The 71,534-nt window shown below is 43.5% G+C and overlaps 4 protein-coding genes across 6 annotated transcripts in view; 3 read left to right on the top strand and 1 right to left on the bottom strand.

Annotated features, from left to right (window-relative positions):
* The window catches only part of LOC116400175 (syntaxin-binding protein 1-like), a 32,355-nt gene extending 12,437 nt beyond the window's left edge, over positions 1-19,918 (top strand). Inside the window, exons 4-20 of the mRNA XM_031877882.1 lie at positions 735-811; positions 1,384-1,462; positions 2,254-2,357; positions 3,504-3,652; positions 5,789-5,873; positions 6,417-6,547; positions 6,887-6,994; positions 7,156-7,216; positions 9,933-9,998; positions 10,210-10,290; positions 11,116-11,254; positions 11,485-11,594; positions 12,568-12,669; positions 13,976-14,061; positions 16,564-16,718; positions 17,363-17,485; positions 19,469-19,918. Coding sequence (XP_031733742.1) covers positions 735-811; positions 1,384-1,462; positions 2,254-2,357; positions 3,504-3,652; positions 5,789-5,873; positions 6,417-6,547; positions 6,887-6,994; positions 7,156-7,216; positions 9,933-9,998; positions 10,210-10,290; positions 11,116-11,254; positions 11,485-11,594; positions 12,568-12,669; positions 13,976-14,061; positions 16,564-16,718; positions 17,363-17,481 — 1,652 coding nt within the window. The 3' untranslated portion in view covers positions 17,482-17,485; positions 19,469-19,918. The remainder of the gene's footprint in view (positions 1-734; positions 812-1,383; positions 1,463-2,253; positions 2,358-3,503; positions 3,653-5,788; positions 5,874-6,416; positions 6,548-6,886; positions 6,995-7,155; positions 7,217-9,932; positions 9,999-10,209; positions 10,291-11,115; positions 11,255-11,484; positions 11,595-12,567; positions 12,670-13,975; positions 14,062-16,563; positions 16,719-17,362; positions 17,486-19,468) is intronic.
* Positions 19,919-40,494: 20,576 nt separating this feature from the next.
* LOC116400180 (Golgi-associated plant pathogenesis-related protein 1) lies at positions 40,495-42,447 on the top strand. Of its 2 annotated transcripts, none has more exons than XM_031877887.1 (6): positions 40,495-40,554; positions 40,727-40,752; positions 40,912-41,121; positions 41,372-41,449; positions 41,657-41,806; positions 42,274-42,447. In XM_031877887.1, exons 2-6 carry the CDS (start codon positions 40,746-40,748, stop codon positions 42,276-42,278), a joined length of 450 nt encoding a protein of 149 aa, XP_031733747.1. In that variant the 5' UTR covers positions 40,495-40,554; positions 40,727-40,745; the 3' UTR covers positions 42,279-42,447. The 2 variants fall into 2 exon arrangements, with proteins under 2 accessions (XP_031733747.1, XP_031733748.1); XM_031877888.1 differs by having other exon boundaries at positions 40,550-40,601.
* A 7,738-nt stretch (positions 42,448-50,185) lies between these two features.
* Positions 50,186-57,726, bottom strand: bcl2l16 (BCL2 like 16). Of its 2 annotated transcripts, none has more exons than XM_031877879.1 (3): positions 57,632-57,726; positions 56,951-57,536; positions 50,186-55,981 (listed from the first exon to the last, which is right to left on the bottom strand). In XM_031877879.1, exons 2-3 carry the CDS (start codon positions 57,431-57,433, stop codon positions 55,853-55,855), a joined length of 612 nt encoding a protein of 203 aa, XP_031733739.1. In that variant the 5' UTR covers positions 57,434-57,536; positions 57,632-57,726; the 3' UTR covers positions 50,186-55,852. The 2 variants fall into 2 exon arrangements, with proteins under 2 accessions (XP_031733739.1, XP_031733740.1); XM_031877880.1 differs by having other exon boundaries at positions 55,912-55,981; positions 56,863-57,536.
* LOC116400173 (tubulin beta-1 chain) lies at positions 52,751-55,302 on the top strand. Its single transcript, XM_031877878.1, has 4 exons — positions 52,751-52,876; positions 53,666-53,774; positions 53,878-53,988; positions 54,113-55,302. The coding sequence occupies exons 1-4, from the start codon at positions 52,820-52,822 to the stop codon at positions 55,171-55,173; spliced, it is 1,338 nt and encodes a 445-aa protein (XP_031733738.1). The 5' UTR covers positions 52,751-52,819; the 3' UTR covers positions 55,174-55,302.
* Positions 57,727-71,534: the final 13,808 nt, after the last annotated feature.

The raw sequence follows: 71,534 nt of genomic DNA, 5'->3' as shown, positions 1-71,534 counted from the left end.
GTCAATCAAATAGATGTAGATGTCCAGTTAATATCCGGCCATCGTGGTTGAGCTGTCTGGAGGTGAGCAGACTGAAGAGGCGTGACGGTACACCGACCAACCTGAAGTTAACGAGGTATCCCGACTGCTCAGGTTCAGTAATAATGATTAGACAAGATTAGTCTACAACACAAACGTTGGTAACACTTCCTATGACTCCCATGTCTATGACACAATATAAACATACTTTATAATAGCATATATTAGCATATAGCACTCTATAGTTCTACAGGTAAAGTAGAATTGTTTCAGGTATCATCTATAGTTTGAGTCGATTTAGTTTAGAGTTTTTGGGGAAAAATGTGTTTATTAAGTTGTTCATCAAAAAGTTGTGTCAGAGTGAAATACTCAGAGGAACTATATACATCAGATCACATGATATTATATATATATATATATATATATATATATACACACACTAACATACTGCCCTGAATATTACTGGCACCAATTTTTCAAATGACGCTCAACAAAGACATATTTCTAAGCTTGATGTTACATTTGACAGACAGCTCAGCAGCCTTTAAATGTTTCAGTGTTTTAAAATAAGTGTTGGAAGTCGAGGACGGTCCCCGTCCTCTGTGCAGGGTTCTGCAGCGCAGAGAGGCTCCGACTGCCTACAAGTGGGAAAGCTTAGTTCAAGTGTAATCAAGCTAAAAGCTGAGTTCTGATTGTTGTTTTCCTGTTCTCTCCAGTTGTAGAAGACATAACCAAGCGCCGTGAGCCTCTGCCCAGCATGGAGGCCATCTACCTGATCACACCCTCAGATGAGGTCAGTGGTACAGCTGCTCTACAGGCAGTTAGGATTCTATGGAGCAGCACACACGGTCTCTCATTGACTCTCTTCATCCCAGTAACAGTCATTTGAATACCTATAAATGCAGCTCCAGTGGCTGTTATTATTAGTTTGGTTATAAAGATTGCAATATCTGTATTGCTCTTTTTCAGGAGCACACTGATCAGATCACATCACCTTCAGTAACACAATCACACCTGAAGCTGTACACTCACAGTGTGATGTGCTGCCCACGAAGCAGCTGCACTGCAGCAGTTGGGCTTAAGGGCCTTGCTCAAGGGCAGCTCAGTGGTGGTAATAAGGGAGGAGCAAGTGTTGCTTTTCACTTTCCCACCAAGCTTCTCCTGATGGTCCCGGGGAACCGACGCCCCTCTAGTCACCAGCTTGCTCCTCTGTCCTTCAGGCCACCACCGCCCCGCTGTTCTTTTAACAGTCATCTTGTGGGTTTTGTTCAATATTTTGTTGAACAATTTTTTGAACAGAATGAAGAATTGTTCTTCCCTTTTACATCACTTCTTGAGCTGAAACATTGTTCTTTGCTGTCTCAGTCTGTTGAGGCTCTGATTGATGACTTCAGAGACCCGCAGTGTCCGAGGTACCGCGGAGCTCACGTCTTCTTCACCGACAGTGAGTAAATCCATTCTGCCATCAATAATAACTGAAATAACTATGGTACACCTTTATCCCCGTACAATAAGTAAACTGCTTAATCATAATCTGATATTTTGCCATAAATGTAAACATTGATCAGTTGCTCTTCCTGTTAGAACTTCCACGAAATTGAATCTTAGAACAGCCACAGATGTCTGCTTCTCTTTGTTGACTGATGGACACAGCAGCAATGTGTGGCTGCAGGGTCACTGGATTAGACATCAGCCTACAAAACCTATGGATCCTATGAATTAGACCTAATCTGAAAGGGACCCAACAACAGTAAGACCTGATCTGAACTAACAATGTGGTGGACAAGAATAGAGCTAAACGCTGACCTGACAGCAGCGTTCATCTCTACCAATCAACCAGCAGCCTTGAAGAGAACTTGTGTGCTCTGCTGTAGGATCCTAAACATCTCTGGTGTTGCTGGATCTGACTGTTCCCGTAAAGCAACTCAATATGTTCTTTTAAACCTCACGTCACACTTTGTAGGCTTCTGTTTAAAAGTCTGTCTTCCAGGTCAAGCTGTAATGACTGATGACATCATCAGGGCTGTGTTTTTGTCATTAACACCAGACATTATACAACAAGTTGTGTAGTACTCCCTGTGAGTATTACACTGACCTTTATGTATAAAGAACCTTATCTTATCTATCAACAAGAGGTCCATTCTATATTTTCTGATTTGATTGACGTAACGTTGACATTATTCTGTGCAGCTGCTTCCTCACTAAGCCACCGTGTTATTCTGTGATTCTCACCAGCGATCCCGGAAACATTGTTTGGACTTTTGACCAAATCTCGCGCCTCCAAAGCCATGAAGGCCTTGACTGAGATCCACATCGCCTTTCTGCCCTATGAATCTCAGGTAAGACATCATGAAGACTGGGATCAGATCACGTTAGCTGCTCATCACTGTCGACCACAGATAGGATGTGGTTTGGATGGATTTCAGTCAGTGTGTAGAGCCTGCAGAGAATCCTTTGTTTTCATTGTAAGATGTATTCCAACTGCATCATTTGAACCCTGTGTGTGTGTGTACTGTACATGGACATGTTGGAGGAAGATGGATACAGTAAGACAGAAATGTCTCGTGTTTTTCAATCAAACAATCAATCAATCAATCAATCAATCAATCAAGGCCAGGAAAGGTCATGAATTACAGCACTGGTTACAAGGTCACAAAGATGTTATCTGATAAAACATCTACTCGTCTTCATTTCATGTTGCGATGCATGTAGCAAATGTAATATCTCATATTAACCAAATATGACTTTGTAGAGCTGATTATGTAAGGTCATGTAAGAGAATGCATTATGTCTCTGGCACAGGATTCTGATGGCTTGGTGTGTGTATTCTTTGTTTTACTGCACATCAGTATACGGAGAAACTGTGCTGAAGAGGATCAGACCAACAGTGTTTGAGTTGAATCAGCTTGAGCCTTAAATCCTCTGCTGTTGTCCTGCAGTTTTAATCCCGAGAGGGAGGGACGCATCATCCCAGCCCTGCCCAGCTCTCATCCCTTTATTGCATTTGATGACAGAACCAATGTTTATTCTCTGCAACCAATGAGAGCACAGATAAGATGTGGGACAGAATAAAGCACAGGGATGTTATCTAGTGATGTCAGCAACAGATGGGTGTATGCGTCTGTGTGTGTGGGAAAAAGTTTAATTAGTGTCATTGACACTACTCTTAGACAGAAGCTTCTGCTGGACTATCTGTTTGTATTTATTATTTTACCATTTTCAATCCCAAATATTGTATTTACTCAAGAAGTATCACTCAAGCAAATCTATTATAACATCATTTAGATCATCATAGATCACCAAAACTCTTCATCAAAGCTGTGTATAATAAAGTATAATAATGCATACCTGTGTCAAATACAAGCTATTCTTGCTTTGGGTCACTTTGGGTTAAGGTCTCCCCGTTGATCAACAGCGTAGCACTAATCAATTTAAAGCTGAGATTGTCTCTCATGTTGTGTCTCTGTCATGTCTTCTGTATCCAGGTCTTCTCCCTGGACAAAGATGATGCCTTTCAGGACTTCTACAGCCCCTTCAAGGCTGACGTGAAGAACAACATGCTGGAGCGTTGTGCTGAGCAGCTCGCCACCCTCTGTGCCACACTCACAGAGTATCCTGGAGTCCGATACAGAGTGTGAGAGCAGCAAGCAACCCTTTTCAACACTCCTCTTTTGTTCACTCTAATGCCCGAACATTGAGCATTGGTGTGATGAAGGCTGCGTTTAAGTTTTGACCAGACTGCTAGCAGTGTTGACGCGTGTCTGGGGAATATTACACTCCAAAGCAAACATCTTCATTTGCTGCACTAGCTGCATCATACATGACATGCAGCTTCCTCTGTTGTTTTTGGTTCCTCTGCCCCATTGTGTCTGAAATGAGACGATAAAGCCAACTGGATGTTCACACTGTGGCTGTTGTTTCAGTAGCTCAGTACTATACATTCTCAAGAGTGGCTTAATAACTTATCCTCCACTGCTCTTCATTTCTATTTGAACATGTTGTCTGGTTAATATAAACTCACAGCATCTTCCATGCTTACCTACTTTTAAGATAATCTAATGTTCATTTCTCTTTTACTATAGCACTAATGCCATCAGTATAGATCCAGAGTCATGTCATACTCACTCACTAGTTTCTACTCTCTGACAAATATACTGTACTATGTTCATTCACTAATTATTTCCATTCGCTTCCCTAACTACAATAAAACTAAACACTCTGGGCAGCAATTTGAAGCATAATCACTATAATCTCCTGATGGATCCTTAATTACAATAAGCTACTGGAAATAACTGTTGAATGAAAAGAGTTTGTCTGTTAGAGAAGACAAGCGGAGAGCAGCAGAGAGGTGAGCATGAGTCACTCTGCTGCTGTGGAAATACTGAACTTACCATGTGAGCCACAAGAGTGCAGGTAATTCCACCCCACTTCAATAGTGTTGCCTTTGTGAGTGACAGCCGAATTTGTTTGTGCTTGGGTATCATACTACACATAGCACCTATACACATATTCAACTCACTCAGGTCGATGTCAGAGTACGTTTCCACTCTGACAGTCACTGGGTGAACTATATTTGATCAAATGACAGTAGCATCGTGAAATTGCCCTGTATGCTTGAAACAGCGGGTGTGGTAAGGACCCGGGAGCAGTACGACAGACACACTGGAGAGTTGGAAACGAAGCTTTATTTTCCACTGGACACACAACAGGTAACAGCCTTTGATAAGCACAGATGGATAATCCCACACGGTGGAACGCCAAGCCGTTAAGGGAGAAGGCAGACAGAATCCCGAGGAAACAGAGGCAGGATCTCGTGGTCGGGGACAGAAGACTGAGTGGTTTACCGGGGCAGAGGCAAGGCGGATAAGTCCAAAACAGGCAGGGTCAGTAACGGGGAATCAGTTTTAGGGTATTCGCTGGAAGGTCTGACATCAATGTCCTGACGTCAGTGGGGAGTTCATTCCACCACTGTGGGGCCAGGACAGAAAACAGCCGTGACCGGGTCGATCGGCCGTAGAGACCTCTGAGCGACGGGGCAACCAATCGCCCCGAGGCAGCAGAGTGAAGTGGTCGGGCGGGGGTGTAAGGCTTGACCATGGCCTGGAGATAGGAAGGAGCTGTTCCTTTCACTGCCCTGTAGGCTAGCACCAGAGTCTTAAACTGGATGCGAGTTCTTACAGGTAGCCAGTGTAGAGAACGGAGAAGGGAAGTTGTGTGGGAGAACTTGGGGCGATTGAACACCAGGCGAGCTGCAGCTTTCTGGACAAGCTCCAGAGGTCTGATGGCGACACCGGGGGCTCCGGCAAGTAGTGAGTTGCAGTAGTCCAGGCGGGAGATGACAAGAGCCTGGATTAGCACCTGCGCCGTCTCGTCAGTGAGGAAGGGGCGAATCCTCCTGATGTTGTAGAGCAGGAATCTGCAGGAGCGTGTAACCGATGCAATGTTTGCTGAGAACGACAGTTGGTCATCCAGGGTCACACCCAGGTTTCTCGCAGTCAGAGTTGGTGTCACCACGTTATCGTCAATGGTGATGGACAGGTCTCGGTGCGGGCAACCCTTCCCCGGGAGGAACAGTGGCGAGATGTTTACCACTGGACATTTCTACTCAACATCTACATAAGCACATGTTTAAAGGAGTTTCTAAAGTTTAAGTACAGTTTGCTCACCTTGTTGTTCTAGTCATACAGATTATTATGGAAATTATGATCAATCGACGTATCATCAGCATGTTCACGTTTGATGCTAAATTGATGAATGTCTATTGTTTCAGGGAATACAAAGACTGTGCAGTTCTGGCCCAAATGCTACAGGAGAAGCTAGACGGCTACAAGGCGGATGACCCCACCATGGGAGAGGTAGGAAGACAAGTTACTAATGGGAGGAACCATTCTTATGTGAATATTTATCGACATTCATAGTATTATCTGATGAACATCACCCAAGCACAATCTGGCAAAACAAGCAGATTACATTGATCCATACCCAGAAATATTCAACACTGGCTGTCGGGTAATAAAACTGTAAAATCATACTACAACTGACTTTTGTGGCGTTTGAGGTTTTGAGAGGATTATATGCTCCTTTATTGGTTTAGAGACTCTTTCAAAAGGACCAATAACTAGTCATTGGGTTAAAACTAAGGCAGTTTTCATTGTTCATAATAACTGGAATTTTGGAGATTGTATGTATTCATTCAGCAGCTGCAATGATGCATTTTCAAAAGATGGGAAGGCGAACGGATACCCTGTCTGTGGTTAGCAAAACGAGCAGACTTCAGTTGATCAAATCCTGTGTAATTCATGCAATATTGAATGAGCTGCATGTACAACGTACAGACATCTGTCAGTCCGCCGCAGTATGGGTAGTGTTTTTATTTGTTTCTGTTCTGTTGCATCCAGGGTCCAGACAAGTCTCGTACTCAGCTGCTCATCCTGGATCGTGGCTTTGATCCCGTGTCACCTGTCCTGCACGAGCTCACGCTGCAGGCCATGGCCTACGACCTGCTGGGCATCCAGAAGGACGTCTACAGGTAAAGACGTTACAGAGAAGGCCTGAGAGCTGCTGGGAGTCACTGAGCTCAGGTTGCTACTGTCATCATTGTGACTTTAACTTAGTTTGAGTTATATATTTCAGTGGTGTCAGTGGTCTCCGCCTCCAACATCTCATTCAATGAAAAATGCTCTGTTAATAATTCAAACCATGTATTTGTAAAAAAAAAAAAAAGGCCAATATGGTAAAACAATGCCCTACAAAGGCTAAGCAAAAAAGAGATGACTGCCCTGCACAACATCAAGATGATAACATGTTTCAGTGTTGATCTGCACATCTTTGTATTTAAACCCTCTATGGCCCTTTCTCTTCCTGTCAGCTTTGAGACCAGCGGGATGGGAGAGACGAGAACGAAGGAAGTCGTGCTGGATGAGGATGATGACCTGTGGCTGACTCTGAGACACAAACACATCGCAGAGGTGTCAACGTGGGTGGCTTTATACTCACACATACACACTCATGGCATGGATAAACAACCACACAAAGCTGACAATGAGCATCCCCCATATGTCTCCATGCATGTTCTATGCAACCGCGAGACAACAATTCTCGTTCCTGATTCTCCTTCTGTCTCTTCCGTCTGCACAGGGCTGTTACTCGTTCTCTGAAAGACTTCTCTGCCAGCAAAAAGATGAACACTGGAGAAAAGGTAGAGGACACACTGTATCACTCTGGTTTACAGAGCATTCACTCGAGTCAATGCTAAGACGCCAATGGACGTGAATGGGCGTACGTTATCCGCACCGCCCGATGCAACGTGGAAAAGCTAAATTAGCATCATTGACATTTTTCAACTTGGGCGGTAAATTCTCATGACGCTGTGTCAGCGTTAAGATGCTCCTCCCGTCATCACTGACATCCTGCCGTTGTTGAATCAGGAAACACATATTGTAACCGTCTGTGTTCACCCAGAGCTCTACGATACCTCATATTAGTAGAGACCAGACAAACTATGTGGATAAACCATATGGTACAAACAATGAAAACAACACTTAGATGATGTTATGTTGAGTGTTGATGGAGCTGCTACAATGTTAGCTTAGCTTAGCACCAATCGATCCGAGCTCCATTGAGAAAACAAGTATTTTAAAAGTTATTTGCTTGTCGTCTTGTGGAGAGAACAAACAAAAAATGAATTCCAACATTTTACAAATGAAGGTAGTGCTGTTTATGTCATTGTGAAGAGTTAAGTTCAGAGTGTCTCCCTGTGAGCAAATGTGTTTGGGCACCATTATGTAGAACCCTCGTCCAAACGCAGGGCGTCGCCATTATACTTCATTGTCAAATGTCTCAGGAATGTCTGGAAGGAATGTGTTCAAATTTGACTAATAACATTTACCACGAATAAAGGAATAACTGATTAGAATTGGGGTCAAAAGTCAAGCTCACTTTGACCTCACAACCCATGTTTTTGGCCCTAATTTCAATGTTAATTATCACAAATCTCACACAAATGTCTAATAGGTTAAAATGATAAAGTGATGACATCGTCATTGTTTGGCTGAGGCTTAAACCCATGAGGCAGTAACTGTAATCTGTGAATGTGTTGAGATCAAGGGCTCAAGAACTCAAGACATACATGACACACGTATTTCCTCTTCAGACATGCATCTACTGTGTCCTAACTAAATGAAGAACATGTGGCATGATGAATTTAATTCAAATGTAGTTGAAGTTTAAAACCTCATCTCGCGGGCGGGCCGTCAGAGTGATAACTGCATATTTGTGTTATGCACACAACTGCCCTGTAACATGAGTATTAATGTGATATCTCATTAGAAAGCTACGGTTCTTGTAATTCGATTTCTGCAAACCATTTCAAGATACAATAACAACAGCAGGTACAGTTAACGTCTCTGTCAAACAAGCACTCCAAAAATAGCCGATAAAATATCGCCGTGACTCACCGATTATGATCCATAACGTCCCCCTTGTGCATGCTAGTCCAGCAGAAACGGTCTTGCTAGGTGGCTAAGGGTCCACTCGATCGAATCCAGTAAAAGATTTAGTCCAAAACACATTAGTACGTCCATAAAGACCCACGGGGGGCTGTTGCATCATTTCAAATTAGCCAGCAGATATGATAACTCGCGATCATATTTCGGGCATAACTTCACGTTCAGTGTCAACAGAGCGGAGATTTTGATCGCAAAATGGAGCCTGCATTCCGCCGGTTAGATTGACACCTCATTTGACCCAATAGGAGCTTCTATAGCCCGGCCACAGTCTGGAACAGCCAATGAGAGTCCGCTTTGAAAGACAATGCCCGCCTCTCTTCTTTGGGTATAGCTCGAGCCAATCGCAACAGATCCAGTTCAAACTCAGGCTCCACATAGCCAATGAAATTACGAAGCCAAGGATATGCAGATTTATCAGATTGAATGCTGGGAAAGTTTTCAAAACTGAACTGTAAACCATGAGTCAGGTACCTGAGACAGATTATCAAGAGCAAAGTCTGGTTCATTAAAATCTTCAAGAATCTGTGAAAGTTGACAATGGTTAAATATGATGTAGTTAACCATACATTGACATAAATAAGCTGTAGTTTGAAGTTTTGGACACGTGGTTTATCGTAGTATATGCATTTTGACGTATATGCATTTTGACGTGGTGACAGCGAGCCTCCAAATGCGTTTTTACACTCTTAGTAAACCACCAAATGCGTTTTTACACTCTTAGTAAACCACGTGTGAAATATTACTTTTATGTCTATTGTTATCAAATTCTAGCTTCTAGGATGTACTCAACTCCATGCTACCATACCAGTGTGTTTTCCAGCTCATAAGTCCCAGCCATAGATAACTGCTGCCATCTGTTGGCCAAAACAAATCCAGGTGGAAATAAAAACCTTCTTTTTCAGTGTGCTGTAAACTCCATAGCTCAATGCTAGTAGCACTTACAGTGATTCTGACTGATTGTGAAGAAACTTCAGAGTGTTGCCGTTCAATAGAGACTAAAACCATACATGTACTCCCAATGGTTCAATAAGAGCTGTCAGTTTACTTTGGGTACGCGGTGGATAGGCGTTTTAGGCAAATTTTACAGGAGCTTCGTATCAAAGCAGAAGTACTCGTTGTGCAGGCAGAACTGTCCCCGTCATTGTAGTGCATCAGTTTGGATATAACTATTTGTAGCCGTGTCTTTGCTACTCGCAGGTCCTCCTCATTTCATTAGTTGCCTCACACACTGAATCAACACCAACGCAACATGTCTCCCACGCTGCCCGGCTCCTCCGAGCGCGTGCAGTCCAGCTCACACCAAACGAAAATCACTGGCAGGCTTGTGTCCCCGTCTCTCTGTCCTCGTCTGTGTGAGTTCATCCCTCCCACCGTCACTAAAGTATATCACTCATCTGCGTCTTTCAGACCACCATGAAGGAACTGGCTCAGATGCTGAAGAAGATGCCTCAGTATCAGAAAGAGCTCAGCAAGGTAAGCTCTGACGTGTCACTGTGCATCTAAAGAGTCACAGCATGTCATGTTACTGTATTCAGTAGAGTTGGTTGAGTGTGTTCATCCAAAGCACCGAGAGCATTTCAAACGAAACTGGCCAACCAATGCAGAGTTGGTGTATCACTCATTGAGTACAAAGGCCAAGTTAAAGAGAGTTACCGACAGCATCTCTCCTCTCTGACTTATTCAGTATTCAACCCACCTCCACCTGGCTGAAGACTGCATGAACCGCTACCAGGGCACCGTGGACAAGCTGTGTCGTGTAGAGCAGGTAAGTCACACAGAAGCCTTTGTTATGTGGTTAGAACTTAGACTGAGTTATAATGTGGAAAGTGAAAGAATCAAATCAATGTGACATTCCAGCATAAGCAGCTAAAGGAAGCATTTATGTATGGCTGATGTGAGCTTCAGTTCATCTGGTACAGATGTTTCAGACTTGGAAGAGTTGTAAAGAGATGTGGAGGGAGAGACACTGCGTGAGGTGAAAGGGAGCGGTGCATGTCAGTGTTCTAAACAACAGGAAGTTCATTATGGAAGCTAACTTTACAGAGCTAATAGTTTGATGCCATATTAATGCTCTGAATAACAAGAAGAGAACCATTAAGAAACTTTAACTCATCATAACTCAGTCAACTCGGAACACACAGACAGGTGCTGCTAATAGCTAATAGTTATCATGTTTTTAGAGAAATGTAAACAGATACAGTCTGAAAAACAAGACAAAAATCTTTTGTTCAGAAATACAGCTGCTAGCACATCTTAACTAATCAACACTCGGTATCTTGTTTGTTTACACAAACCAACATGTAAATGCGTTAATCTGCAGTTTAAGGGTGCGTTACAGGCTGGAACAAACTATTTTATCCTCGGCCTGTATAGAATACTGAAGTAGTTAAAGTGGAGAGATGAATTCAGGGCTTTGTTGATGGGATGTGACAGCTTCCTGCTCACCCCACTGGAGGTACTTGCAGCCACATACAGGCTCTTCTCTAACTTCTAAGCTCGATGTTTACACAGAATCTGTGTCTTGTTCAAATGGTACTGATGTGGAATTCATCTTGAGCTTTGCTCTCCTCTGCCCTCCGTTGTTCTTAAGGATCTTGCAATGGGCATAGATGCAGAGGGAGAGAAGATCAAGGATCCCATGAGACTCATTGTACCCATTCTGCTGGATGCCAACGTCAGTGTGTCTGACAAGATTCGCATTATCCTGCTCTACATCTTCCTTAAGAACGGTCAGACATCCGCTGTCCTGCATTATTGTGACAAAAGCAGAAAAGCACACTCAGAATCTTAAATATGTATGCATTAATATTGTTTCTTGTTTCTTTAGTTCTGATCTATTCTCTGTTTTGTGGTTGCATGCATCTTACCATGTTTGTCAGTGTGCATGCTCTCATGCATGTGTGTAGACACTGGAGACCTATATGCTGCATGTGTTTGTGTGTCTGTGTGTGTGCATCAGGTGTGACTGAGGAGAATCTGTGTAAGCTCCTCCAGCATGCTAGCATCCCACCAGAGGACAGTGACATCATTTCCAATATGGCCCACATGGGCCTTCCCATTGTTTCTGAGGTGAGCTATCCTGCCCCGAGACCTTAATGTCTCGTCATGAAGCACACGAAGACGATGTCTTTCTAAACCTAACGGAGTAGTTTGTTGCCTATAGGTTGTTTCCTGTGAAAAGTGACTTTATAAATGTAATGAAAGGAAATTGAAATGTGTTGCTGGACATTTGTAGGAAAACACATGAGAAATGAGGAGTAACTCTTAGTAAGATATCATACCAACTGTTGTATGAGGAACATGGCACCCAGTGCACCAGTGCGGCTCATTGGTTGTGTTTTTAGTAGTTTTTGGACAACAATGGACCTCATGGCACAAAGGAAGAAGATGTATCAGGCTATGATAAACACACAATACTTGTATGATGTAAAGATGAGATTTGGCGAGCAGTTTCTGTCATTATATGCGATAGTTCGCCAATAATGTTACATGAAAATGTAACATTATGTGGGCCTAAGATGCTCAGTGGACCGCCCACACTTTGTGTCACTGTGGATCACTCGCTGTGGTGGGCCCATATGGGTTTCCTATTGTAAGCTGCATAGAGAGAAAGTGAAGAGGACATGTTTGCTGGGAACAGTAAAGCCTTAGTGGATCCCTGTCAGCATGTTTGATGAGATGGTTACAAATGTGTAGGCATCACCGAAACTGATGACAGGTGACGATCTATCAGCAGCCCAGACTGAAACATGCATCGTGTAAAGAACTAGTTCTTAAAAAGACTTTCATTTACTACTTATTCACACTGTTTATAAATAACTACAACAATCAGAACCTGTTAGTGTGAACAGATACAAGGTGCATGCACAGAAATATACATGTGGCTAAAAACAAGGACAGCAAAGCTCAACGAGGTAAATGTAAACATGTGACTACTATGCCCTGAATGTAGGAGGGTGATGAGTCGATACAGTTTATACAGCAGTGCTTATGATGTGTGAATGGTGAAGGCCAATGAGTAATCAGCATTGTTGCATCACAGGTCACTGTCAAAAAAGCCAAGAAGCCAGATCGCAAGGAGCGCGTCAGTGAGCAGACCTACCAGCTGTCCAGGTGGACTCCTCTCATGAAGGACCTCATCGAGGTACGTGTCCTGCTGTCAGTTTACCAGCCATCATGCACCGTGACTACAAACCTATAGCAGGGATTAGGTCTGATGCACACTTTCTTACCTTGTATGCCTGTTAAAGTACAAAGAGTTCTACTCTCACCTTCTTTATTTAGTTTATTTAAACTTCCACCTTCTGACCGTAATGAAGCTCAGAGAGAGTTCACTCAGGAAGACTTTCTTTATACGTCATCAGTCAACACGTCTCTCTCTCACTCCTCCCGCATCTTCTTAACTTCATAACTTTGTTCTGCTTTGCTTTGTTTGTAGCATGTTTCCTTCTGATTCTTCTTCATCAGCTGATTATTGGCGTTCACTGTTTTAGTTGAACCAACCAGACGTCGCCATAATCTCCATCAGTCCATCATGTCGCTGCTGTCAAACTTGAGATCTGTTCTCCTCTCTGTTGCTGTCAGCTGTCATCTTAGGAGAACTCGTTGCATCCTCCTCCACCTCACTCACCTGCACTCATCATTCATTCAGTGCCAGGTTGAGCTCAGCGTTCTCTCTCTCTCTCATCATCACCACCGGTGTCTAGACTCCACACAGGGGTTTACAGTTATACTTACGAATTCATCATCCCCTTAAATATATATTACGATGGAGTCCAATCACTAAACACGATCCACGTTTCTCATCCTTTTGTGCACACGTCAATTAAAACATTTGTTCACTCAAAATGAAGTCTCTGCTGATTGAATTACGGTTTAGCTTCCAGCTTTTAAAGCAATGTATAAATTCTTCCAGTTCTACATTTTAGCAATTTAGCCGGTTGAAAAGATGCTGAACAGGTCTTAGACGTGCAGACAGAATATCACCCAGTTTTTAACCATAAATCAACGTTGAGATCCTGGTTGGTGCTCAATGGGCATCTGGAGCGCGTATGTACTGTATATCATTTTTAGACCCAAGTAATAATCACAGCCGCAATTACATATAGTATTTTGACAAACTCTGTTACTGTAATATAAATGCGGTCCTAAGCTACGTCCTTGTCTTGTATAATAGATTACTAAAGATGTAAAAGCATCAGGAGAGAGCTCATTGCCAGCTGTAGGCTCTGGATCCTCCTCTGGATTCTTCATGTCCGTGTCTGTGAAAGAGCAGATCCTGTAGTGATGGTTAACATGTTGCCCAGAACAATGAGTTGAACAGGAGCCTCGTGAATATTTCATTAGACAGCGCCCCCTCTCATCTTAATCCCGTAGTATTTTGAGTGAGAACTAACATGGGTCAGTCTGTTTTTAGTGCAAACTATTATAACTTATATGTTTTCCCACAGGATGCCATTGAGGACAAGCTTGACGCTAAGCAATACCCGTACATCTCCCAGAGACAAGCATCTGCCAAAGCCAGCGCTCCATCAAGGTGTGTTGTGTTTTAATACTACGAGTACACTTCAGGTAACAAGTCTGTCTGCCCCTCATCCCTGTCAGCCTGTCTCACTGAAAAATTCTCCACACTCTCCCCCTCCCTTAGCCCCTCCCCCTCAGACCTGGTCAACCTCTACAATAACACACTATCCTCCTGCCTTGATCAGCTTGCCCCTCTCAAAACCAGAACTGTCTCTTTCACCCACACTGCTCCCTGGTTCACCCCTGAACTCCGCCTCATGAAATCCCGGAAACGCAGACTCTCCAAGAAAACCGGCCTCACAGTTCACACCCTGGCGTACAAGGAACACATACAGCAATACAAACTGGCTCTAAACTCTGCTCGCTCCACCTACTACTCTGGTATCATCCGCTCTGGTTCGACCAACCCAAAGGTCCTCTTCTCCACAATAAACAAACTCCTCAAACCTATGGACAATCTCTCCCACTCCTCCACAGCAGAGAAATGCAACTCCTTCCTGACGTTCTACAAAGCTAAAATTGACACCATCTACAACCAACTGGCCACTTCCAGCCCCGCTTTGTCCAACCCTGTATCTGCAAATCCTCCACTAACTGACCGGTCACTCTCCCGATTCTCTCTCATCTCCCCCTCGGATCTCAATAAATTACTCTCTGGCATGAAGACTCCGACCTGTGACCTCGACCCTATCCCTTCCACTTTAGTTATGGCCTGTCTCCCGGCCCTCCGCCCGCACCTCCTCTCTGTCATCAGCTCCTCCCTGTCTACTGGCTCCGTCCCTCCCGCCCTCAAACTCGCCTCAGTCACACCCATCCTCAAAAAACCTGGCCTCGACCCCGACATTCACAACAACTACAGACCCATCTCCAATCTCCCTTTTCTGTCTAAAATACTGGAACGCACTGTTGCCCATCAACTGAAAACTCACTTGGACTCAAACCAACTGTATGAACCATTTCAATCCGGATTCAGATCTCATCACAGCACAGAAACTGCCCTCATCAAAGTCACCAACGACCTCCTCCTCTCCTCTGATGAGCACTCCCTCAACATCCTGATACTGCTCGACCTCAGCGCAGCCTTCGACACCATCAACCACTCCATCCTCCTTTCCCGTCTCGAGTCCTCCCTCCACATCACTGGCACAGCCCTCTCCTGGTTTAAATCATACCTCTCTGACCGTGAACAGTTCATCAGCATCAACAAATTCAAGTCTGACACAGCCCCAGTCTCTCAAGTTGTCCCCCAAGGTTCAGTACTCGGTCCCCTCCTCTTCATCCTCTACCCCCTTGGCGACATCATACGCCACCATGGTCTCCAGTTCCACTGCTACGCTGACGACACCCAGCTCTACATCTCCACCAAGTCCATCACCCCAACCATTCACTCCACCATCACCAACTGCCTCACAGATATAAAAACCTGGATGCAAGCCAACTTCCTCAAACTCAACACCGACAAATCTGAAGTCCTCATCATCGGCCACAAATCATTAAACAATTCCCACCACAACTTCTCCCTCTGCATCGATGGCATCACTGTTCCTGCCTCCACACATGTCCGTAACCTCGGGATCATTTTCGATCAAACTCTCTCATATGAACGCCACGTCAATCACATCACAAAAATCGCCTTCTTCCATCTCAAAAACATCGCCCGTCTCCGCCCCTCCCTCTCCTCAGCAGCCGCTGAAACACTCATCCATGCCTTCATCACCTCTCGACTGGATTACTGCAACAGCATCCTGTACGGCTCACCCACCAAAATCATCAAACTCATCAATCATCCAGAACTCAGCTGCCCGTCTGCTCTCCCACTCCAGCACCAGAGACCACATCACCCCAGTCCTTCAAAACCTCCACTGGCTCCCCATACAGCAAAGAATCTAGTTCAAGATTTTCCTCATCACCTACAAAGCCCTCCACAACCTCGCCCCTTCATACCTTTCAGACCTCCTGCACCGTCACAATCCCAACCGCAACCTCAGATCCGCCGACGCCAACCTCCTTACCCTCCCTACTCTGTCCAAGCATCGGACCTGGGGGGACAGGGCCTTCTCTGTTGCTGCCCCCTCCCTCTGGAACTCCCTGCCCCAACACCTCAGACATTCTCCGTCACTCGCCACCTTCAAAACTGCACTTAAAACTCACCTATTCAAATCTGCTTTTAACCTCTAAAGTCAGTCCTGTATGTTTTCTTTCTCTTCGTGTTTATTTTTTTTTTCTTACTGTTATGTTGTAGATTTTGTTTTTATTATAAATGCTTTTATTGTTTCTGTTTTTAACATGTAAAGTGTCTTTCAGTGCCTTTTAAAGCGCTATATAAATAAAATGTATTATTATTATTATTATTATTATATTACTTCAATGACTAAAGTATAGGTGAAGTAGATTTTAGCCAGTGTCATTGTAAATACGAGTTTTGCAATATTGACTCTGAGGGAACAAAATGACCTGCATTGTAACAATACTTTGCAGTAAATGCTTATCTCTGTCCTTGTTTTACATCTTCCAGTGCTCGCTATGGTAACTGGCACAAGAACAGGGGCCCCACAGAGATGAAGACGGGGCCCAGGATCATCGTCTTTATTATTGGAGGGATGACGTACAGCGAGATGCGCTGCGTCTATGAGGTCACCCAGGCCAATGGCAAGTGGGAGGCCCTGATTGGTGAGTTCAATGGACAGAAAGTCCCCCACCTTTACTGAAGAGCAGTACATTCAAACAGTCTTTTATAGTAAATGAACTTCAGTGAAATAGCACATAGAATACACAGTAGATGCAAAATGTTATTCCTATCAAGATGTCTTAAAACTAAATGTCAACATTACTGATGAAACTTTCTCTTATACTTGGATGGAATACAGTTTAAATGCATCATAAGGATGAGTTCTGAAGAGGGTTTCAGCTGGTGCAGTATTACCTCAATATGTCCCTGTGATGTAGTATTCATCACACTCTTCTTAGTGGGTTGAGGACAGCATATTGGATCCAGCCTCCAGGATGAAACGTGTTTGGATCTTGCTGATGTATCTCTTTGAAACTGTATAATGATCAGCAGAGCTTGATCTCTTTGAGAGCTGACATGTTGTTGTGACTCTGTGAGAATGGATGCAGTGTCACAGGAAGTAGAGAGAACAGCTGAATCTGCAGTTAAGATTTCATTTGGCCTTTAGTCAGCAAACCTCTCACACACTCATATTCAGCAGTATTTAGTTAAACGTCTGTCAATTGTTTTTTCTGTCATGACCAGTCTAATGTGTTTCGTACGTAATAATCAAGGATTCAGGATTCAGACCTTTTCTCCCCTTCAGGTTCCACCCACATTCTCACTCCCCCGATATACCTAAAGGAGCTTCAACACCCAGACTTCCTGGACCCCAACACCCCTCCAGAGGGCACAGAGGGCCCAGAGGAGCCACCTGCAGAATGAAAAGGTATTTGAAAATGCAAATCCTGATGTGACTTGTGAATCCCCGTGTTCCCCCCCGTCCGTCCACCCACCAGCTCCTTACCTTTGCACCGCCTGCAGCAGCTGATCCCGTTCCTCATGTTTCTTATCTTTATCTTGAAGGAATAAGTCGGTAATGTTGAGAAAAACAACAACTTGTAACACATAAGGGTAACGGTAAATATTCTTAAATGGTTATTGTGATAGTTTTATATATGAGATTCTTAGAAGTGATACATAATATAACTTACTATACTAATGTTCTACCAACATGTTATAGCTAATAAGATTAGGTGATCAGCGCTAGTTATCCAACACTTCACGGCCAGACGTATGTGAACACCCAAACAGCTTATTGGACACACATCTGTGGCTTCATCACCTCCCATCATGATGCAGCTCCGTCACCTGGTTCATGATTATGCAGATTACATACGAATCAAATATATTCATGAATGCGTTGTGAGGAGCTTTGATAGGGAATCTGCTTTAGCACCTAGTGATGACGAACTCCCTCAGGACCCTATGAGGAGGACAGGAGAGAGGAGAGAGGAAGAGAAGAAGAGGGAGGGAGGGAGAGAGAGAGGGGAACAGGAGGAGTGGTTTAGGCTCAGGCTCGGTATTTAGTGACATATGTTATGCTCAGAGCGTTTGGATGATACCTGTATAGTGTAACATAGTGCAGCGACAACACCAATTTAACTAGCGAGGAACTATTGAATTGGAGTCGAGTCAAAAAATGTTTAATTAGAATTGCCCAGAGCGTTTAACAACACAATGATGAAGAGCAAAGGGAACTGAACTAATCAGGTGAACCTTAAGATATAATCTGATTTGTTTTTATTTTTGTATGTGGAGGGGGTGGGGGGATGGCAGCAGTAGCTGTCGATCGTACATGTACTATAAAGTGTCATGGAGAAACTGCTGCCATATTTGCAAAGAATAACAAAACTGGAAAAATTTGATGTGTTACCATCAAGAACTGTGTATCAGAAGTAGACGTAGTAGTCGCAACGTCACCCATTTGTTCATACACTTCCATGCAATAAGACTTCTTTTACAACCAGAGGAGTCGCCCCCTGTTGGCCAGTAGATATATTTCAAGTTAAAGACATTTCCGCATCAGTTTCACTTTACGGAGCCGGGGGTTTTCGCCGGGTTAACATGCATCAACTCAAAGGAACGTATTCTGTGAAAGAATTGGTCAGCCAATATCAGTTTAATATTGGTAAATCAGTCTAAGTGCATTTAGGATATTGTCTGACGGGAAACTGAACTGAAAGTTAAACTGAGCTACAGGTTACTGTTTTTTGTCATCATGGACTCCAGTGGCATTGCAGAGAGCAGAGAAATATAACTTTATTGTCCTGTTTGTGTCGGTCAAATCTGTGGCTGTGCATTCAGTTATGGATATGATTTAAGTAAGTTTTTGTCAATTTCTTCAATCAATTTAACATTTATGGTGACTTTGATGAAACACGTTGGGCAAGCTTAGCCAACTCATCTCTAAATGTTACAACATGCGTAATTAGTACCAACCTACCCGCTGGTTGGTGGGTTAGGTCTCGGGGTGATTGATCTGTTTTGAAATTGTTTTGTTTTGTTGAAGGTGGGGCTTAAAATATGAACAAAGCACGCAATTCAACATCTGTTGATGCTCATAATGTAATGATGCTGTCCGTGAGACTTTAGTGGAACTAAGAACTGTGGTACATGAATTTGCTGCCTTGTATACTGAAGACAAATCTTGGGTATGGCTGCTGTTTTTGCCATAGGCAGTATGGCTATGCAGAAATCCACACATATCCAAATATGTATGCTTGAACTTCCGCCATTAACGTTAACAAAACACTGTCAGTGAAACATGAGGCATCCCTTTAATCATTTATAGGTTATTATAATGGACTTACAATACTAACCTTATGTCATTATACTGAGAAGTGATCATACATCGTCTTGTTTCTTTTAGGATCAAGTGAAATCTTCACCCTTTCTCGCCTTCTAAACGCCCTCAAAGATTGAAGCCAGAGACCAGCAGACCAGTGAAAAGGTTCCAGAGCTCCTCAACCCTCAGCCGTAACATCTAGACTCTCCTCTCCTCCCCCTGGCATCACACATCAAATATATGCTTAACTCAAAAACCAAACTATGTTTTCAGTGTATTGATGTTGATAAAATGTTATTGGACGAGATTGGATTTGTGTTGAATGTTGTCTTCTGTATATTATGGGACATTTATGTCTTTGGAAAAGTACTGTACGTGAATTAGTTTAGATGATTGGATGAGATTCTGGGATTGTGGGCTATAAATGCATACTGGACTGGGACAATTATTACACTGCTTCAGTTATAACAGAACTAGTGCTGGGCAAGTTAACGCATTCATTAATTAATGCCGACAATTATTTTATCACACCTTAAAGCATTTTTTTTTTTTTTTAATTGAAAGACAAGAGACAATACATATACATAACAACAAGAGGATGACAAGAACAGTGGGATAAAAGCCAGCAAACATCCTATAGTCAGTAGTTTTAGTGCACCTATATGCTGAAATTCACGGTAAACGCATTTAAACGGCACAGATCGGGAGCGAGCGAAGGACTTTGAAAGTTAGCGGAAAGATTAACGTGAGACAACATCCGGTTTCTTCAGACGAACATCCGGTTTTCAGAATAAGATGCCAACAAAGTATGAATTATATTCACATTAAGTATGAAACATGCTACCTGCATCTCGTGAACCAAATGTTGTTGCCCTTTTGTTCATATAGCAGTACTTTTAAAATAAAAGTGCGCAATACACTACTTTAGCGATTAATCGCAAAAAATCCATGCGATTAAATATTTTAATCGTTGCCCAGCACTAAACAGAACAAAATGTTTTTTCATGGATTAGACATATTATGTCTGTATTATCTTTGTAACTTAACTTATACACAACCTTCTGTTATTGAGCATGTCAGATGTTTAGTCGTAGTTCCTTACAGTAGCAGTCATGCCATACTGTACAAATCATCAGATTATTCTGACCTTGGAAATGCCGATGTAAAGCAACTCTGGTAGTATATGTACATTACATTACAGTCATTTAGCATAGACACTTTCATCCAAAGCGACTTACAGTTCAGATTCTATCACATTTCTACACCGTAGGCACAGCTACGGGAGCACTTTTGGGGTCGAACCACTGACCCTCTGATTGAAGGACGGCCCTGCTCTCCACAGTCGTATATGTAGCTTCATATGTAGCTTCATATTCAGCATTTGAAATATTAATATAGTCTAGTTGGATTGTCTTTCGTTTTTTGTCTCAGTACACATCTGTTTTTTTTCCTGTAGAGATCAATTTTCCTTTTGGTTCCCAGTGTTTGACTGTAATGTTGTCATTAGTTATTGTTGTGTAGTGATACTCTGTAACTAGTAATCGGCTCTTTATGAAGAGAAAAATCAGTATTATAAGTATGTGCTTGTATATCCATATCCAGGAACAATTCTGCTGCAGAATGTGTGATAGCTAATAAAATTGCTTCCATTAAACTGTTCATTTTGTGGTTTTTAAACTCTGCTTTCTCCCTTATAAGGACCTTTTAATCTTTACAACACAAAACCCTTCTATCCTTAGACCGCACATGTATCAAAAGGAAAAATTGATAATTGTGGAGTATTCAGGTCAGTGCTTTTAATTTGCACACTAATCAAATGTGGATAACCACCAAGGCGTAGTATGTATATGCAACCAGGACCCCAGACCCTCAGGGGCCCTAGAGGCCCTGATTTCACTGTGCAGCAATTATTTGTCCATTTCCTGCTGTTTATCGAGGTCCAAGTCGCAGTGGTATAGGCAACGTGGGGAAGGTCAGACATTCCTCTCATCAGCCATGTCCTCCAGCTCTCCCTGGGCAATGCCAAAGTGGTTCATGACCAGATGCATAGAATGTCTCCAGTGTGTTCTGGCTCTACTGTGTGGTTGGACATGCCTCCAGAGGGATGCATCCTAATCACATGCCAAAACCATCTCAAATGGCTTCTTTCATTGAGAAGGGGTTCAACACCAAAGTCTTTCCAGATATCTAGGCTCCACACATTGTCCCTTAGATTCTTGTACCAGATAGCTGTGTGTGAAAATGCAGCACGAAAGCGCAACATAAATTGAACTGATAAGGTCCTCAAGGTAGGTCCTGAATTTGTGGATAGCCCTGTGTCAAAATGTTATAACCCTTATCATTTCAATACATAAGCTTACGTGGTACATATTCTGTAATAAATGTTTGTTTAGTTAGATTGTTCTAAGTATAGATCTAAATTAAAAGGAGATAGGGCCTTCGCAGTTAGGGCTCCTCGACTTTGGGATGAGATCAGGCCTGCAAACTCAGTTTCTTTATACAACTCACCTCTAAAAACACACTCCTAAAAACATGCTTTTCAGATTATTATTTGATTGTGTTTTATTCAGTGTGCCTTTGTGGCACAAAGGCTGTGCCAAAGCACACGGCAGGATGTCACTGATGACACAGGGAGCATCTCAACGCTGATAGGCTATCGCGCCACAGTGTCACGCCCGAGTTGAAAAAGTTCAACTGTAGCGTGAGCGTATCCTGCCCAATGGAAAGAAGGGCAGGATCGCACCTAACACATAGAGTTAATGTCCCTCTGTATGAGTTGGAAGTGTACCTTCGGCCTTTTATCTCACCCCATAGCTGAATGATTGTCTTCCTGAGAGTCTTGTACGGCTACGCACTAGGCGCTCTCAGTAGGATGTAACCCTAACACCCCGTATGAGTAGTTACGTAGAACGTCTGTACCTTACTATTGTCTATGTTAGTTTTCTCACCATTTTTGACTAACACTGCCAAGTCTTGACCCAGGGAACTTAAGCTCCTCTGGTAGAGTCTGTCGTCACATATGTATCATACGTTTCCAGGACAGGGGAGGAGGGGTAACTTAATCTAAAAACCAGAGTCTTCAGTTTGAGTCCCAGTCTCTTACAAGTGGTAAGGCTGTGTTTTTATTAAAACAGTTACATAAAACAATTTCAACTCAAGGAAAGTCTATGTGGTGCAAAATATATCAGTATACCTGCAAGCTGTCTTCTGATAGCAGAAACGTCTCACAGGGTCTTCTATAACAGAAGGGCAATCGAGTCTCTAAACTGGGAAAAGCAGCTCTCCTTCAGAGGGTCTTCCAGTCACCCCTAAGGGTGAAGCCTCCAGTCACCTCTAAGGGTGAAGCCTCCAGTCACCTCTAAGGGTGAAGACTTTAGTCACCCCTAAGGGTGAAGACTCCAGTCACCCCTAAGGGTGAAGCCTCCGTTCTCTCAGTTGTGCAGCTGCTTGATATGCTGGTCTGAGGCTTGTACCTCCCTCAGGTTCATGCATCACTCACACATGAGTCTGCCTGTTTCTGGACCAACAACAGGATGTTTAACCGGTTTGATCCTGTTTGAACAGGATGAATTATAAGGCTTGAGTGACTGTTTTACATAAAAAGTCTAAAAAGTTATAAAAAATGTAAACAAGTTATATGTTGTGATGGTTATACTTTTATGCTTTCATATTTTTCTACAATCTCTCAACTCATTTGCAAATTTGCGTCACTCCAGTCTCATCGCGTCTGTGCATAGACTTTGTATGTAATCTACTCGCGCAAATAATTGGCGCCACGTTTGTTGTAAACGCACCTTAAAGGCTGAAGGCTAGAGAGTCTCCTCACCTTGATCTCTTCAGCTCTGTGTTGAAGGACTCTCAGCGAGGTGGGTTGTTGTCTGACAGTGAATGCTGGGACACCTGGCTGAGGACAGAGGCAGCCATCAGAGGACTGAACTTGTCTTCATGTTTACTGTTGTAAGTTTAAATCCTTGATACTGCTTTTCTTTGTGATTCTAAAGACCTAACTACACTGAATCCCACACGGACACAGTTATTAGTGAAGACGTTTCTCCAAATTCCTCCATCGACTCCTGGCTTTCTTACAGCCCTACAAAATGGTCACCTGTCCTTGATTCAAAAATGTGTATGAAGCAAAATGAGCTCATCAAAGGTAAAAACACACAGATGTTTTAATATTATATGTTACACTAGCAGTAATGTTGTAGCTGGTCGAGGTGGAGGTCTTAACGGAGAGCTGAGGCACTTTAACTGCCAAAAGCTGCAAACTGGTATTTGTTTTCTCCTCACATGTAGAGCATGTGATATTCAACAGGTCCAGCTACTTCTGTCTCCTGTTTTCATCAGCTTTGATCATTGAAATGGGATTCATCAGGTCAGCTGTATTCTATTCATGTCAAAGGAAAAACGTATTCACTGCATCTAAGACACAAACAGTCACAATGAAACGATCACCAACCGACAGAGTTGAGGCCAGTGCCTTGCTCCAGGGCAACAGCAGATGAAAAGGAGCAACAGAGCTCAATGATTTTGGATTGATGGAGACGGTCATAGTGAATCATATCTCAGTGAATCCTTTGACCCACTTCAGTTTGCATACAAGTTCAGGATACATTTTTGAAAAAGCAATGCAGCCCTTGTTTCTAATCCGGATATTGAATTTGTACGCTGTAAGCAATAACATTGTAGAGACATGTTTACGGAGTCTTGTTGAAAGTCTTTTCACTTTTAATATGTGTATGTTATGGACACATGGGGGCTAAGAAATAAAACAGACCCTCCAGAATGGCTGTGGCTCAGAGGTAGAGTGGTTCATCCTCTAATCAGAAGATTGGTAATCGAGAAAATGTCAATTTTGGTCTCATGAACGAAAGTCCAGTGTTTGTTGTTTAAGCCTGACTGTCTGTGTGAACTTCTCCTTCTTCGTACTACGTCAATTACTCTGCCGGTGATGCTTCAGGTGAATGTCTCAGACGCCGAAGGGCACTAATCAAGCCGCGTTGAAGCGTCAGGAGTGAGAACAGGTTGGATCAACGTGCACTGCCCCTATAAATAAGCAAATAAATAAACTAACATGAATTCTTCGTATGATACCTTACAAAAATGTGACTACTCATTTTTCGTGTGTTTTTCGCATCAAAGTCCAGACAATCGAGTGGGGGTAACGTGGGATTGAGTGACAGAATCGTTAGCCAGTCAAAATCAATACCGCGCCGTCCCGTAAAATTCCATTCGCCGAAATTCAAATCCCTACCCCCTGGTCCCCTACGTTAGAGTGACCCCCCTGGTCCCCTACGTTAGAGTGACCCCCCTGGTCCCCTACCTTAGAGTGACCCCCCTGGTCCCCTACCTTAGAGTGACCCCCCTGGTCCCCTATGTTAGAGTGACCCCCCTTTCTTCAGGAAACAGTTCAGAGACACAACAGGATATACGTCGAACACAGTTGAATCAAAATAAGCGGGATTTATCCGTTCTCTTCACGGAATCAGCTCACGGTGAGGTGCAGTTATGAGTTTTAGCGGTGAAGCGGTTTGTATCCACCTCTTCACAAAAAATACTTTATCATACTGTTAAATTACGGTAGTCTGCTGTTATTGTTAATTGACGGCATTAACTGTCAATTTACATGCGAGGGATGAACATTTAATTGTATGTTACAGTCATTATGAAATAGATAGATAGATAGATAGATAGATATGTACTTTATTCATCCCCAGGGGGAAATTTGTAAAAAATACTGTAAGATACCGTTGAAAATCCACCATAGATTCACAGCAATTCGTTACAGTGCGTCCAATCGAGAAGTTTCCTGTCAGTCTGTATAATGTCCCGATTAAAAGTCAGTGTGACCAGGGAACCAGACCAGGAATTGAATGCAGCAATACATCACGGCTTCTTATGGTACTTTTCACTCAACTACAGGTGTGAAACCACACCAAGAAGCCCAAGCTAGGAGCGCTTGAGAGCTCTTTTGTGGGGCAGCGTTTTTCTCAGCTCAGACATTTTGGTTGCGTCTGGTTGCTATATGATGAGAAATATCCGTGGAGGTAAAAATGTCAGCACAAGGAAAAGTACTTGTTCTGGGTAAAGCACGTAGGGAGAGAGCCTGCCGGTCTATGTGGCTACCATCCTTTTGTTCCGATTCTGATCAACTTTATTTTCTCACACAATAAATTAATTTTGTCCATGAGGACACCATAAGGTCCACAGTAAAATCAATAAAAACAATAGCACACACGGTACACTACATGCTCACGAAATAAAATCGTTGTATCACGTCTTTGTGGTAGGTTTCCTGTCCCGCCCCTCCTACACTGGCATTGGACGGCTGGGTAAAAGGTGACAGTGACGAGCACAGCGTTTTAACCAAAGCTGAACATTTTTTGACTCAAGAGGACCAGAAAAAAACACAGAACGTGCAGCGCTCAGTGCAGAATAGAGCGCCTCATTGGGCTGCTGGCGTTTAAAGCATCACGTAAACACACGGCGCTCCCATTGGCTATCATTTTCAAAATACGCTGAACTCTGGAAAATACGATTTGGTGGAAACAGCCCCTTGGTCTTAAACTTGTGGTATCATCAAGTCTAAAGTCTGGAGCTGCTCCACAGAAAATGACTGGCAGAGTGATTTTGTGGACCCACAGAATGTTTGCTTTCTTATTTATCCTTTTGTAGTGTTGTCAGTTGTGAAACAGAAAATGTACCATAAACCCAGAACAGTCCCCTGGTCCTTTCAGCGTCATCTCTCTTTCCCAGTTCATAGTCTATGGAGCAGTTCCACACTTTATACTTGAGTTTGAACACTCTACTTTATGGATTTGGGAGAGGGTTGTTCATGTTTAGTAATATTTTTGGACTGTTGTAGACCATTTTAAAAATTAAATGAATTTTCTAAATTGCCGTAGTTCCTCTTTAATGTCGATCTCATCCTTTGAATATGAGTAAACTGCCTAAAGAAACTGTAGGTGATGTCAGTTCAGTTGGTGATGGTGATCATCAGTTTTAATTGTTGCAATAGCATTAATTACCATTAATTGCCAAATCTTCAAATAAGTGGTGACTACATCAACATGTTCTTTGATGGCAGCATCCTCCCACCAAGGCCCTGTTATTCCTGCTCTCTATAGATGCTACAACATTCATTTGAGGCCCTGGCTGGTAAAAATGAGTCATGATGAGTATAATTGCCGAGTGAACTTTAGCAATAAAAAACATTTATTAGCCACTCATATCACTGTTTTCTCATCATGTTATAATCATGTCTATGTTTAATGTATTAAATGTACTGTGCCTCTTTGGTTGACGTAGACCTGACGTCTATTCTCATGCAGTGTGAAGTCTCACATTTCAACCTCTCTCAGTCTTACAAAAGTCTTGTGGGTTTGTAAGATACAAAGTGGCCTCATGCTGCAACATGCACAACATAACCCCTCAGTCTGGATGCCATGAGTCTTTGAAGTGGCTGTAACCTCAGGCTTCATCTCAGAGATCTGCAAAGGTTTGTAGGCCCCTCTAATCTATACAGCAAAGGTTAGCTAGCAAGGGGTTATTAACTCCAACTCAACAAACTGCTTTTCAGGTTTGTCTCTAAATACGCCTCCAACTCCTCAACAAGGTTAACGCTTCCTGACCCTGTTTCCTGGCTCAATGTGCAGCATGGAATCAGATTGGGGTTGCTCATCGCATGATGAAAAACCAAACTTTTGCACACCTGTAGGTCAACAGGTGTGTAGGAGAATACCCATGGTCCACAATATAGAACAAAATACTCCCACACACTGTCTCACTCACTTGCATTCAGAGCTGTTTATTTCTTTAAGTAACCCGATGAAGGTATATTGGCCAAGACGTAGTTAACATATATCTCTGAATGCCAGTGAAGATGTGGGAACAGACACTGCTGAATTCTGGGACCTGTAGTATTTTACCACTGATAACAGCTGTGGCCCAATCCACAGAGGACTGAGACATACAAGGGTCCTGCCATTGTCAGCGAGAAATCCTGGTGGGCTGGTCCCCGCTTGAGCAGGCCAGTATACAAAAACAACAGCCCAGTGAACCCAGTAATATCAGTTCCAAGTGTTGGAAGGTGCAGGGACAGACAAGACATTAAAGGCAATATACGACAGGTTTGGGTTTGGCTAGCTGAGTTATTTTAGTTATTTCATAAAGTCGATGTGCTCATCAATGTCACTTTTTGTGAACTAACCAATCACAAGCTGGATGGGGCGGGACATTCAAACAAGGTTGACAGCAAACTTTTGAAATGATGAACTCAGAGTTATGCACGAATGGTTATGATTATTGACTAGTTAGTACTTAGTGTTAACAAATAGGAGACTAACCACTTTTTCTGCACAAAGACTTAATAAAGGAACAAAACCAACCAAAATGTAAAATTAATTAAATAATAATTAATGAATTCATGTTGGTTGTGTATTTCTTTAACTGCTGTATTGTCCAATTGGACACAAAGTTGTACTGGTGGTATATATTATTATAATTCTGTGTAACGGTAGGAATATTCTAAAATCACACAATTAATAAATTATTGTTAAAAATGTTGTTCAGCAAACTTGTGTACATATTTGACGTGGGTTGTGTGGATGGCGGTCTGTCACTGGGGGGTTTGGGCGAGCCGGACATCAAAAGCTGCAACGTAGTCTGAGCTCAGCGTCCGATGTTGACACATTGTCCCCGTCCATGGTGTTTCCAGTCACACCTTGTCTAATAATACAGAAATATTATGATCATGGTCATGTTATTGCTGAGAAGCAAATACTTTTTTTAACTTTGACGTTGACAATTAATGTTGTTGTGATCAAGCAGCCACTCTGTGACGTCTGAAGACCAGATCAAAGTGAAAATGGTGTTTTAGCCGCTATGCTACAGCTTCTGGGTTGAACAACATATTTTTTCTCTAAACGGTGTACGTCTACGTGTCTCTCATTTAATGGTCAGTGTCAGAGGTGTTCCCGAAACAGCAGCAATGTGTATGTGTACCATATGAAAAAAGAATGCGCTTGCTTACACAACAGGGTGTAATGCACCACCATTTCCTTTTCAAAGACCTTTTCCTTTTGTGTTTGTAAGGACAAAGGCCTTTGTCCAAGCGGCCTTTGAGTGTACGTCGGAGAAACGTCCTTTTGAAGACATGATACAACATCTGAAGTCATCCTCCTGCTGCTTAGATATTCTACCAACACACTTTTTCAAAAACATTTCAAACTGCATGACCACTGATCGTTTACAAATTCTAAACACATCCCTTCTCTCAGGTGTCTTCCCACAAGCCCAAAAAACTGCAGTTATTAAACCGCTCCTAAAGAAGGCTAGTTTAGACTCCGCAACAATGAAAAATTATAGGCCAATATCAAACCTCCCATTTTTAAGTAAAATAATTGAAAAAGCGGTTTTCCAACAGCTGAACAACTTCTTGGCCGTAAATAACTGCTTTGATGTCTTCCAGTCAGGCTTTCGACAGCACCACAGTACTGAAACTGCTCTTGTTAAGGTTTTCAACGACATCCACTTCAACACAGACAGTGGCAGAAGTTCAGTCTTAGTATTACTGGATCTCAGTGCTGCATTCGACACGGTCGACCATGCCATACTCCTAGAAAGACTAAAAATCTGGGTGGGACTTTCTGGCACAGCACTTAAGTGGTTTGAATCCTACTTGAAGGACCGAGAATACTTTGTGTCTGTAGCTAATTACACATCAGAGCTGACTAAAATGACATGTGGTGTTCCCCAAGGTTCAATACTGGGGCCTCTTCTGTTCAACATCTACATGCTTCCACTAGCTCAGATTATGGAAAATAACAAAGTGTGTTATCATAATTATGCAGACGACACACAAATCTATATAACTATGTCACCAGGGGACTATAATCCCATACAAGGGCTGGGTAACTGCATTGAACAAATCACCAACTGCATGTGCCAGAATTTTCTTCAATTAAACAAAGATAAAACAGAAGTAATTGTTTTTGGTACCAAGGACGAACGATTGAAAGTCACCGCTCAGCTTCAATCACTGATGTTAAAACCCACAAACCAAGCCAGAAATCTAGGTGTAGTTATGGATTCAGACCTCAACCTGAACAGCCATATCAAGACTATTACATAATCAGCCTCCAATCACCTGAAGAATATATCAAGGATTAGAGGACTTATGTCTCAACAGGATTTGGAAAAACATGTCCATGCATTTATCTTCAGCAGACTGGACTACTGTAACGGTGTGTTTACAGGTCTCTGTAACAAGTCAATCAGAACGCTGCAGCTCGAGTCCTCACTAAGACCAGGAGGGTGGATCACATCACTCCAGTTCTGAGGTCTTTGCACTGGCTTCCTGTCCAACAAAGAATTGACTTTAAAATCCTGCTGTTGGTTTATAAAGCACTGAATGGTTTAGGGCCAAAACACATCTCTGATCTGCTGCTACCTTATGAATCATCCCGACCCCTTAGGTCGTCTGGGACCGGTCTACTTTCTGTTCCCACAGTCAGAACTAAACATCGAGAAGCAGCGTTCAGTTGTTCTGCTCCACATATCTGGAACAAAGTCCAGAAAGCTGCAGGTCTGCTGAGACCCTCAGCTCCTTTAAATCAAGACTGAAGACTTTTCTGTTTGCTGCTGCCTTTAATTGAACTACATTCAATTAATATATTAATCAATTTCCTGCATTTCTGCATTTTACTACTGTATTTTATTTCTTACACTGTTTTTATTGTTTCAATGAATGTTCTTAATTGTTTTTAAATCTCCTTTTCTTTTGCCTTATGTTTTGATGCTTTTAATGGTTTTATGTGAAGCACTTTGAATAACCTTGTTGTTGAAATGTGCTATACAAATAAACTTGCCTTGCCTTGCCTTGCCAGAAAGTCGACATATTAAAAGTAAGAGGAGGGTGGGGTGATGGATGGGTCAAATGCATGATTTCCATCCAGGATCGGGTTTGTGTCCTATGTGAAAGCAAAAGTCAACATTACAAAGTATGTATATATTGATTTTGTTGTGATTGAGAGTGGCAGAGTAGAGAAGTGGTAGTGACACGTCAGACACAGGAGTATCCAGTCACTCCCACACAACCAATCAAGAACCATAATCAGAGTAAAACAGACCTGTTCAATTAGTAATGAATGTAATTACCCTACTGCCACAACAAGCATCACAACAAGCAGTAAAATTATGTTGCCCTGTCTTGAAGAAATTCTGTTCATGCATGTTTGTCTGCCACTTATCCAAAGAAAACATATTTGCTGGTGGGATTATGTTGCTGTTATGTGCTATGTTTCTTACAAGGGGAGGATATGCTATATTTTGGTATTGCACAGAAGAGGCAGGAGAGGGATTGGGGTGGTTATGTTAAAACAATGAAAGCTCCTTGGTGAAAGTGGATATAATGAACATGTTTGCCGGTATGGCAACATTAGATTGGATCGACATGGAATGTTTTACAGACATTCATATTTCGCAGAGGATGAAACTTAATGACTTTGGTGATCGAAAATCGGTCCAATTAAAGCTGCGAGCAGCATTGATCGGGCCCTCGCAACTTCACGCACATCGAGGGTACTAGCAGGACTCTGGTTGCATTTCTGTAACCATCATATACTGCGTGCACGAGTTAAACGGTATTTCCTGTGTCGACCAGCAGCGTAGCATCATGTTGCCAGGTCATAAGCCTCAAATGTTTTGAGTGTACCTCCGATACAATCATAAATGTAAGCCTGTTAAGATCATTAAGAAAATGAATGTGTGTGAGTGCGCTTCAGTGTTTGTAACATAACAGACTGTCAGTTTACTGGGATGGGGTTCAACTCCCTGCAGTGTCCTGCTGATTGTATTTGGACTTACATGAAAGTTAACAAAACAGTAGTGCCATTTGCTGTTACTTGAACACGTTAATTTAACACTGTTTTAATTTTAAGTTCTTCTGTAACTTTAGATTGTAGTGTGAAGCATTCATTGTAACATTTAACCTGATACTCATGAAGAAGCTCTGGACAGATCATTTATACTAATGCCCACTGACATGGTTTGAAAATCCACTGTTATCTAACGTTTGCTCTCCAAGCATCTTAGTTTGCACATATTTAGATCAGAGAAGTCTTTTTCTCATGGTGTGCACACAAACCCTTTCAATAAGTTCAGTGTTTGGGCCGCTGTATTTATAGAATCCTGCTTACGGCCATGGTGGCCAGTAGGTGGCGCTATGACTGAGTTAGTATTGGCATGCAGAAGTCCAAAAGCCATGACAGTCAACAAGCATGTCAAGTTTGGGACAGTTTTGACAAAGTACAGTTGAGTTACAACAGCTTGATGGATGATGGCGAACCATGTAAAATGGCCATCACACCATATCCACGTCGTTCGATGAAACTTAAAGCTTTCAGTAACTTTTAATCGCTAAGGTCTTTAGATTGTTCTGACCAAATTCTAAGCTGATCGGATTAATTCCCGAGGAGGAGTTCATAGTACAGCACATGGAAATGGAAAAAAGACACGAGGAATTCATACAAAATTCAAAATGTCTGACTTCCGGTTGGGTTTAGAGCTTAGACCCCTAAGACTTTTTTTAAGTCTACATGGGATACATCTGCTTACCAAATTTTATACATCTAGGTGAAACGTACTGCGAGGGCTGCATCGTCGAAATATTGTATGGGGCGCTATTGAGCCGACTTGACACTTTGAATCAGTAAAATTACATCAGATAACTACATTCAGGATTTTGAACGTGTTTCACAATTTTGGTTATGTTTTGAGCATTTTTAGCCCCTCTGTTATGTCCCTTCTCTGTTGTCCAGGGGAAGGATTGAGGGACTAACACAAAACAACCCAAATGAAAAACAAATAGCTTGTGTACCATAAACAATATTTATTATGTTCACTGACAGTGAAAGATGAGTGAGTCTCAACACAAGATTTGGGAGAGGATGGGACAGGTGTGGTCGTGCCAAACAATTGAAACAAAGATAACAGAACTTGGCCTAACTAACTAACCTCTGAAATCAACAAACAAAATGGCTTCTCTAACTTATCTACATGTGCTTGACCAAAACCCAAATACAGATGAGGCACCAACCAATAAGCCTAGTGTATCTAGACACAGAAAATCCTACATGTGTGCCAATGTACAGGGTACCCCAGACTCACCTACTGTCCGCAACCTCTCACCACAAATACTAACAAGTTCAGTTCTCAGATGTGACATAAACGCAGTATGAAGTGAAGTTCCCCTGAACGCCGAGGCTTCCTGCCTTTTATCTGCGGCTCTCCCTCCACCGATTGGCCAGCCTGCCGCTGGTGCCAATCACCAATCAGGACAACTGGCCCCCGCAGGTGGAATCCAATCACCCGATTGATCTGTTAGGAGAACTGAGAGAGAGAGAAAAAAAAGGGAGGGGAGAAAACACAACACGTAACACCCTCAAAAACACCTTCATTTTTCCTGGCGAAGAATGCGTCGCCACGGCAACGGCTTTTCACGAAACAAGCTTTGAGTAACTTTTCATCACAAAGTTCTTTAGATTGTTCTGACCAAATTTGAAGTTGATTCGATTATTTCCCTTGGAGGAGTTCGTTAAAGTAGAGCGCCTGGAAATTGCAAAAACGACACTAGAAATTCATACAAAATTCAAAATGGCTGACTTCCGGTTGGGTTTAGAGCATGGCCCCAAGAGACTTTTATTTAAGTCCACATGTGATACATGTTCCTAACAAATTTTGTAAATCTATGTGAAGCGTTCAGCGAGGGCTGCTTCATCGAAATTTTGTAGGGGGCGCTATTGAGCGGATTTGCCACTCTGAACCAATAAAATCATATGTATATAACTACATTTCGAGCTTGTAATCTGCTTGCCAAGTTTGCTTATGTTTCGAGCATTTTTAGCCTCTCAAAATTACCTTTGTTGTTAACGGCGAAGACTGCATCGCCACGGCAACGGCGTTCGACGAAACATCAAAAGCTTCATGAACTGGTATTATGAACTTCTTATATTTGTGTGGAACTAATTTGATATTGATTTGATTTATCTACTAAGAGAAACAAGCCAAAGTATAAAGACCTTAACTTCCTGTTACCAGTAGGTGGCGCTATGACTATGATTCAAAATTGGCCTGCAGATGTCTTCAGGCCTGGAGTCTAATCAAACATGTGAAATCTGGTAAAGATCTGATGATGTGGAGTCGAGTTACATCAGTTTATTTCTTTATGGCGAAGGATCGAAATTCGCCAAGCCGCCACGTTGCCGCCCTTCGAACAACTTCTTACAATCTTCACAATGAAGCATTATCAAGGTCTTAAGGCTTTTCTGACAACACAGAGGGATCTGATCAATCTGTGAGGAGCAGGATGTCAAAGTACAAAGCTTACAACTTCCAGTTGCCACTAGGTGGCGCTATTACTATGATTCTAAATTGTTCCGGTTCAGGATATTATGACGTATGAGAAATTTTGAGCAGATTAGACAATGTACGGCCGAGTTACAACAACTTCCTGTTTTGGGGTGAATGGTGTTTTTGTGACGCCATGCCACGGATACATAGTTCGATAACTTTTTGATCTTTGAGTAACTTTTCACTATCAGGGTCTCAAGAGCATACTGACCGAATCTGAAGTTGATCGGGTTAAATATCTGGGAGGAGTTCGTTAAAGTATGACGCCTTGAAACGGTCCAAAAACGTCATAGAATTAAAAATGGCTGACTTCCTGTTTGGTTTAGAGAAAAATTCCAAGAGGATTTTTTGTGCGTCCCATCATGATCCACATACTTACCAAATTTCATACAGCTAGGTGAAACCCGATGTTGGGGCTACTCAATAGGGGGCGCTATCGAGCCAACACAGGAACAGCTTCTTTCCACTGGCCGTCACACTGATGAACAATTAATCAGACATACTGCACTACTTCTCCGCTGAATCGCCACCTTAACGTGGTGGAAGAGTTTGAGTGGCTGAGTGATCCTGGGAGCTATGTTGTCCGGGGCATTAGCCCCTGGTAGGGTCTCCCAAGGCAAACAGGTCTCAGGGGAGAGCCCAGACTAAGAGCGGTTCACAATGACCCCAATGATAAGCAGCCCACGGTCTTCAGCCACCTCGCCCGGACCAGGGAAACCGGGGCACCCTCCCGGAGCCAGACCCAGGAGGGGAGCTCGGCGGCGAGCGTCTGGTGGCCGGGCCTTCCACCATGGGGCCCGGTCGGGCTCAGCCCGAAGAAACAACATGGAGCAGCCACCCTGTGGACCCACCACCCGCAGGGACAAGCATCGGGGTCGGGTGCAATGCAGACCGGGCGGCGGGTCAGGCCGGAGGCCTGGCTGAGCAGATCGCCGGCAGCATAGACTAGCTCTAGGGACGTGAAAAGTCACCTCGCTAGCGGGGAAAGAGCCAGAGCTGGTGCAGGAGGTGGAGCGATACCAGCTAGATATAGTTGGACTCACCTCCACACACAGCACTGGCTCTGGAACCAAGCTCCTGGAGAGGGGTTGGACTTTGTCCTTTTCCGGAGTTGCCGAGGGTGAGAGGCACCGGGCGCGAGTGGGGATACTCACGAGCCCCCGGCTGAGCGCCGCTGTGTTGGAGTTCTCCCCGGAGAACGAGAGGGTCGCCTCCATGCGCCTACGGGTTTGCGGGGAGCAAGGCTCTGACTGTGGTTTGTACTTATGCAGCAAACACCAGTTTGGAGTATCCGGCCTTCTTGGAGTCGGTGGGAGGGGTCCTGGAAAGTGCGCCGCCTGCCGACTCCATAGTACTCCTGGGGGACTTCAACGCTCACGTGGGCAATGACGGAGAAACCTGGCGGGGGGTGATTGGGAGGAACGGCTTGCCCGATCTGAACCCGAGTGGTGTCTCGTTATTGGACTTCTGTGCTTGCCACGGTTTGGCCATAACGAACACCATGTTCGAACATAAGGTGGCTCATAAGTGTACCTGGTACCAGAACAGCTTAGGCCGGAGATCTATGATCGACTTTGTAATCGTATCATCTGATTTGCGGCCGTATGTCTTGGACACTCGGGTGAAGAGAGGAGCAGAGCTGTCAACTGATCACCACCTGGTGGTGAGTTGGATCAGATGGCGGGGGAACCGGTTGGAAAGACCAGGCAAGCCCAAACGTGTAGTGAGGGTGAACTGGGAACGTCTGGCGGAGGACCCTGTCCGGGAGGTCTTTAACTCCCACCTCCGGAAGAACCTCTCACACATCCCGAGGGAGGTTGGGGACATGGAATCCAAATGGACCATGTTCAAAGCCTCTATTGTGGACGCGGCCGCTAGGAGCTGTGGCCGGAAGGTCATCGGTGCCTGTCGTGGCGGCAACCCGAGAACCCGGTGGTGGACACCGGAGGTGAGGGAAGCCGTCAAGTTGAAGAAGGAGACCTTCAAGGCCTGGTTGGCCCAGGGGTCTCCTGAAGCAGCTGAAAGGTACCGACAGGCCAGAAGGGCTGCAGCTGCGGTAGTCGCGGATGCTAAATCTCGGGCATGGGAGGAGTTCGGGGAGGCCATGGAGAAGGACTTTTGGTTGGCCTCAAGGAGGTTCTGGCAAACCATCTGACGGCTCAGGAAGGGAAAGCCAGGCTTACCCCAGGCTGTTCTCAGCGGGGGGGGGGAACTGCTGACCCGGACGGGGGACATCGTCGGCGGTGGAAAGAGCACTTTGAGGAACTCCTAAACCCGACCAACATGTCCTCTGCAGAGGAGGCAGCGCCTGAAGACCTAGGAGGGGGCCCACCCATATCCCTGGCAGAGGCCGCTAAGGTAGTTAAAATCCTCCTTGGTGGCAAGGCGCCGGGGGTGGATGAGATCCGCCCTGAGATGCTGAAGGCGCTGGACATGGTTGGGCTGTCCTGGCTGACACGTCTCTTCACTGTCGCATGGGGGTCGGGATCAGTGCCCATGGACTGGCAGACCGGGGTGGTGGTTTCCATCTTCAAAAAGGGGGACCGGAGACTGTGCTCGAATTACCGGGGTATCACACTACTCAGCCTCCCGGGGAAGGCTTATGCCAGGGTGCTGAAAAGGAGGCTCCGACCGTTTGTCGAACCTCAGATCTGGACCCGTTACAACGGCTGATCCGGTCTCTGTACGACTGCAGTAGGAGCTGTGTCCGCATTCTCAGCAATAAGTCAGACACGTTCCCAGTGGGTGTTGGCCTCCACCAGGGCTGCCCTTTGTCACCGGTCCTGTTCGTGACTTTCATGGACAGGATATCTAGGCGCAGCCTGGGGGCGGAGAACGTCAAGTTCGGGGGTCTTGGGATCGCCTCTCTGCTGTTTGCAGATGATGTGGTCCTGTTAGGCTCCTCGGTTCTTGACCTCCAACATTCACTGGGGCGGTTTGCAGTCGAGTGTGAAGCGGCGGGGATGAGAGTTAGCACCTCCAAATCTGAGGCCATGGTGCTCTGCCGGAAACCGGTGGATTTCTCCCTCCAGGTGGGAACGGAGTGCCTACCTCAAGCGAAGGAGTTCAAGTATCTCAGGGTCTTGTTCACGAATGAGGGTAAGATGGAGCGGGAGATCGACAGACGGATCGGTGCGGCTGCAGCAGTAAAGCAGGCGCTGCACCGAACCGTCTTGGTGAAGAGGGAGCTGAGCCGGAAGGCAAAGCTCTCAATTTACCGGTCGGTCTACGTTCCTACCCTCACCTATGGTCACGAACTCTGGGTCATGACCGAAAGGACAAGGTCGCGGCTACAAGCGACCGAAATGAGTTTCCTCTGTAGGGTGGCCGGGCTCAGCCTTAGAGATAGAGTAAGGAGCTCGGACATCAAGAGGGAACTCGGGATCCCCCAGAATGAGCTGGAACATGTTGCCGGTGAGAGGGAGGTCTGGGTCAGCCTGCTTGGCCTGCTGCCACCGCGACCTGACCCCGGATAAGCGGAGGAAAATTGATGGATGGATGGACTGCACTACTACCTCTGTTTGCACTATTGTATTATATATATATATATATATATATATGTTGGGATCTGGCCCTAGTCTAGAAGCACCCATGCTCCTTCCTGTCATACAACGTCTGATGGAAACTCCAAGATGAATGACTACACCTCCCAGCACAGCCAAAACTTGATCCTGGCCCCTCATTGGCCAAGAAGTGGCCCCCCACTGGGTTCGAGACCTGGTTTATAAGCGAGCAGGAAACACCATTCTCTCTCTTCCCTCCGGACCTCGTCCTGGCAACAAGAAGATTCACGAGGAGCCGCGGCCTCATCAAATCCTATCAGGTCACATATCACATTCGCTGGTCGAAACTACAGACTGTGTTTTATTTTGAGTTTTGGATCCCGTAGTGCGAGAACGGATAATCTCTACGACCCGTCCTCCCACCCTTTAGTGCACACCTTGCCGGCAAAAGAGGGCAACTGAGCCCCTGAAGAGCCGAAGATTTCCGGCCAAAGACGAGCGACTCCCGCACGCCTCCGGCGTTAAGAAAACCCCTCTCTTGAGAGGGATTGAGTCTGCGCTAGCTCCAATAGCCGCGCCACCGGGACCCCTCATCTCCCGAGGACTGAATGATTCCCACCACGGGAAAAGGACCCTGCCGAACGAAGCTTCTCAAAGTAAGAGTTACTGGTATCTGGGCCTAGCTTAACTTAGCATTAGCTTAATTTAGACTGTTCGTTTATGTCGTTGTTATTCCTGTATCTTGTTGTGTTAAGTTACTGTCGTGTTATAACGTGTTATTACGCAAGCATCGCGGACCACGGAGTCCCGTTATATTGTGTATTTCCTGCTGTAACCGTTCGCATGTGATCCGTCGCTGCTAGTGGATGTGGAGCTTGTGATTCTATCACTTTAAAAACTAAAACTACGGTGGCCGACTCTCGTCTGTCCGACCGAGTTTCGGGGTGATAGGGAGACAAACTCGCATTTCACCGCAGTGACAAAGATCTGTTTGTTTTGGGGATTCTTTTATTTTGTTTTTGGTTTTATTCTCTCCTCTTTAAATCGGCTCTGCGAGTGAGATCTAGAACCGTAACTATCACCGTAAAAGCGTGCTGATCCTCACTTCCTCACTACTGCGCAGAGCACCGCGCTCAGAGCTCGATTTTCTCTCTCTCTCTCTCTCCCTCTACTAACCCGCACACACACGTAGTTAGAGCTACTGATTTTGGGTGAACCTCTCAGACTCGTGATTACGTAATCTCTGACCCCAACCCACATGGTACACCGTCCCACGTGGTTATAGTAGCCACCTCTCCGCCATTTTGTCGCCGGTCTCTAGACTCCGCCATCTTGGTCTGTAGGCTCACACGCCCCTATTGAGATTACCCACCATCACTGTTGAGTAGCCCCCCCCTTTTCTTTCCACACACACACACACACACACACACACACACGCACACACACACACACACACACACACACACACACACAGACTGTTAATATCGTGAGTGACCACTAATTATGAGACTTAGTTTATAGTTTGGTTATTGGTCCCTGTCCGCAGGGTGGTGCCCCGTTCTTATTAGTAATTACTAATTAACTTATTGATATTAATAACTCCATTGATGTTGATAATTTAGTTTCATATTTGCTGATAACCAAACACGCTCCTTTACGTTCCCAAAATATATATATATATATATACACTTTTTTGGGGGGGGATATATTCATACTTATATTGTATATAGCTGTTAAATGTCCTTGTTTTTCTTATATTTCTCTTGTTTATTGTATATATTTCATGTGTGTGTATGTACGATGAGAGTTATGTGTAACCGGAGTCAAATAAAGCTCATTCTGATTCTGATTCTGATTCTGGTTCTGGTTAACATAAGCAAAGATATTTTAACATTTGGTTCTATAGAACACTCCAGCACACTGTGTTCTTCACTTGCGTTCAGAGATATTTAGTGACAACGTTTCAGGGCATCGGCCTTCATCAGGTAGCAACATGATGTCATCACCAACACACTCATCCACCTTTAGCTTTGTGGTGAAGTCATGTCATGACTGTTGTTGTTACTTCTGCCCATTGTAGTCACGTTTCAAAAATCATGAAATGGTGTTCATTTGGGAAGATTATTTTGCTGAACAAGACGCATAAGTATTATGAATATTTGGTCACCACAGAGCTTATTTTCTGCAACAACCCAAAATCCAATGATTGTCGAGTGAACCAGTGAGATGCTAACTTCCTGTTAAAGAGGTTTTTTACAATTGTTTACACACGTTTTCTGAAAGCATACCTCATATTCTCAGAACTCTATACACAGTGATCAATGATCCTTCATCATGCAAAATGTACTCAATAGATATGTTTGTAATGCTAGTATCAACAATTACTGTATAAGGAGCTCATATAAACGCTTAACAAGTTTCTAATAAGTGGCGGTTGGTAAACTGTATAGTTCTTTTCTAGTCTCCCGACCACTCAAACTACATTCACACTCATCAGGATACCATGCGAGGTGCCACCTGCCCGTCCGACCTATCTAACATTCATACCCATTCAAACACAGAGCTGGGGATCGAACCGCCAGTTCTCTGATTAAAGGACGACCAGCTCTAACACTGAGCCACAGTCGCAAATGCTTATAACTGTTTTATGATCTAAGAATAAACGTTATGTTGTTTGCATTTGTTGGATTTGTGGTAAACATAACCATGGGGTCTATAGGAGTAAAGTGTTTAATAGTGAACTAATGAGATCCACATGCGTTTGAAGTCCTCCGTTTGTCAGTGTTTGATTCAGGCCTCGACCTGTTAACTGTAGACAACAGGAAGCAACCTGTGCTTTACTAGATGACAGTTTACCACAACCAGTTTGACAGCAGCTCATCTGCACTCTGACAAACAAGACAGCTACCGGATGGTAACCCAGACTGAGCAATGCATCTGGTTATTATCTGGATTAAGACGAAAACTTCTTCTTATTATCACATCGTATATCTGGAAAACCATTGATTGGGGAGAGAACACAGACAGAAACTCTCTGTATCTCATCAAGTACCTCGAAACTTATCTGCATGTAAAGAATGTGGAATATCCTGCAAAACAATATGGGCAGCTGAAGTCCTTCTCATCAAGGATGAATGGCACAGTGAGATACTCACAGGCTGGGTGTCTTCTACATATAGAAGAGGAGGGAGAGGATCGGCTCATATAAATACAGACAGCAAAAGAACTGTGCAGGACATCCTCCACACCCTGAACCAGGTGAGTGCCAGAGATCACTGCTTCTGCCGGTTATTTACTGTTGATAGGTAATACCTGCTTTATAAAATGTTTGTAACTAAACTTGTAATCATTTAAAAGATTGTATTGATTATTTAGTGTATTGAGTGTATTTTTGTGAATCATTTATATCTGTGTTCTTATGTCATTTCAGCATTCATAACCCCGACACAATGGCAGGTTAGTGCATGGTTTGTTCACACACAAGACGTGATCATTGTGAGATGCGTCTCTTATTACAAGACAGGATTCATCCTGTCTGCACCCACGATGTTGAGAGATGCCAGCCTCATAAGCACTTAAAGCTCATCAATTAATAATGTCTTTTTTTATTTACAGATAAAAGCTTTCAGAGGGAGTTCCTAGAAACCCACAACGCCTACAGGGCAAAGCACAGCACGCCACCGATGAGCCTCAGCAGCGAGCTGACTGCTGCAGCTCAGAAATGGGCCGAACACCTGCTGGCGATCGGCGCCCTGCAGCACAGTGTCACTAAGGACGGAGAGAACATCTTCAACATGAGCAGCTCAGCACCCATTCATCTGACAGGTGGATATAGACCCAACCCCTTTCTTTGCCATCCTTTTATCATGTCATTTATTCAATCTAAAGGTGCAACTTATTGCTGATTGGTATATTTGTTCCCCTGCTATGGTGAGACTGTAACTTTTAAAAAAGAACCGTTCTCCACTTATAAATACAAGATGAATTATTATGAGGAACTCAAACTTCAACCACCAATTCAAATGTTGATATTATGTTCATTCTGTACATTTTTTTTCTCTTTCTCACATTTTAGGGAAAGAAGCTGTAGATTTGTGGTATAATGAGATGAAGTATTACAGTTGGAGCAACCCTGGATTCAGTAATGTTACTGGTAAATTCATAAACTGAAATTCATGTCTGAAATGTCAATAACAAAGTTCATGTTACATCTGCATCCCTAAAATATGCATCATATACAAATCAAGCCATAGGAATAGAAAGAAATGAAGTTACTACTTAGTTATGTTCTATGAATTATGCATTTAATACAACATTGACAGACAGCATCTATAGCACCACACTGTGATTCCTCCTGCAGGTCATTTTACTCAGGTGGTGTGGAAAGACAGCACTGAGCTGGGCGTTGGTATGGCCACCGATGGCAAGAGGGTCTTTGTCGTCGGGAAGTACCGGCCAGCTGGCAACATGAACATGGCGGGATACTTTGACACAAACGTCCTCCCACTAGGTAACATATTACCACTATTTTGTATATAATATTGTGTGCATAGGTTAAGCCCATTACCTCACACGGCTGCACAAGTCAACTTTACAAGCTGGCAGCTCCATCTGGTTAGACTACATCACACTAAAGACCACTGGTGTAAAGTACATTAACTCAAGGACTGTTCTTCTGAGGTAATTGTATCTGACTTAAGAACAAAACATGAGGAGCTTTTATGAATAAAGCTAAAGCCACAACAAAGTTAGTTATGCTACTAAATGTGAGTAAAGCATGTGCTTCCGTCTCAATCACCAGCAACAGATGCTTCCTCTCATGCAGCCGGCTTTCTCTCAGCTAGCTGCGCCTACTCTTTGTTTCTGGTGCAGGTTTTAGGAATATTCACATTTTCCTGCAGCAATGGCTGGTTAAGCTTTAGCTTTGTCAGTTGAACACTTGTATGCCTCATCACCAGTATTTGTTGTCATTTCCAGCATAAAGGCTGTGCCATCTTACAGCTGGCAGAGAGGTGGGTGGAGCAGGAAACAGGTCCAGTGAGGGAGGTGGAGTGAGCCCAAGGACGTCCTGCACACTCCTGTAGATGACCATGACACACTGTAGCTAAATGCTCCATGTTGTAATGAAGTCAAATAAAACATGATGCTGTGTGAAATTGTCTTGATTCATTTAATGATTCTAAATGTATTGAGGTTCACGGTAAAACCACGCCACCTGGCGGCTGTACAATAGCTATACATTCAGCCAGCAAGACCGCGTTAACTGTGTGTGTACGAGCCTCGGAATAAACTACACTGCAGACAACATTACAGAGGTGGTCCTGATGCACAAGCTCACAGCCTCCTCTGTGTTGTGAGCCAGAGGAGATGCTCACTGGAGGCTTCCTGTGAGGTTAACGGAGCTCAATGAGCAGGGATGATCAAAACTATTGGCCTGGATCTGGCTCCATAAACCTGCATCATATGTGGCTCTCGCTGTACAGTGAACAAATCATTGCACGTTTAGATCCAATATGCTTCCATAACTCCACAGATACCATGAAAGATTCAAGTTTTGTCACTAAAAAAGTGACTAGTTGGGTAAACAAACATAGGCCTCTGCTGTCCACGTGAAAGTAATTCCAAGTGTTGCCACTAGGGGGCAGCATAACACAACAGAACACGCTTCTTTGCTTTTGGTTGTTTTTCTTTTGTGGATCTGAGGTTGCGGTTGGGAGCGTGTCGATGCAGGAGGTATAAAGGTAAGGAGGGGTTCAGGGTTATGAAGGGCTTTGTATGTGATGAGAAGAATCCTGAACTGGAGTCTTTGCTGTGTGGGGATCCAGTGGAGGTTCTGAAGGACTGGGGTGATGTGGTCCCTGGTGGAGTGGGAGAGCAGACTGCAGCTGAGTTCTGGATGTATTGTAGGTTGTTGATGATTTTGGTGGATGTACAGGATGCTGTTGCAGTAGTCCAGTCGAGAGGTGATGAAGGCGTGGAGGAGAGGGAGGGCGGAGATGGGCGATGTTCTTCAGATGAAAGAAGGCGGTTCTTGTGATGTGATTGACGTGCCGTTCAAAGGAGAGGGTTTGATCAAAAGTGATAACCCTGATGGTTAGGCCCTAATTGATTCTTTCTCTAAGGTTTATGCACACTGCAATGATTTGTTGAGCACTAAAGAGTCACGATATACAGGCGGTTCCTCTGCACCAGCTCAGGATTTTGAACGTATAGTAGGCCTATGCACTCCTTGGCAGAATGAATGTGTCGGTAAAACGTATCAATATAGTTCATTTAATCTGCACACATTAAACAATTACATTGGTCGGCATACATTTAAGTCTAACATCAATAACAAAGATATAAGTACCACAATGCTGATACTTTGCTGTCATTCCTTCTGTTGAGACAAATAGCAACCTCTACCTCACACCAGATGTAAATTATAAATGGACTTGTACTTGTGTAGCGCCTTTCTAGTCTTCCAAATACTACATGTCATTCATGCATTCATACCCTGATGGCCTACTTGAGTAGTTTGGGGTTAAGTGGTTTGCCCAACGACTTGAGGAGCCAGGGATCGAAAACATATCGGAACATTAAATAATACATTTAATTAATACAATGCAAGAAAATTCATCCGTTACATTTGAGTTAATTAGTTTTGCCGATATTTGGTCATAAACCAGCATATTAAGTGTTCTTTAATTAATTCACATTTTCACCAGGTGATGGTGCTACACAGAAAGTCAAGGGATCACCAAATTCATCATAGTTGATGAGATATTTCAATGCAGACTGTTGGACAGACCAACCAACCAACAAACATTGCCATCTCTAGAGCCATGGCACCAGCATGCTAACAACAACCAAAAGACGACGACCTCCACATCTACAGATGACCTCCACATCTACAGATGACCTCCACATCTACAGACACAAACAGTCAGCCTGAGCCTCAGGGCATTTAACTGAGCTACACTCACAGAGACGCTGACTCAGTGTCACAGCTCTGCCCCTTCTCTCCTGTCTCTTTATTTATCACTCACCTATCAGCTCATTCAGTGCACCTGTCAGCCTCCCTCCTCATCAGCACAACTCCCCTCCTCTGCCTCTATCAGCCACTATTTAAACCCCTGCCTCTCAGTCACTCCTTGCCAGCTCATTGCCATGTCTACCCGCCCGTTTGGCTCGTCCTGCCTCGTCCTGCTGGATCCTCCCCCCTCATCTCTTGTCTCGTCCGTGGGTTCCCTGTTGTGTTCCTGTAAGTTTCCTGTTCTGATCTCATCCTTCATTAAATACCTGCTTCACTCTACTTCTGGTCTTGTCTGTATTTGAGTCCTCCACCACACCCCGTGACACAAAGTGTGAATACATTTCCTCTCTCTGAATCTTCTGTCTAATTAAAACCACATTTCCCAGAAACCCTGTTACTTCCTCATCCCGCCCCCTTTAGCTGGTATTTTATAATGATGGAAGCCACCGCCTGCCAGGAACTCTGCAATGCAGTCCCAGGCCCGTTAGAGGCAGCCGGTGTTTCTGCTGTGAACATTTTGGGTAATGAACATGATATGATAATGTCATCATACTATGCAGCACATGTTGGTTCCACTCAACATATTATGTTAGTACCTGTAAAAGGTCCAGAGATATAGACTTAACCGTATATACAGTAGAAGGCCAGCTGGGCCTGCAGCATTGTGACCCTGCTGTATATCTATAACATGATATCCTGGAGGGTGGACTTCCCCTGGACCACGCTGACCATTATGCCCACTGCGGGGCTGTGGCTGCATAGCCTGCTGGTGACTGTCTGGCTGAGTTAGCATCAAATGGACTTCCTGGCTCAACTCTCTGGAGAGCAGCCAAACAGACACAGCTCTCTTAAAGACACAGAACGCATGGGAAACGATAGGAGCAATCCATGCAGGGATGTATTTCTCCTTCTGTATTATTCAAAATCGGGGCACGTATGCATTATATTAACAATCCAAATATGTATCTATCTGACATGGCCTTATAGAAATATGGCATAATGCTCTTGCTCCAGCAGTCCAATGCAGTTAGTTTGACCCAGGTTTGTCATATTCATCTACAGCTCCTGTTGTCAGTGGGAGGCTCCCATGTGTCGTTCATATATTCCACCCTACAAAGATGTACGACTACAGAAAACAGTGAGAGAATAAATCCCCCAACCACCCAGCTGAGTGAAGAATGGGTTAAAAGTGTTCTGTAACAGCTGGACTGTTGCCACGCCTTAATCTTCTTATTTTAGTCTGATCATTTCACCCACGGCCTGCATGATATCAATGCAGATACCCGCTGTGCCTTCAGTGGTAGTTCAGTAACATGAAATTTATTATTTCTGTTTTCTCTTCCATATTAGTTTGTAATTAGATGATTGAATTCATATTGACAGCCAGGAATCAGCTGGTTGTCTGTGTCTGTCTGTTAGTTTATTTATTTGCAGAACTCAAATCAATATGATAAATAATCTACATTATAATGTATTAAAAATGCATTTTAAGTTTACATTTTTACGTTGGCTTGTATGGTTTATTTTTATTTTTTTTTATCTTTATTAAAAAAGTAAGTACAAAGATAGACGTCACATATCGTCAAGAGAAACAAAAGACAAACTAAAATAAACATTATGGAGATGAAGAATAATAACCTGCTTTTTAAAATGATGTATTAGACAGATCACCAAATAATTGGTTTGAATGATGTTTTAGAGACAGAATAAAAATCTATTGAGAAAACGACTTCGCAAATTTAGATTTGTGATTGAAATTTACCAAAAACCATCATGAGATTTGTAATTAAATTAAATGAATTGATAATGCTTTTGAAATAAACAATAACACCTTTAAGACTCATTTTAGCAAGTGGACCAGTTCTCCTTAAAATGTACATTTCCATATTCGTCCATATCTGAATAGAACGTGAACAACTATAAAACAAACACGTCAGCGTTTCCGGTTCACTAATGCAAAGTGAACATGCAGTGAAACTTGACACCAATACATTAGAGAGTTTTCATATGAACCTTTTTGGTCTTAGAAACAGAGCATTTGAAGGGACCCAGACACGACTTCAGCTATTCAATGTCACATATTTGTGAGTTCCAATATGATTTTCCTCTCGGTGAGGTTTTATTACAAGAAAAACTTTCTCTTATTCTCCTATTTATGATTATCACAGGTTCTACTCTAAGTGCATTGTGAGTAAATGTAAGGATGGTACATCCAGTTATTACATGTTACATTCCAGATATTCAGTCTTAACTGAATTTTGCTTTGTAAGACAGTATTGGTTACAATGGAGCGATCGGGTATTTCATGTCTAAATGCTCCTTTAAAAAAATCCAATTGCAGCTTCTGCTTCAATTCAAAAAGCCTTTTCGGCTGCTTCCTCAGCTGAGCCATTGTATCTGTAGCATCTGTTACTAACCTGCAGTCAAACAATCCCAGTTCTCCCTGACACTCTTTGATCCAGTCAAATGTGTCTCTGGCCTGAAAGTGTTGTGGTTTGCCGCAGAATGTGAGGCTGGCTGAATGCTGGTGCAGTGAGCAGTCAGTAACCTGATCTAAGAGTGAATCAGTGGTTCTCTCAGCAGACATGCTGTACATGAGCCCAGCTGTTCCTGTCTAACACCTGTCCCCCCCCGATAACCCATTCCCCACAATATCTATAGAACAGGACCAGTCGCACACTGAAGCACCATTCACCCAGCTGGTGCAGTGTTGTCCTCAAAAGGCATTGAAGTTTTTGGGTGTGATTTTCTGCATAGTTTGGAACATTTTGGAAACCACCAGAAGTGACAGAAGAGGGTGGAGCTAAGTAAAACCAAACGCTGAATAAGCCCGTTTAAGGCGACCAAAATGTTACAATTAACTACCATGAAGTGAAAACACACTGTGAAGGGTTACAATTGTACGATGAAAGACCACGCTCTGGTAGCGCCCTGTCAATCACAGGGTAGCCCCGCCCTAAAGCATCCCCTGCTTTATGGTCTATTCGACTCTAAATAGGAGCAAAATGTACCAAATGAACATCATGCTGTATTGAAGAAGACTCGATCTCTGAACCCATCTGCTCTCTGTGTGATGACAGATAAGCCTCTGAGACAAGGGGCTTTGGGGGTTCTAGTGTAGCTAACAGAACAGGACCAAGACTTCATTTTCTGTGCGCTGCTCGTGGTTTACAGTCCAATGAGCAACTAGACACTAGACTGGAGTTGAGGGGCACGACCAGATTGTCGTAGTAGCCAGTTTACAAGCTAATTTTCAAACCAATAAAAAGCGAAATCATCATCAGAAGATAGCCGGTGGGTTCCCAGATTGTATTTGCTCCAACGTGTTTGGTCATTACTATTCTGACTACAAACCAGAACGCCAGAATCAGAATCAGAATCTAGTTAAAGCATTATAACCTCTGATGTGGTGTCTATCCCAGCATCTGTCTCCATTTGTAACATTGATCTAGCTGCTGGAGGCTGAGTGCTGACTGCTGCAGTGTTCTAAGAGATGCTGAGTCATGGGACTCAGCTCTGATTCAACAGGGCTTCACAGAGACACACTGCATGCTAGCGTACTGTAAGCACACTGTAGGAAGTGCTTCATCAGGAGGTACTGTACTCATACAAAGCATCAAACAGCAAAATCTTCTTCCAGTGCACTGAAAGGTTTCTCATGCATTAAGCTCCAGCTGAGCTGTCACCACAAACCACTCAATGCATTGCATGGACCCAGAGAAAGAGATGAATGAATAATAGATGAGTAAAAGCTCAAAGGCAGCAGGCTGAAGGGAAACCCAACTGACTGAGATCAAAGAGAGGATCCACATTGTCCCAAGGCTGTCTGTAACACATTGTCTGCAGTATTAGCTAACATGTTACACAGCGTAGTCAAGTCATCTATGCACAGCTGCAACTAGGAGGACTTCATGAGTACTGCGATAATTCCCCAGCAGAAAACTCACCCAAAAATGTGTTAAATGTGCTAAATTCTGTTAAATCACAAAATGTTCCATTTTATTTATACATTTAGCATTTAGCTTACTTTTTTTATTTCAAGAAAAAGACTGCTAACTTCATTCCATCTATAGCTCAGTGCCTAAAACAGTCCAATGTATTCTCAACAAGGCTCAGAGTCATGCAGTCATACAGCCACACGAGCAGCTCTGTGAGGATCTGCACTGTGAGCTACATGCTAACGGCATGCTAATATCAAGGCCCCAGGAAGTGCACCGGGCTCTGAAGCAGAAGAATTTGACATGGTGGCCAAACAGTATAATTACAACTTCCTGGTCCATCACATGATGTCATTAAACCCCAAAAAACGTTTTCCCATAGACTTCCATTGGGAAAGGTAAGTCTGCAAATAAGCATTTTTTTTAGGTGAATCGCCGTAGGAACACTTATACGGCCTTTGCTTCAATCATTAGGCCCTAAAAGTTGTAAAATGCACTTAATAACCAAATTCCGAGATGGCTACTTGGCTAATATGCCCACAGTGACAATGCTTTTGCTTTTTGTATGCAAACATTTGCTTAAATTTGCAGTAGGCCTATACACAAAAAGCACAGCTTATGCTGATGATATTTCGTTTGTTTGGCAGGTATTCGGTCATAAAACAAACTAGACAAATTACATTTTTGACTTGATGATGATACTCAGAGGACGACACTTCTTAGAGCATCCTCAAAGCAACCTTGTAGTAAAAATGATCAGAATCAGGTTCAAAAGTCCAAAATGTGTATTATGTGTTTAATTTTAGAACGTATTGTTTAGGTATCCACCAAGAATGTCCGAGACACACTACACCCTAAAAACTCTCTATTTCGCTATTAAAATAATTGATACACCAATTGATTAATCGATTGCCCTGACGGTGGCTAGTGGTATTAAGTTATCCTGGCTTTCGCCTCCCTAAGCAGGCTGAGACGGTCTCGCATGATTTTGGGGGGTGCGTTTATTACCTAGGTCAGAGGTTGTTGAACAAGCCGTTCTTCCAGTGCTTCACTCGCACTGGGAGGGGGTATTGGTTATGCAGCTAGGCTGTACACCTCTTCGGTATACTCCTACTCGTGTTATTATAAAGACCCCACATTTCTAGAAATATGAGCCCACAGCACTTTATAAAAACTGAATGGGGCAGATCTTAAAAATGTTTAAATTTAGTGTTTCCTCTATACAAAAGAGGTTTGGGTTACATTTCCCACCAAGAAAAGGAAATCCAATAGTACAGCATACAATGATATTTTAGACAGTAGCATGTTTCCAACTATGAGGCAGCAGTTTGGGGACCCGGTCCATAAAGAAATGGATCTCCCAGTTCGGTGTGGAAGAAACTAACTGGCCCACACAGAACTGACCTCAACCCCATCCAACACCTTTTGGATGAACTGGAACGCTGAGTAGAAGCAACATATTAATACTGTTGTGGATAAAATTCCTGAGTCTCTTCATGCTGAAATACATAATACCAAAAGCCAGTTTGTCTTTTAAGTATTTATTCTCTGCGGAGAGAAGGTTCAATCATCACAACAGAATGCGTTCAGTCTCAGTGAGGAAGAACCAAGAAAAAAGTGAACAAGCTTTCTCTATACAGAATGAGCAACGGTGGGGGCTGATGGCCAGTGTTACACACATTTCAGCCTCAGACTTTTGGTCTGAGACTGATAGGAACAACATTCAAAAACAAACGGTCAGCAACCAAAGCAATCGGCCCAAAGGCCTTGGTGCTGGAACATCCTCATACAACACAGTTAGTTATCTTTGTGAACAGAGAGGGAGAACTCTTCTTCTGCACAACAGAGACACGGTGAAGTTCAACAAAGTTCAGAGCAAAATTACTTACGCATGAATACAATATAATGAGAAGAAATATATATTAAGTAAGTAGAAATATATACTATGTAAAAAAATTACCATTACATTACGCAATACTCTCCTTTGTGTGTAATATTTGGGTGTCCACATATGTTCATGTGGAGTGAGTCATAAGAAGAAACCTGGACAGATCAATTCAAATATATGCCAAGACAGTCTTTTGACATTGTTTAGATACGAGCAGATCTCAGACTTCCAAGAAAAGAAGAAAAACAAGAATTTTGTACCTAACAAATATAAACAGGAACAGTTTTAACCAATGTGCTAATAGTGTGGTAACATTAGCTAACAACGTTGATAATGCTGGTAGATGTCCCCCTTCAATCAAGCTGCTGTAGCCTTTGTTTAAGGCCTCCATGGCTGCATTACGAGGAAACTGTTCTATCGAACGTATATGCAAAACATTCACTGAACATGTATTTCTGTTTCTTTTAAGCTGCGCTGATTTAAGGAATTACTTGGTGGATGGTTGCACTGTGTAAACTCCAGTGGCAGAGCAGCACCCTTTGAGCCTGTGGCGAATGTCGTTTGGGGCTGTGAGCGTCCTGACCCACTACATCACAGTACTATCAGGGTTCTAACTTGTAACCCTACTGTTGCACAATAGTTTTGTCAAATCACCCAAAGGCATGAGGATGACCGATTACATTGCAAGGTACCAGAGCTCAGCACCTCGAAGTCAGTCTGCCCAAATGTCTGCATGTTGCCAAAAGCAAGCACTTGACAACAATATGGCCGTGTCTAGAGAGGGGCACAGCGCTATACAGCACAGAGTAGCTGGTAGCTGCTTGTATCCTGACTCATCTGTGACACAGCACCGTCATGGAGCAAACAGACGAGGCCTCTGTGTGTCAGATTACAATGCACACACAGAAGAGACTATGAGCGCGACCTACATACTGTATGATATGATAAGCATAGCAGTGTTTCTGTAAAAACATCTCGGCCCACGCTGTGTGAAAACTAATTCATAATAACATTATTTGTATTTAATGAGACCCACTGAATGAATTACTATTCATACGCCTCCAGAAAGTCTTAAATATTCTGCAGTCTGCACTAAACTGTACAATAAATTTTACAATAATTCAACTGTGTAATTCTCTGCCATTAAAACTGCATCTACACTGTTCCTTTTCGTTATGTAACAGTCATCATTTCTATTGTTTTCTATTGTCTTATGCTTCTATGTAAGAACAATGATGTAACAATTTCCCCTGTGGATCAATAAAGTATTTCTGATTCTTAAGAACTAATCTACATAGAAATGTATGGTATGCATATTGTGCTAGGCTGCTTATATAAAGCCTGTACTAAGGCACAGAGGTCCATGCCATTCAGATGAACTCTTAATAAACCATCAGCCCTCATCCAATAACTCTGCTTTACAGCAGACAATACAGTACAAACACAGACCGTCATCTGTGTCTGAGCAAGCTTCTGTAGAGTGTTGTGTTTAAACCTTACATTCAAGCAGAATGCTAATAGTTGCATACCTTATATTAAGAATCAACCAGGGATCTGCAAGATGCTGTGTGGCAGCCTATAAAGGGGAGTCTGACAGCGAGGCGTTGAGACGGGAGGAGAGCTCTTCTGGTCTATGGAGGTGTGGTGTAATGCACATCCAGAGTAAAATGATTCTTCTTTCTTTAATCAGTTCATCAAATCTGTCTGCTGCATTGGCACATCATTATCACACAAGATCAATACCACCATATCTATCAGGGCACTGCAGGGGTCCTTTTGTGTGCCTGCCTTGGAAATCGTCTTAAAGTCGACGGCCTACTATTCACTGTGTTCAATGTTCCTCAGTGTGTCTATGATTGTCTCGACTTTGACATATCTCCACAGAAATGTGTAACCGTTTCTGTAAAAATGTTACTGCCTGGGGGATTCAATCATGCACAATCAAGGCCAAGAAGGCAGCTCTTCATTCCAAACAAACTGTACATCACCTCATCACCACAAATCCAGGCAGAGAAAGGTGAACTAACACGTGAAATGAGCTGCTGTCGTGCTTAGCTAGAATGAAAAACTGTAGACTCCTTGGCCTTAAGAGGCACATGACAACATCATGGTTGTAGCCACGCCAGTCACGTCCAGCTGTGTTGCGACAGTTTCCGTTAGCGAAACTTCTGCTATACTGGACCATTGTGTTCACTTAGTCAGCCACGTGGACTGCGGCTATCTAGCAGTCAGATCACAGTAATGCTACTGTTTTAGAATTGATCAAATCTAAATAAGTTCCGTTTATTGGCAGAAGTAAATGTTTCACTCTCTTCCTCAGACGCCACCGTTAGGCTGTGAGTCGCAGAATAAAAGCTGTCGTCAGTGCGGCATTTCTCTTCCGCCATCATGAGGGAAGCAGGCAGGCCAACGTCTACAGATTAGACGTTAGTCACACGTTCCAGATGAATGTGATTGACAGGCAGATTAGACCAATTGTGGACAAGTATTTGACTATTTGATTGGTTTAAATTTGTGTCTGTGAATGACGCTCGCGCAAACCAGCCAATACACATTCGAGTTGAGACGTAAAGGGCGGGTCTTGCGCTACTATAAAGTAGAAAGTCGAGCCGTTTAGCACAGCACATAAAGAAAGACAAAGTCGTCCATTGAAAGAGTCGAACTTTACCTCCGGAAAGCAAAATGAGGGAAATTGTACATCTTCAAGCCGGCCAGTGCGGAAACCAGATTGGTGCAAAGGTTAGTAAAACCGTATTTACCGTTTGAGTTCAAAATTGAGTAGTTTTATATAAGACCTCCTTGTTCTAGGAGCCCTTTCTTTGTGTTTATCGCGTTCCAGAAACCACACCCTGGGAATAGCGATGTGTCCTACTCGGGAAAATTGCCGTTGAAAGCTAATTTTAAACCAATATCTGGTTGGGTCGTCTTTAGGGCCGTAATCTGTATATCAGTATATACGAATAAAAACACTTTAAACTCATTTTGGCATTTCTAAATAATTATGCCGTCTTTGGTAGCAAACACGTAAATACTTAAACTATCTAGCTAAATTCATATAATACCAACGTGATTTACGTAGACAAATTAACGTTAGTTTAAAATCAGTTTTTGTCGCTCGGCAAACTTGCTGCATTGCGAAAAAAGGAAGTGAGCTTTTCCGATGATAAGAGAACAGCATCGAACCGTAATGTTTTATTACAATAACGGTATGAAAGGTATAATTCTGAAGACGGACCGTCGGGTCCCACCCTTTGTTCAGGGATGGTTTAGTAACGGTTGCCGACTCTTTGAGGCCTTCTTAACGATGCCGGTTGAACGGCGCCCGGCTTTTCCCTGAAGTAGGCGGTCTTGGCGGTTAGTGACGTAGTAGACATTTTCAAATTTATAACTATCGAGTCGCAGCCATTAGGGGGCCAGGCCGCGCGCGCTGAAGCCAGCACGGCGGGAAATGCAGCTTTAACTTAAAATGGTTGTACGTCGCTCAGTGATGTGTTAACGGCTTACAAAGGTTTGCATTCTTTGTTACAGTTTTGGGAGGTGATCAGTGACGAGCACGGCATTGACCCAACTGGAACATACCACGGCGACAGTGACCTGCAGCTGGACAGAATCAACGTCTACTACAATGAAGCATCGGGTATGTTTTAAAGCTGCCCTCATTTTGAATAGCATTATCTAGACGTGTGTATATTTATTTATTTTCTCACCTCTGACTGGTTTTTTTTTGTTTTGTTTTTAAGGTGGTAAATATGTGCCCCGTGCTGTGCTGGTTGATCTGGAGCCAGGAACCATGGACTCTGTGAGGTCTGGACCGTTTGGCCAGATCTTTAGACCAGACAACTTTGTCTTCGGTACTTTTTTTTTTTTTTTTTTTTTAATTAAAAAAAAAAAATAATTTGTCTTAAAAGTTCAGCTGCTAATTATGATGCACCCTGAGTGTTTGGTGCTTAACCGTTTTTTATTCCTCTCTTACAGGCCAGAGTGGTGCTGGCAACAACTGGGCCAAGGGTCACTACACGGAGGGTGCAGAGCTGGTGGACTCTGTCCTGGATGTGGTGAGGAAGGAGGCAGAGAGCTGCGACTGCCTTCAGGGCTTCCAGCTCACTCACTCCTTGGGTGGCGGTACAGGATCTGGTATGGGCACCCTGCTCATCAGCAAGATCCGTGAAGAGTACCCCGACCGCATCATGAACACCTTCAGTGTGGTGCCTTCCCCCAAAGTATCAGACACAGTTGTTGAGCCCTACAACGCAACATTATCAGTCCACCAGCTTGTGGAAAACACAGACGAGACCTATTGCATCGACAATGAGGCCCTGTATGACATCTGTTTCCGTACCCTCAAACTTACAACCCCCTCATATGGAGACCTCAACCACCTGGTCTCTGCCACTATGAGCGGCGTCACCACCTGCCTCCGGTTCCCTGGGCAGCTCAACGCTGACCTGCGAAAGCTCGCTGTCAACATGGTGCCATTCCCCCGCCTGCACTTCTTCATGCCAGGCTTTGCTCCCCTCACAAGCCGAGGTAGCCAGCAGTACAGGTCTCTCACTGTGCCAGAGCTCACCCAGCAGATGTTCGACGCCAAGAACATGATGGCTGCCTGCGATCCACGTCACGGCCGCTACCTGACAGTGGCTGCCATCTTCCGTGGCCGAATGTCTATGAAGGAGGTTGATGAGCAGATGCTGAATGTGCAGAACAAGAACAGCAGCTACTTTGTTGAATGGATCCCCAACAACGTCAAGACCGCAGTCTGCGACATTCCTCCCCGTGGCCTCAAGATGGCTGCCACCTTCATCGGCAACAGCACAGCCATCCAGGAGCTGTTCAAGCGCATCTCTGAGCAGTTCACAGCCATGTTCAGGCGCAAAGCTTTCCTCCACTGGTACACCGGCGAGGGCATGGATGAGATGGAGTTCACCGAGGCAGAGAGCAACATGAACGACCTGGTGTCTGAATACCAGCAGTACCAGGACGCCACTGCTGAGGAGGAGGGAGAGTTTGATGAGGAGGGTGAGGAGGAGCTGGCCTAAATGTAGTGCTCGTCCAAAGCTCTGCTGTCGGTACATTACAATTCACTGCAATGATCTGAAGAGTTCTTTCCAGTTTTCAGTGTTCTGTCTGCTGTTGATGTTAATAAAAGTTCTTCTGCTTATTTGAAATCTGCCTTGCTGGTTAATGACTTGGTATATGATGATGGTAGTTGAGGTTTTGTCTTAGCAGATGCACCACATAGTGAAGCTATTTTTAATTTTTCATACAACAGATGTAGGTGTGAATTACTGAAATGAATCATTTGACCCATATACATCAGCTTGGCATATCAATGAGAAACTTGTATTCTAAATGTTTGTGCTGTGAAAGGTGTGGAAATGGATGATTAGTGGATCTCAAGTATTATTTCACACATGCAGTACATTCCAGTCTGCTCTGTAATCTGAACTGAATTCATGTGTACCTGCAGTCCTGAACAGATCAAAGTTCATCTGCTTCAGCGTGTTCCTTAAAATGCTGTTGACCAGAGGCCACCACAGGTTTATACATGAACACATTAAGTATGCTGTCGATGTGAATTATACAGATTTTAATCTGTCATTCACTGATACATTTCTACAGAATTAAGATGCACTGTAAAATACCTCTGCAGACATTTTCATTTGTCAGAAAGCTCTGTGAGGCGTTCTGATTGTGGCCCCTAGGTGGCAGTGTTGGCTAAACCATTCTTTTCCACAGGCAGTAGGTGAGGATGCTTATAGCCAAAGCCAGCAGTGTCCAACTGCACACCTTCTTCACCTGGCCTTCCAGGCCCTGCTTCTCTCCAAAGCGTGACACAAAACCACTCTGTCAAACAAAAGAGATGATTAGAGGACACATCTCAGCACAATGGTGTGTTCAAAGGATACACCAGTAGATTCTGGGGAGAGTTCTCATATCCTTTAGGGAAGACAAAAGAAACTATTGATTTTGAAGTTATAATTGTGCATGTGAATAATTAAATTTGTTAGTCTTTGAAAATATTGCTCACTTTCGAGACAACTTGTGTTGCACAAAAGCCCAAAGTTCACTGAGTTAGATTATGGTATTTTGAATAATTGAAGGGAACATATCTCAAGTCTAATTCTACTTTTATTGTTCTGCTGCTGATGCACATTCTTAAATATGCATCAGCATGCATTGTCCCTGATGGATGCTCTGGGGGTCAAAAGAAATCCAGCTCTGGCAATGTTACAAACTACTTATGTCCAAATGTGGGGGGATCTGACCAGAACAAACCTGCTATAACCGCTGATCCTGAGAGGGCTGTGATTGAACAAATATGGAAAGAGGAATTGTTTATGTGCAATCCTGAATTTCACAAACTCAGTCAAAATCATTTCCGCTCTGTCAAAATGAACAGAGCGGAAATGGTGTTTGAGGAAGTGAATTTGCTAGTCAGGAGAAGAACACACAGTTGTATCGTGTCCTTTGACTCTTCAGTGAGAGTTCCCTCTGCTCGACAACTGGGCCATGGGGAGCACAAAGAAGTGGGCTTTCACCAGGCTCTGATGAAAGATGCTACCAAGTTGCACTATGGGAAGTGTAGGAGGCAAAACGGACATAATCTGTCTCTCACGTGCCTCTGATATGTTTGGCAGTGCAATCTAAACCTCTGCCCCCTTAAGAGAACTGGGTTTCGCCGTTTGACATGATGGAGCAGGGTTGCAGGGGTTTCGGTTACTTACCTAAAAATCTCTGAAGTAAAATAATGGTTGCACATGGTTAAGTGCTGTCGCTATATGAAGTCAAGAGAATCAGCGTGTTGTATCTCACCCATCCTCCCTTGTCTCGTATCTCAGGGCAGATGACGCTCTCCACATAGGCCCCCACGCGGTCCTTCAGCTGTGGCAGGACCACCACCATGTCCCTCTCATGGCAATGCAGAGCCATCTGGCCAGCCAGCACATAAACCGATAACACTGCGCTCCAGGCCAGGTCCCTGCGCCGCCCCCCAGGGACAGGGGCGAAGAAGTGCTCGTCCAGGATGCTCAGGAGCGTGGGGCAGGCCGTGTCCTCCGTCACATCCTGGAAGACACGCGGCCAGCGCCTGAAGAAGATGGGGAAGCGGGTGAGGAGCTCGTCTCCGGCGTGGCGCAGGGCTGCGGTGCAGGCTGTAGGGGCGGGACCCATGGAGCCATCTGCCCCCCCCGAGGTTACATAGTCTATGTAGTCATGGGCCATCAGAAAAGCCTCTCTTACCAGCAGGTCAGGACTGTTCAGGCCCAGTCTGGCCCCCGGCTCCTCCGACTGACACATGGTCGCTTCAATAGCCACTGAGATGGCTTGTCAGTAGGACGCAGACGACAGCACCATTGCCGAGCAGCATAACCCTTCAGCCTTTCACGCTGCTGTGGGGATGCTGTAGATGTGAAATAAATAAAACAAATCACAGTATAGAGAAGAGGGGAATAAACATGGATACTGCAATGGAGAAATCAAGTATTCATAACTCACCTCGTCCTCAACATACACCGGAGGAAAGAAGGTGAAAGAGTGTCGAGGTCCAGAGAAGTGTGTCTGTACGCGTTGCAGTCAGAGTGGTCACCCGGTCCCCGGGCTAAATATAGAGCCTCGTTGGAAACTGACACTCATCTCCAGCCTCGTATGCACAATCATGGCCGCCCTGATACACAGCCCCATTCCAGCACCAGAGGAAGGGCTGAAGAGCACAGAGGAGAAGCAGGTCAGCGCTCACACACTCCACGGCAGTGTGTGATGTTGATCTGTTACAGTGTTCTGTGAGCTGTTCACATCATGTACATGAAGAATGCACAGGAACATGACTGTGATCTTTCTGTTTCCTTTAATTCATTGTGTTTGTCTTCTCAACATTCAGCTGATGCAGCACTTCTAATCTGATCTTGCAATTGTGAGCTGGAAACAAAAATGATCATTTTGCTGACACAGCACCCGATGAGCTTATTCTCTGGAATAATTTCACTGGGAGTCTTTAAACATCTTGGGATATAAATGAGGTTTTAACGGATCAGCCCACCCGTAGTAAGAACATTCTCTCTTCCCGTTAGGCAGACATGTTTTGGTTGTATTGGTCCTCATAGAGATGTCTGTTTCAGTTTTTGTTGGAACTTCTTTCTAACAAAGAAATAATCTCGATGATTTTTTTAAACGTAAGCGCTGTAGTCACTGTGAACATTGTGTGCAGCTCTCTTCTTCTCCATAGCTCCACCTCTAGTTATACTAGTGCAAACGATCATACAGACAATTTACAGCAATATGAATCATTGAATAATAAGACAATATTTAAAAAAAGAAACATTAGGGGACCAAGTCAACAGAGAGCCAGCCAGAGAGAGGGCAACAATCACTGGTAACCAGTGAAGGCATCACACACACACATGCTTACATGCGTGTGTGTGATGGTTCTCTACTGTCAGCTATTGGCAGGAATGTCACACTGTCATGACTTATATTGCGCTCCAGACACCTCGGAACTGGAACATTTCCAAGCTACTAGGAAATGGAAAGCAACTCAAACTCAGAGTTGCGAACTGGAGGGAAGTCCATCTGCCCCGTCACACAGCAATGGACGCTCCAAGTGAATGGTAGTCTCTGCCTTTTCCTACTTACGCTGGACTGCCCTTCAATCCTGTTATAGGACATTTTCAAATAAAATATAATTTTTCAATGCTGTGTGTGCTACAAACAAAATGCCCTTCGCCTCCGTTGTATTGATGTGGAGGCAGGAATCCAGAGACAGATGTTCAAAGAATTAACAAAACAAAGTTAAACTATCTGGATGAAGATGAAGTGAAGACAAAGAGATGTTCTGTTTCTTATTTGGGTGAACGCATCCTTTAAAAGTGCAGCCAGACGTGTCTTTCACCACAAGGGAGCAGTAATGCATTACTGAGACACACTGCCTCTGTGTGTGTGTGTGTGTGTGTGTGTGTGTGTGTGTGTGTGTGTGTGTGTGTCTGATAGCTCTTCCTTGGATTTGAACTCATAACCACTTGTTTACAATGAACCACATGCTCATCAGTAATCGTACCTCTCTGTAGACTCAGACATATATGTAGATAAACATGAGGAAGCATTGAGTACATATATTCATGTGTGGATGCTGACTGTGAGAACTGTGACTAACACTCAGGCACACATGAGCAGATCTTCACGGTCCTTTAAGTGTTTGCTCTCCTTTTATGAAATGGCTTTATGCTTCACATAGGGATCAATCAGCTGCTCTGCGTATAGCATTTATGTACGTTGTTAATATATTGATTTATAGCGGCGCGAAGACATGATCAAGTGGGACCATCAGCAGCTCTGTGTTCTCTGGCCATCTGGTGCAGCATACATTGTGAATGTGCATGGGAGGGAAGATAAGGCTAACCATCCGGAAAGATCCCTCCCCACCCATCCCTGCAGGCACACACACACACACACACATTCACCTTTCCATGTACTATCAGCGTGTGTGTGTGTGTGTGTGTGTGTGTGTGTGTGTGTGTGTGTGTGTGTGTAAAATGGCTACCTACTTGTGTGTCATTGCTGAGCCAGGGAGCAGGGGAAGTGACATGTTGATCGAGGCTCCTATCAGGCCTCTCACATGTTCATGTGGCAACATCTGCAAGCGGGGAGGACTTCCTGTCTCCTGCAGAGCGGGTCTTGATGTGTAGACGGTTGCATCGCAGAGCAAGGTGCAGGAATAATAGGAAACATGATGTAATGCATGGTGGCCACTACGCTCCATGGAGCATTTTCATCATTTAACTTTGAATAATGTGACTTTAAAACTAGCTTAAAATTAAGAAAGTTTCAATATTTAAATCTCTCGTTGAACTTCCGTTTAGTTTTTAACTAAACTGAAATCTGAAATGTGTCCCAGTAATTAACTTTAACCTTTAAACTTACCATTGAGGAGGTTGAACTTTTAAAATGGTTGACTTTTTGAGATGGATTGAGTAAAAGTGTAAAGTTCCTTGAAGAAAGTTAAAGGACAAACTCATGAAAGCAAACAGAGTTTTATGATGCTGCTGGATTTCTCTCCATATATCTGTTCAGAACAGGACCATCGGACCGACAGGCCGTGCTGTGAAAGAGGTTGTTTCCTTTCTGTTCTTTGTCCGTCTTGCTTCATTTGGACGACACGCTTTTCTAAAAGGAGGACCTTGATGTTAACATGCTCCAATGGTCAGAACTAACATGGTGATGTTTAGCAGGTGCAATCTTTACGATGTTCATCATGTTCTTAGTTTAGCATGTTAGCATGAGGAGAATATTTTGTCGTAACCAAAGGCTTGGACAAATTGGAATTTTGACCGAATGATTATTTGGGAGACATACATGTGTGTCCCTAATTTAATGACAATCCAGTCAATGGTCGTTGAGGCATTTGAATAAAACCCCCAAATGTCCACCTCGTGGAGGCACTAGAGGACAATTCAGGGTATCTACAAATCCAGCAGGATGAATCATCTGGGAACCATGAATGTCTGCACAAAGACAACTGTTGAGCCCATGTTGAGCCCCATTGCAGCTTCATTATTCCTGATCGCTGATTAATCATTGAAAGGCTCAGTTTCAAGCTTCTCACTGTGAATATTGAGAATATTGACTCATTTTATTTTTCTCTTATAACTAAACTAAAGAAGAAGCTTTGTGTTTTGGACAAAACAAGCTGTTTGAATGCTTCAACTGACATTGTATTAAATGATTCATGGATTAATAAAGTAAGATTAGTCAACAATGAATACAGCTGTATTTCTATTCTGGAACAATGATAGCTCTTCCAAACAACAACTTTACAATTATTTAATTTGGGGTCCTGAGTTGATTTATATATTTCAGGTCAGAGGATGTTTCTGACAACAAAGAAGAGTTGATAAGGGCCGGACAGGACGCTGTGGTTCACCCCCCCCCCCCATCCCCCCCCCCCCCCCCCCCCCCCCCCCCCCTTCCTTCTAATGAATACAATGGTTCCTTTTCTCTCATTTTCATGCCTGCTGAGGTGTTTTAGTCAGACACCACACACACACACACACACACACACACACACACACACACACACACACACACACACGTATCTGCAATAATTGAATGTAAAGCATTACAAACCTCTCTGCTAATAGAAAAACACAATGCGAATGGAAGAGCCATAGAGAGCTTTCAACTGGATCAGTGAGACGAGGTGTGCATCACCACAGAGCAAACTCAACTACAGTACAAGCACGGTCTTATTCTGCTGGATGGAACAATGCAGTGTGTGAGTGTGTGTGTGTGTGTGTGTGTGTGTGTTATCTATCTCTCGCTCTGAGGAAGTGGCTTATCAACATCTACACAAAAGTTGAAATGCACTTTGAAGTTCCTCCCCTTTGCACAAAAAAGAACGCTCCAATAAAAGCTGCAAGGTGACAGAGAAAGGTTGAACAAAGCAGACGGATGAAACCCGACCTCCTACTGCTCCTCCCCACCAACGCGCAGTCAAACAATCGCGATCTCCACGCCTCTTGTTCAGGGCTCCCATCAGCCTCGCAGTGGGGGGGGTGGTCAGAAAGAGGTGGAAATTGCTCTGAATTTGTGGGTAATTGAAAACAGCTATATCCCCCTGTGTGTCCATCTCTACCTGCTCTAAAAACCTCCACACCCCTTCTTGTCCGGCGCCCACCTTCTATACCAACATACTTCTAATGGCACCCCTTCCCCCCCTGTCCTCCAGCTCCCACTGGACTGAATTGATGCAAACGATTGCGCGCTCATTTGCTGTCTGGAGGAGAGGTGACCCACTTGTATGGTTTGCTCGCTGTCTCCTGCCCCACCTTCTCCCAATTGCAGGTATTGATGCCCTGCCATTGTTTCCGCCTGCCCAGGGGGTGGAGTGGTTTGTGGTAAAATTGGGGGACCCCTCAGGTGTTTGATGGCTTTTATTGATTCACACCAGACTCTCCAGCTCCCATTTAGCTTCAGGCATGCAGGCTTTAGAGAGCGCCTCTGCAGAGACACCTATTGTTGAGAGGTATCATTCTGCTCTACCGAAGCATACGCACACATTCTCTACTCATGAAAGGCTGATCAATGCAGACAGAAGGAAATGTTGTGTTCTTTCTGTGTCTCATATTAAAGCTGCTCTACTCAAATGTCTCTCATTAATTGCAGCGTCTGTTATAATACGAAATAAACAGCCTCCATCTTTCTTTATAACACAACAATGTTCACAACCATCCAGCAATTACAGGAAGGTTTAAAGACACCAAAACCTTCAGCCTCGACTTCCTTCATTTTGATTGTGTGCAAAGTAATGTTAACAATATCATTTAAAAGCGTTCAATATCTTGAGTTCTTCTCATAATCCTTTCATATTTCATATCTTGTCATATTGTTACAGCCCAGGCTATGCTACAACTAACCCGACCTATGAGATGAGGTGAACTTACATTTCACACCTTGTGTTTGAGAACAAACTCAGTTACATACGTGCAGTCTTTTCAAAATAAAGTTCCGTTTACTCAGTTAGGTTTAGACAACAAAACTACTTTGTTAGGTTCTGTCTTAAAATAGTTATAGAAGTGCTGTTACTGAAGTACTCAAGTTAAGTGAGGAATAAATCAATATTGACTTCTTGAGGCAGGAACAGCGGCCTCCTGGCTGAAAGGTTGCTGGTTGTTTGTGTTGTTGTTAAAAGAGTTTTAAGATATGACAGAAATGTCAAAACTGTTACAACCATCCACAGCCTCCCTACTGAGTAACTTGTAAATGAATATAATTATGGATAAATGCATGACAGATAGATCCTTGGTTTATGTTATATAGTTATATATAGTTACTGAACAGTTTAAAATGGTATTTTATTGTCCTCGACTTGTGAGGATGGAGCCACACTCCCAATGTCAAGCTCCCCGGGTGAAGGAAAACCACAGAACTTATGCCCAAAGCTTTTGGCAATGACAGCAGATGTGGGTCTGATGTGGGTTTGAGGGGATGACCTGGTCAAGAACAGGCTTTCAGGATCTCAAGCAACTTTCTGAGAAGATTAGCAGGACTAACAGGAAAGCAGCAGGACATCACTCAGCAGAGCAAACTGCAGCTTCCCAAACTGACAGCTCATTCAAACAGCGAATGTAGTATAACAGCAGATTGAGGATAACAGGTATGTGCGGATTATCACCTGTTTGATATCACCTGTGTGAAATAGCGTTATGTCAAATTGTATAGTTTTCTGGTTCTGCATCTGCCCAAAGTAGTTGCCCCACACTGATTGTAATTCTGCCAGAAAGTCAACTCAGAAATGAAACATCAGAGCTAAAGAATACGACTAAATTGTTAGTTTGAGACGTACCAAAAAAAGACGTCACTGATGATTTCAGGTTACCTAAAGATTTGATGACGGCTAAAAATGAAAGGTGCGATAAGTAATATTTTACTTGTTTTTTGTTCAAATTGATGAGGAAGGTGCACACGTTTTGCCGCTCACTTCTTTTTTCATCACATAGCAGAGATTTCAAGCTTTCCTAAAAGCCTTTACATGTTACAACACTGATCCAAATCCAAAGACGGGTGTGGTCCAAGCAAGGGGGTTGAAGTAAGGGGGTAGGAAGTAAGGGGGTAGGAAGCAAGGGGGTAGGAAGTGGGGAGGCTTTACACAAAGACCCTCTCCTGCTGCAGCAAGTGAGGCAGGAGCAGTTGTTGGTCATACTGGAAGCTCCAGGTTGCCTCTTGACGTCATGGTAGTCGGAAATAAGAGGAGGTTCTGTCTCAAGAGGCGGTCATGCTGCCCACTATGGGCCATCCTCTCCAGGCCTAGGAGAGGGACAGGCTAAGGAAGGCTTGGCTGTCTGGATTGGCCGGCTACGGCGGGTTGTGTGTTTTATACCTGGGCCTTCAGTGCTGTCCTACTACAATTGAGCCACCTCCTAATAACCTCATTATGACGCCTCAGCTACGGGTTATTAGGGGTGTAACAATACACGTATTCGTATTAAACCGTTCGGTACGAGGCTCCTGGTTCGGTACGCATTAAGAACCAAACAATACGTTTGAATAATACTAGTGCATTTGGAAAATGCAGACGCTTAAATTGTGTGAAATATAATGTTCTCTCGGTGGAGCCACTGCGCTCAACCTGGCAACCCACCCAACGTAACAGGCAACATGCTGTCTGACACGCCCACCACAGAAGAACAACATTCTACTCTGGTGAGGCACGTGTGTTGTGGGAGGCGTGCTATGCTAAACTAGCTTAGCAGGAAAACCAACAGCAGCACACACGCTACACTCTCCCCCGCAGCGTTTAGCTGTTCACTACTGATTCAAACAGGCTACAGCAGTCACCTCACAATCCACATGTCTCCAGACCATCACTCCTGCTTTGTTAAAGAAAACAAAAGCCCAAACAGAGAATCACATGTCCGACCCTAACATGACGGGATGCTTCGTCATTAACGGTCAATGCATATAGTCAAAATCAATGTAATTAACACAATGACAAGAACAAACTCACAAGAACCAGTCACATATATTTATATGACAACGAAGCAACAAATCAATCCAGCAACACTGCAGCGCTAAAACACGTATTCATCCGCACACCAAAGAGCACGAGCCATTCAGATATTATTCACATCAGAGGGAACAATATTAACCAGATCATAAAAACAACACCATAGACAAATGAACACAGTAGTAACGCTACTGCAGATGTAAAAACAAAAGCACTTCACTTACCAAAGCTGCTGTTTTAAACACAAAGTCCATCCTCCTTTCTTTGATTACAAAGAGTTTAATACAACGGTTGTACAGAACATCGGTGCGGTTCAGTTCCAGCCACAGGTCCTCCTGCGAACGTGTTCATTGAGTTGTAGATCCACTCGGGTCTCAGCAAAAGTTTTCAAAAGCACCGTAGCTTGTAAGTGTCCTGTCGTGCTATGCTGTCTGAGCCAACTCAGGTTAGTAAATCCAGCGTAGCTCCAAACACCAAGATGCTCAGTCGCCAATGAAACGTATTCCCAGCCATAAATTGTGCAACACTTCTCCAGCGCTGTCAGCCAGGAATACCGTTCGTAGTTGCAGGACTGAAAGTTGCGCTCAAATCCTTTTCCTGGCTGGGTCAGGGCTGATGTCCAGCTTTTCTTGAAATCTCCTTCTCGAGAAATCCGTTTCTCCTCCTTCAGCCATTGAGTGTTAAAAAAAACAAAGCTGGGTAAAAAAAAAAATCTACACCAAGCAAAACGCTAAAAATGTCATAACTTCTTACATATCTTTCAACTTGAACTCTTACTACTACTGAGTTCTGCTAGCTGCTTCAGTTTCACAACAATCACGCTAGCCCACTGACCAATCACACCGCATAATAATGCTGACGTACTTGTAGGCTACCTCAGTAGCTCTGACACGTCAAAGAATACGCCCAACATGTCAAACTAAAGATCACTCACTTTAGTGAGTGATCATTCACTTAAAGTGCACTGGCTGCAGGTGAGACTCTGCAGGCTTCGGGCCTCTGTTCTTACCTAGAGACACAGAGGTGAAATCTGATTGGATAAAAGCTCTACTTAAAACAAGCTGCACTGGAAGCAGAGCAACTGAGGAAGACAGTAGCTGTGCAATGAGATATGGGGAAAATAATGATAATACATGTAGTGTATTTATGAAAAATTATTAAATTATAAAATAGCTATAACTTTGTGATTCTGTTTAGACCAGCAGAGAAGGCCTTGCAGGCCCTGACGGCCCGCCACTGCTATATGGTAACCTTTGTTTTGACTGACGGGATGAAGATTTTGGGAATAAGTCTGCAGTGTATTAGTTGCGCTGAGATGCGTTATCTATTTTGCAAGGGCGTCTTCGATGCATTCTGTGCCTAGCACCGCCAAAGACGATTGTGATTGGTTTAAAGTAGATCAACACTGAGACTTTAACAGTACATTTGTAATATGGTCTTGCATTTATATAGCAGTTTTCTTTTTGACTTCCGACCACTCAAAGCTCTTTACACTACGTCATCATTACATCATCATACATTATTGGCAGAGGCTGCCATACCAGGTGCCACCTGCTCATCGGATTCTGATGGAATCATTCACATTCGCTCACACAATGATGACACAGTCTTAGGGATCAATGTGAGGTTCAGTTCTTGCCAAAGGCCAAGTAAGAAACGTGGTAGTTTGGTGCCATTATGATGAAGATTTACTGCAATGATGCAGAAACACTGCTTATTAATGTTTTAATCTCCATCAACTTGGTAGCGCTCCCAAAGGTCAGTGCAGCTGACAATAACAGGCCCATCAACTGTGTGAAACATCTCATTTTGTGTGACACATAAAAGCAACTTTTTAAGCACTTTCAGCCACATCTGTCAGTATTCATCAAGGTGCTATTATTGACCTGAGATGGTCAGAGAGAGAGAGCTAGTACGTGGAGCTTTGAGTTGAGGTTATATTGCCAAACTAACTGCTGAGGTCTAAATTGAACCTCTATGCTCAAATCTCATTTTGGGGTATATTTAAATCATTTATTTTAAAGCCTGATAGAGGGAACGTTTCAGCATCATACAATCTTACCTTTACAATTCAGCTTGCTCGTCCTCACTACTTTGAATTCTGACTTGCTGCACTTTCCATTACATGAAGTCAGACTCTTTCTGCCATCTCTGAAACAGAAATGAGCATGAGCAGCAATAGCCAAAACACAAAAGTGTGCTACTTACCGAAACTCAAACTTCAAAAGTCCAAGGTAAAAGACGTTGGATTACCAGACATCTCTGGGGTATGCAGAGTAAAACTGCAGTAATGAGCGCTTAGCACCAAACATGGAGGCATAGGAAAAAAGGAAAATGACAGAACTTTCAGGTTACCACTTTAACAGCCTATTGAGATGCAGAACAATCAGCAGCAGCAGAAATAGAGCTATGTTGTGTTCATTGTTGTGAAGGAGAGGCGAGGTGAGAATTGACTCTATAGTGCAGGGAGCAGGCTCTCCATGCCGATAACCACCTCTCATTAGCACCCCTTTGACACCAGTGTTCACCCACTGAAATATATATCACTTTCAAAAGCATGACGCCTGCTCTCCAAATATTTAATTTTCAACTTGAGGTGTACCTCTTGTTTATGTAACAAAGGCCTCCTCTCAATTAGAGCACCTGGGTGGGAGGAAGCGAGGGTGCATATCTGTACACCCGTACCCCCTTCAGGCTCGCCCTCCCATCTCGCTCCTCTCTCCCTCTCAAACACACTCACTTATAAAGAGTCACACACGCTCTCTCTCTCTCTCTCTCTCTCCCTCTCTCTCTCTCCGTCTCTCTCTCTCTGTCTCTCTGTCTCTCTCTCTCTCCCTCTCTCTCTCTCCCTCTCTCTCTCCATCTCTCTCTCTCTGTCTCTCTCTGTCTCTCTCTCTCTCTCTCTCTCTCTCTCTCTCTCTCTCTCTCTCTCTCTCTCTCTCTCTCTCTCTCTCTCTCTCTCTCTCTCTCTCCCTCTCTCTCTCTCCCTCTCTCTCTCTCCATCTCTCTCTCTCTGTCTCTCTCTCTGTGTCTCTCTGTCTCTCTCTCTCTCTCTCTCTCCCATATCTCCCTCTCCCTCACTCTCTCTCTCTCATCTCTCCCTCTCTCTCTCTCTCTGCATAGCTGTTTTGGAGATAATGAGATTAAAAATCTATTTTTGTCAGTCAGTAACCTGCAATTGATGCATTAGTGGAAACATTCCACAACACTTCAGCTATTACTAAAATGAATGGGAATACAATGTCTTACCCTATTGTCTCACTTCAGCGCCCGTCACACTCACAGAGTTGTTAGCGGAGGCTCATCTCACTCACCTGGCCTTCTTTGTTTTTACATTATTCCAGCATGAGTCTCAAGCTCAGGACTCGGAGGGTCACGTTGTGTCACTCGTGGTTGGGTTACATAAATTAGAGGTATTGTAACGCTACAATTCTGCAACATTGACAAGTATGTATTTAGACATAAAGAAGGGAAACAGCACACTACTGTGGTGTGCACTCATTCCATGCATCCACATTGGTAGATTGCTACTTAACCTCGTCTGTTTGTGTTCAAACACAACATTAGTTGGACCGGAACACTAAAATAATATGTATTTAAATAATACAATAACTGGCAGCAAAACAGTACATTGCAGTTAAACATTTGACATTACAGTAAACACAACTATTTCATAATCCGACCAGATGAAGTCATCAGAAATCAGTATTGATATATCATACAAAGCATTTCCTCTTTGGGCAGATGATTAAACCTGCCTGTTTCTATGACTGTGACTGTGCACACAGGTTATATTGTGCTTCACATACATGTATGGCTCTGAACAATTAGTGCTGAGCATCATGAATATTACACTGTCATCCAGTCAGGAAACGGAAAACACAGGAAAGGGTCATTTTAGGTAAAGTCTCCTGAACGCCTCATACACTAACACAATAAAGACTTCACCTCACTAGTCCAGGGATGTTCATGCAAATTGTCCCAGTTAAAGATCTCTCTAGTGAGCTGTTCATCATACACTTATATTGACTATTGGTAACAGTGACCACACTTTTTGGCTGTTTGTATTGGTGCAGCTCTCCAGAAGTCCCGTCCTCACAGTATAGTGGTAGGGTTCACACACACTCCAACTTTGAACACAGTTAAGTTGGTTTCTGGATATTCACATACCAGTGGTTAGCTAGCTGTCTGAAAAGACACAAATGTAAGCCCCTGTGTCAGGCAAACATGGAGTGGACCAGTGGAGACTGATAACCAGGTATTCAAGGTTAAGGGGCCCTGAGAGCTTCAGACTAACTGAAGTACAACTGGCTCCATCGCCAACTTAAATTGGGCCCTGCTTTAATATCTGATATTGAGATCTTGTCTTAAAGTGATTCATTTTTCCCAAATCTAGTTTCAGAACCTTCTTGAAACCATTATTTCAGTATTGTGGATTGATTTTAGCATTATCATGAATGAATTTGTTTTCAATCATTTTGATCTCTCAGCAAACCTTGGCTTGGATAGTAAACCCACATAAAACACCTGTACAGACTGCAGAGACTGGTAGGAACAGGGGATTAAAAACAGACCATATTTCAATGTGGCCATGCTCAACAGACTGATATCAATAGAACTGATAACGTAATGAGGGCAGATACACAACTTATACTGTCGACCTTTAGCATTGGCCACCCAGTCAGTTAACTTCACCAACATTAGACTTCAAAGTTGCTTCAAATCCAGTCATGAGCATCACAGAGCCAGCAGGTTCACCTATTTGATGATCCAGCTGCAGCCGCTTCACATTATGACAGGTTGTGATAGTTTGTTCTGCTTTGAGGTGATGTATTGTATTAGTATGAGCACTGAGCAGCAAGCTGTGCAAACAGAGCAGGCAGGATGTGCAGGGATTGATCTGAGGCTAAAGGTGGGGAAGTGGTGCCAACAGGTCTGGACCCCACAGAGTGGAACCAGTCAAATTTGCCAGTATTTGAGTTTAAACTAAACAAAGGTTAATGGAGTTTATGACTTTGGAAATGTAACTTTATTGTTCTTATGTCAGATGGTAAAGGGAGAAAGTATTGCAGTAACTGCGGCATTCTGCCTGTAGCAGCTGTAGCTGTTTATAAATCATAATGCTGCATTGACATGGACAACACCTACTGGTCGACACAAGGAAAACAAAGGAACCGTCCAAAGAAGTGGCAGGACGGCAAAGCAAAACACGCATGACAATAAGCTTTGGTGATAGAAAGAAATATATAACCGAAAATTATTTTGTGTCATCTATTTTATGTAATTATTCTAGTAATGCTCGTAGCTATAAAATGCAGTTTTCTCTTAATATTCTTTTGCTATTTTTTCCAGTTAAACATTTTAACTTTGGACAGCAAACCATTGTCGATATTCACAGTCCCTTCCCAGTGTTCTAGTTCTCTGAAACCTTACGCTGGCTAGCAAATTCTGTTGGCTTGTTGTTTATAATGGCTAAAGATAACTTGTGGTTCCCTCGGTGTACAGTCACTCACTCTCCGGGACCGCGGGTGTTATTTGAGAAAGTTAACATTAACCAACAGGACCGTAGACCCTTTCACAGTCGACTGCATGGTTACAAAGGAAAGACCACAAATCACATCAGTGTGTGGATGAATCAGTAAGTTGTTGTTAAATTCGACTTATTTAGCAGCTGGCTAGATAGCTAGCTACCGTGCTAATTCCACCATGCTTTTATGCTACACTGGTTACAGAAAATGAACCCGCTGGTGGCCAGCGGCAGACTGGGTCTAACTCTCCCTCTGCCCTACTCCTTGACTCTAGGAGACTACTTCGCCGGGAGGAGAGAAGGTGAAGACTAAAATGGTAGAATTGGAAAGGTAGCCAGCTAACTAGGCAGTCGCTAAATGAGTAAAATATAATGTTTTATTGCTTGATCCACACAATGTTGTTCCTGAGAAGGAAAGCACATTGCTATCACCAGATAAGTGAAAACTTTGTTCGGATCCTTATCTGTAATGTGTTGCATGAAAGCGTGGCAGAATCAGCAAGCAAGCTAAGTAGCCAGTCATCCGCTAGTTAGCTTGCTAATTTCCCCATGTCTTCATGCTACACCAGTTACAGGTAAGTAGCCCAGCAGCAGACGATCTCTTCATCTCTCCATTAATTCTGCCTATGAGCAACGTTTCTGTCCATCTCTCTGATATTGAGCATTGCAGCAGCCGTGACTGCCGAGGAGATGGGAACTTTGCAGAAGGCCAAGTAAAACTATAAGCAACATTTTCTCTCCATCTCTGAAATGCATCACATATATTGTAGCTCGCTAGAGCCTAGAGTTATCTAGTTTATCATTTCAAATGTATGGCAGAAAATATTGCAGCAGGTGGAAGAACATTTTGCATTCAGCAAAGACTATAACAATACGAAAAACTACCACTGGTAAAAATGCGTGTTAACCGTTCTTGGGGATGGTTATTAGCATATATTAAAGATAATTATTGGTCATTATAAATCAATAAAATGTATATTAATACAACGATCAATAAATATGGATAATAATGAGGACTGTCAAAAGTAATCAAGTTCGTCTGTCGAGTGTGCGCCGTAAAGGGTGCGTGTGTTTGTATGTTCTCTCTTGTGAGTTCAGCGGACGCAGCAGCTTTTGTTGAACTGATGAAGACGTGGGTCAAAGATCACAGAATCCTGTACTGTAAATGTTGAGTCCATGAGCGGGTTTAAGGCTCAAGCATCCTGGGAAACTGAGAGACCCAACAGCTTGTTAGCCGCGCTAAAGTTTTAAGCTTAAAATAAGTCAGCCTTCATTTTTGTGAAACTGTCAAACATACATTTAACTATCTTAGAGTAAAAATAAGACTGGCCTAAAACTACAGACCAATCGAATGACCCAATGGCTAATGAATCAAT

Source organism: Anarrhichthys ocellatus, unplaced genomic scaffold (genome assembly GCF_004355925.1).
Source record: "Anarrhichthys ocellatus isolate YVR2014 unplaced genomic scaffold, GSC_Weel_1.0 scaffold153, whole genome shotgun sequence".
NCBI classification, from domain to species: domain Eukaryota; kingdom Metazoa; phylum Chordata; class Actinopteri; order Perciformes; family Anarhichadidae; genus Anarrhichthys; species Anarrhichthys ocellatus.
This window is presented reverse-complemented; position numbering and strand designations above follow the sequence as displayed.

Bases quoted from the DNA above. Each gene is read 5' to 3' on its own strand.
- LOC116400180 (XM_031877887.1), top strand. The intron at 41,122-41,371 runs GTGGATATAGAC...CTCACATTTTAG, and splicing joins AGCACCCATTCATCTGACAG to GGAAAGAAGCTGTAGATTTG. The intron at 41,450-41,656 runs GTAAATTCATAA...TTCCTCCTGCAG, and splicing joins TGGATTCAGTAATGTTACTG to GTCATTTTACTCAGGTGGTG.
- LOC116400173 (XM_031877878.1), top strand. From the start codon at position 52,820: ATGAGGGAAATTGTACATCTTCAAGCCGGCCAGTGCGGAAACCAGATT. The intron at 52,877-53,665 runs GTTAGTAAAACC...TCTTTGTTACAG, and splicing joins GAAACCAGATTGGTGCAAAG to TTTTGGGAGGTGATCAGTGA. The intron at 53,775-53,877 runs GTATGTTTTAAA...TTTGTTTTTAAG, and splicing joins CTACTACAATGAAGCATCGG to GTGGTAAATATGTGCCCCGT.
- bcl2l16 (XM_031877879.1), bottom strand. From the start codon at position 57,433: ATGTGTCAGTCGGAGGAGCCGGGGGCCAGACTGGGCCTGAACAGTCCT. The intron at 55,982-56,950 runs GTGAGATACAAC...TTTGTTTGACAG, and splicing joins TACGAGACAAGGGAGGATGG to AGTGGTTTTGTGTCACGCTT.